Genomic DNA, 72,089 nt, shown 5'->3' with positions numbered 1-72,089 from the left:
GAAGCTTGATCTGAAATAAAATTCTCTTTTTTTCCACTGCTAATTATAGTTAAGAATTAGGAGAATGCTATCTGCTAATGCAATTAAAGCTACAATGTAAATGACGATACATTTAATTCTCCAGGGAACATGTGTGTTTTAAAAGAAGAGAAGTCACCAATAATAATACTTTCTGCATATTTGTAGCCCTCAGCCTCATAAAAAGCACTTTCATGTCGGACCTGTACAATAGTAGGGTCTTTATTGTGCAGATGGAGAAATCTGAGGCTCAGGGTGAGTCTTCGCTTCTCTGGATAGAAACAGTAGGTGGCAAATTTTGGGCAGACACTCAGATCTTCGGTCACTTAATCCAGGGATCTTTCCACTAGCAAATTACCCTAATGGATGGATGGGATGCCTGTCAGGGTATTTTTGAGCAGGGGTGGCTTTCTCTTCCTCCCCCAAGAATACGAGTCAATCACCTGGCTCTTGACTTATGAAAACTTGCTCTCTTGCTTTGACCCACCCCTACTGCCAAACTGAAAAATCTGGGATCCTGTGACTGCTGTCTTACCGACTAACATGACAAACTATTTCCTCATCTCCACAGAGATGGTGCTCTTTATATAGTTCGTGAATGGACACAAGAGTGGCGGCTTACTTGAAGCTTATTTAAAATTCAGTTTTGGTGGAGGCCAGGTTGAAAGATGAAAAGGAAACAGATATGAAATGTTAAAAAAGTTAGATTCTATATTTCTTTAGAAAGAAGCAAGACCTCTTAACCCTCTCTACATTCTTCCCCACGACCCGGTCCCCCACGGCTGCCTACATGAAGATCACGCCCTTTCCATCACGGGACATCATCCGCCCTGACACGTCCTGGGCTCTGCTTCTCCTTCCAGCCTTTCAGCACCAAATATTGGACACACATTCCTTTAAAGGCTGCGGCGGCTGCTGCCTCGAGCGACGAGCGGCCGCACAGTGCAGACGCACACCACAGTCCACCATGAGCTGCGGAACGGGTTATCACAGATCACATTCCTGCGGCAGTCACTTCCTCTCCTTATCGGGGAATCGGGGCTTTTTATGAGGGCCGGGGTGGATGTAAGCTCTTGCAGTGCACTAGCAGTCCTAATAAGCAGGACTTCTCGGCAGTGCAGTCTGGGAGGGAGGGCTCGGCTTGCTAATAGTGGATGCTTCTGAAGAGAGAGACCTGGCCAGCCTGGGGCCGTTCAGTCGTGCACTCCTCACTCACCCACAAGGGCCACTTGAATGCCTACATTTTCTCGACGGGGCTGGGCGCAGTGGAGATGATGAGGGAGCCCCGGTCCTTGCCCTGGAGTAGGGTGGGTGGACAATGTGTTAAATATACAGAGTGCTGTGGGGATCTTGGGCCGTCTGCCTATAAGAGGACCTAGGGATTACCAGGTTTTACTCACAAGAAGACGGACACTCAGAGGGTTGAGACTCTGTCTTGTGGCGTCCTTGAATTGGTTGTGCAGCCAAGATTAGAACTCAGAGCTGACCCCTGACTCAGCACACTTCCCACACTCCCTACAGCCCCCCAGGAGTCTGAAGGACAAACGACAAAGAGAGATTTTCACAGGGTCTTTATTCAGAAATCATTTTAGTCATTTCTGGCTTAGGTCATCACAGCTTGTTGAGGCTGTCTTTGAACAAAGATTATCTCCTTGGGAACACTTTTAGGTGTAAAACTCTCAGGATATCATTCCCACATTTATTCCCTTCAACTCTAAGCTAGTTCAAATACTCACCATTAAGGACATTTAAATAATACAGTGCTACGGTGGAGGAGCTCTCTTCTCCTTTGTCTTGCAAAAAATAAATAAATGTGCTCTTTCTGGTTTCTTTCCTCTCCTTCCTGAAGAATTTCGTCCTAAATCCATTAGATGGGGCACAGCAAAGTGGACGTCCATGCTGGAGAGCATGGAGCAAGTGGGAACCATGGTAGCCCAGGGCAGGGAGTCAGGGTCTGAGTGCGGTGAGGAAGGTGTCCACAAGTGGGGAAGGGGCAAAGGTCGGGCTGGGCAACCAGAGCCTGAGTGTGGCAAGGAGGGCATCCACATGGGGGAAGGGGTGCTGGTGGCTATGGGGGAACTGATCACTGAAGGATGATTGACCAAATAAGTACATATATTAAGGATAATGGGAGCCAGGTCCCTCACTGTCAGAGAAGGGAGTGACAAATATGGAAAGTGAGAAACTAAAATGAACCCTACGGAGTTAAACTTAAATTGGAGGTATTGGTGTGAACTATGGTTTTCAATAGATAGAGATATAGATATGAATGATATATGATTGATATGAATGATTAATGTTATCAATATCTACAGATGTAAAGTGTGACACATTTACGTCTATATCTATGTCTCTATTTACAAATATGTATAAATATTTATAAATATGTATACACATATACATATGCTCCCTAGCTCTGACCACTGAGAATGCCTGAGAGCAGACATACTGCAATAGCAATAAGCACACCTCTAGATGCTGGCTTCTGATCCATTCTCCGGTAAAAGGAACCAGTGCTCCTTAAAGAAGTGGCTGATTCTAGGACTGGAGCAGGGAATTTACAAGATTAGCCTAGAACATCTGCTATGCTCAAAAGACAATAAGGGAGTGCTAAGTCAGGGACAATTTGAGCATCAAATAAATAATGATAGTAATGGATTACCACCCCTTTGAATAAAGTAGGAAACCAAGAGTCCATACGATATAAATAAATAAATGAATAAATTGAGTATTTGGTGAGAAATGGAATTTACATAGTTCCCAGATATCTTTCAACAAAATCCTCATTAAGTAAAAATGAAAAGGAGTAAGTGCAGTGGAAAAGCTTGGCCGAAGCCACCTTAGCCACGTGATCACAGTGAGCATCATCAGTAACAGAACAACACAAAATCGAGCGCCACCTGATGGGATGCACTGAGAAGAACACAGCGTCACCTTGGTGATCCTCCTGCCAGTGAGGTCTAACCTGAATCCAACCACAAGGAAACACCAAATAAACAAAATTGAGGGATGTTCTACAAAATAACTGGCCTGTAACCTTCAAACGTGTCAAGGTCATTAAAGTGAAGGAAAGATTGAGGAAATGTTCCAAACTGCAGGGGGCTAAAGACGCATGACGGTTAAGTATAACTCATGATGCTGAACTGGGTCTTTTTCCTGTAAAGACCTTAACGGGACAGTCAGCAAAATTGATTTGAGGGCTTAAGGGTTAGATGGTAAAAATGTACCAATGTTCATTTCCTGATTTTCTTGGTTATATTGTGTTTTTGTGGAAAAATATCTTGATTTGTAGGAAATACAAATAAGGATTGGCGGGTGTAATGGGCATCAGGTGGCCATTTACATTCAAATGGGTCAGGAAAATAAAGTTCTTGTCCCTCTACTTCCAACTTTTGTATAATTTTTTAATTGTGTCAACATAAAAGTAAATGATGAATAAATAATGTGGGACTGGTGCTTCTCTGTTGACAAAACGTAGGAAGCACTCTGCTCTGCGTACGCTTCTTTGTATACACCGGCACGGGAACACATGGCTCCCGTCCAAGGAGACCATCAAAATGGGATGTGGATTTATTTGATCCATCTTGTGGTGTTACTTTGAACAACAAGAGCTTGAAGTAGTAAGCATTTCAGCATTTACCTTTTTAACAAAGACATGAAAGGTAAGGACATTCAGTTGACCAGCCATTATTTAATTTTTAAAATTAGACATCCTCACCGAAGCTCATTAGCTCTGGTGGTCAGTTTTTGTCCAAATGTTAGTGAGTCAATTGGAAGAGACCTCTTGGTCCGATGTAATGATCAGCATGGGAACAGGGTAGAGCTGTAGCTGGCCCCCTGGGAATCTCTTTCTCTATGGTAGCTGACATTGAATATCTGTGCTCTGTCTGTGTGTGTGTGTGTGTGTGTGTGTGTGTGTGTGCACGCACTAAGGATAGTGGTAGAGGAGAAAAGGGGTGGTGTGGAGGCCCAGCAACGGCAGGCACTTGATTATGCCTTCTAGTTCTAATATTCTAACATTCTCAAATCACTTTTTGGATGTGTAGGATCTGAATTTCCACATGAGAGATACAGAGTAACTCGCAGGCTCCGTTTTTGAGTTTTATAATACAGTATTATAATTTTAGAATACTAACTTTTATAACACAGCTGTACAGAATAGGCAATGGAATGAATTGTGGAATCAGATTTCAAACAGGTTACAAAAATTGTCTGAGTCTTAGTTTCCTCATCCTTAAATAATAATAAGACTCACTTCACATAGCTGGTGTGAGAATTAAATGAGATGATATATGCCAAGAGTTTAGCCTGGGGTGTGACCCATAGGAAACATTCAATGAGTTGTCATTGTTATGATTATTTGGTTTGAAACAATGCACAGAAACAGTAGCTGTGTGGCCTCCAACAAGTCACAGAACCTCTCTAATTCTCATTTTTCAATGTGAAACACATTTAGTGTTCTATTGAAAGCCGTTGTCCTTTTCTGACAGAACAGACTAAGCCAAAAGCTTTAGTAGCTTGGGGCTGAGGGTGCTGTGGAGTGGTCTGTTCCCACCATCACTCTCCCCGCGCCCAGTCTTCCCAGGTTAGTTCCTCACAGGGAGGAAAGTGTTAGAGCTGAGTGAGGCAGATGAATCACATGCATTTTCTAAGTGAATGGACCTGGCCAAAGAGATGTGGACCAGAGATACAGTCCGGGACCTCTTCAATCATATACTGAGGCCCTGTTTTGGATCATTGAAGGAGTTTGCTGAGGAACGGCGTGGAAATTTGGATAAATGATGACTTCTGAGTTTTAATGCATCACAACCAGCAGCCCTCTGATCCCATTACTTGGGCTGGTTGTTCTCTCCTGTGGTCAGGGCAGTAACAGCTTCCTCACACCATCTTTGGCCTGCTAGGCTGTGCCCCCTAGTCTTTCGGGATGGCCCACAAATCCCCCAGAAACAGCTTTGGGGATGTCACTGACACGATAAGAGATGGGGGAATGGAGTTGGGCCACACGGATGCTGTGTAGTGGAATCTTTTGTTGTTGTTGTTAGTGCCGTGGAGTCAACTCCAACTCCTAGTGACCCTGTGTACAGCATTCATTGGCCAAAATAAGTCACATGGGCAAGTCTGACATTAATGGGACAAGGAGATAAAATGCTTCCTTCCCTCCCAAGGAGGCACAGCCAATGTTTGGAACAACATTAGTCTTCTATATCTCCTTACACTGAGAAAATGGGCGTTCTGGCTGGGAGAGGACAAGGAGATGGCATAAAGTCTGCTGTGATAAGGAAGATGGAACAGTTCTATGGTAACAGGGAAACAGCTGGTGGCCTACCATGAAAGTATAGCTGTTATCTTATGAACTGCTCCACTTGGCAATTAGTCCATAGGTCATGAGCAGTGGGTTGGTAATTGCAAAAGGCTTTGAACAGCACTTTCCAAAACCAGGACATTACGAGGGACAAAGACTGGATTTCAGGTAACTTGGGAATCCTGGAGGTGGAGAACAGGGGTAGAGGAACATCACACTAACAAGGAGGAGTTGCAATGGGGGACTTGGGTGAGGAAATAAGATGGTCCTTCTTTATAAAGACAGTTACAGGAGGGTATTGAATGTTGGGTGGATAAGTTGTATATAAGATACAAAGTGAAGGTATCTCAGACACTTGAAGACGGGCAAGACATGCAGCTGTTCTCCAGGGTGGCTGAGATGGTCTTTGACCCTTGAGTAGGAACACAGGTGGAGGTACACTGGCCACAGCCACCAAAAACCTCCATAGGCCACACCCAGTGGTGTGAATGGACAGCAATGGCTGCCCAGGGAGGTGACTTGACCCAGGAGAAACACTTGGGTTTGGCCCTCATCGACCTGTTCTAATAGCTTCAAACCTTCTTGTCCTTCTCTAGGGGCCAGACCGTTCCCCGGTTCCCTCAAGAAATTAGCCAGCAGCTACTTTTGCCAGGCCACATGGCGAATTGAAGCCCAAAAGAGAGAAAAAAAGATCTTTTTCATTCTCTTTACTTTATTCCACTTGCTTAGGGTTCTACTAACATTCACTTGGGGTGTAGGGCTGAATTAGAGACAAGGGAGGAATTGAGTGAGGCTGTTTTCGCTTTTATGACTCTCTTTTCAACTAAGGTATTATTTTGTTTTAAGAATGTGGATTTACAATGCTTGCTTAAGAAATATTTACAGTCTGGTGAAATCTTTTTTAAATTTAACACAATTTCTGATTCTGTTCATCAGCTTGGCTACGGTTTCCAACCATTTTATGCCCCTGCCTCTTGATGGGCTCTTTGATTTGTTTTCCTTTGAGAGGCACAGTTCATGTAGACCTGCTTCCTGGATGGTGGGAATAAGTGCCACCAATCCCTCATATTTGCAGTAGTGAGTCCAGGTTCTGTGAGTTGAGAAGAAAAGAATTCACAAAAGACAAAAGGGGAGCTATAAGGTTTGTATGTGTGTGTGGTGGATGAAGGAATCTTGTCCTCTTTCCCAGACCTCGCAATGAAGCCAGGGTGCTGCTCGTGTGTGTGTGTGGGGGGGGGGAGTGGGTGGGTGTGGGTGTGTTTGTGTGTAAACATCTGATCTATGCTTGCACAGAAACCTTCTCTCAGGCTCCTCTGCAAGCCTCCCTGAGTCACAGCCCCGCCTTCCCAAAGAATTGCCCCAATTTGCCTTATAAGGCAAAACTGAGGCTTCTAATTTCTCTTCTGAAGACTATAGGAAGTAGAAACAGCAGGTGCTGAGAGGAGTGGCCCAGGGTCACATTTCCACAGTGACTCAGCGAGTCTTCTTGGAAAACAGGCCCCAGCGAGGGTGTTCATTTTTCAGCAGCCTCTCAGTGATGGTGACAGGCAATGGAGGGGTTGCCTGGTGCTGCCTGGTGCTTGTCTCTAACACGGCTGCCCGCTCTGCCCATTCTCTGGGGTCAACAGACAATACGCCTTGGTCTTTGGAGGCACAAGAGGCTCCTTGTGGATGATCCAGCAGGAACTGAGACAGGCGCTGTGGGCAGGTCCGCAGTAGGTGCAGGAAGGATGTGAGACGGGAACGCAGAGCCCAGTGGGTCAGATGGGGGGGGGGGGGGTTCAGCAACAAGAAGGTTCAGTAAGCGATCATAGGAGGTGCACTGGCCTGTGAGCAGAGTCAGATGGAGGGAGTCTAGTGGCAGAAAAGAGATGGAGCTTCGGGGAAGCGGATGTCCAGGGTCAGAGAAACCTGCGAGGCTGAGTCAGGACCAAGTCTGCAGGCTCTGAAAGATCCATAAGGCAGGACTCTGGAGCTGGAAGAACTGGGGGGCCGGGCTGAGAGACAAGTCAGCTGCTCAGGCACAGGACCACTATTATGTCTGGGTATAAAATGAGGCCCCAGTCATGAGGAATGTGACAAGAGCTCAGTCACCAGAACCAGGAAACAGAGTCAAAGCAGCACAGTTCCTGAACTACGAAGCCCCGGGCCCAAGGTTGCCAGAATTAGCATAATTGAACACAATTGATTTCAAAGCCCTGCCCATGGATGAGTGTGGCTGTGGTCCTATTGTTCCACTAGGTATGAACTGATCTCCTGGAAAACCATAAGGTCTATGCCTGCCTAACTTGGGATAGCCCCTCACCTGCCTCCTGTTGCATTTTCTCTCCCCAAGCCCCACCAGGTGATCAGATAGAGATGATAACCTGAACCCTGTCTAAGCTACCCACACCCTGAGTATCTTGTGCATCAACCCACCCGAACATTCCTGGAAGGTCCCTCCTTGCCTTGGAAGCCCCACCAACTTCCCACTCAGCCCCCGTCACCCCATCCTTGAAACGATAACCTTGGTTTGTCCCCAGTTTCCCCATCTCTGACTAACAAAAATTGTTAGCTTGGTGAAGCGGATGAATTGGAGGGGAAACCTGGGGTCTTGGATGCCATCCAGAAATAAGATGAAGATGGTGACATTGGGAGGGGAGAAAAGATGGATGTGAGATATGCCAAAAAGGAAGAATGCACAGGCTTAGTGACTACCTAAATTAGCGAATGGAGATGAGAGGCACATAGAAGTGAAGCCAAGATTTTGATCATAAGGATGATGGTCCTGCACATTCTCCTGCTGTTGCTTTGGATTTTAGTTTCCACTTATTTTGTATTCCTTTCCAATGGTGTAGAGAAGGGACATCTGAAATCCTCAGTGGGATGTAGTGGAAAGAGTGTTTGACTTGACGTGGGAGGAGGACGTGGGCTCTGCATCATCCCACATTGGCTGTATATCCTAGAGAAGTCATTTTGACCTCTCTGGGCTTCATTTTTTTCATCTATAAAATGGCAAAAGATCACCTTCTTCACCTGTTGCAAGGGAAATAATGTAAATGAAATGTTTGTAAGCTATGCAAAATAAGTGTAAGGTATTACATGCAGATAATTGCAACCCCATTCTGTCTGGCAGACTCATTCTCTTCTCTGACCGTGTTACCCGGTCGCTCAAGATGGGCTTGTGTTTCACCTTCTTTGCTCCTACACCCACCTTGTGGCTGCTTTGTAAATGGCATGCTACCGTCAAGATACGGTAAGCGGGAGGAGAGAAAAAAATGACGGATTTACAAATAGAAAATTATTTGTTAATTCTCCCCAAAATAATTAATAAATTCAATGGATTGCCAACAAAAAGCTCTTGTTAGGATGAATCTAAATTCATATGCGAGACCGAATGGGCAAGAATAGCCCAGACAAATTTGAAAAATAAGAATAAAGAAGAGGAAAAAAATACAGTATTAGAAAGCTACAGTTACAAAAACTGCAGTATTGTCATAAGAGTAAGCAAATAGATCAATGTAACACAACGGAAAATCTAGAAGCGTACCTGTATATACAGGAATTTAGCATACAATAAAGATACTATTTCAAATTAGTGGGGAAAGTATTCAATAAATGGGAATGGAACAGCTGACTCTCCGTTAAAACCCAAGTCACACATTCATAAAACTTAATCCTAGATGAATTGTAGATCTAAATTTACAAAATTAAATTATATAGCTTTAAAGAAAAATATTCTGGGGGTAGAAAAGGCTTTTAAACAAAATTTTAAAAAGAACACAAAACAAAGCCTTAAACTAAACAGTTGATAAAACTGATTACATCAAAATAAGAAAATTCTGTGCAAAAAAAGACCATAAACAAAGTTAAAAAGATAAGTGAAAGTCAGAGAGAAGAACTTTGCAACAAAGAAACAGTAAATAAAGAAATTTCTATAAATTAGCTTTTAAATGACTCAATTGAAAAAGAGCAAAGTGTAAAAATAAGCAACTCACAAAAGAAAAGCAAATGGTGACTAAACTTATGAAAAGATGTAAATATTCACTAATAATAAGAGAAATGCAAAGTAAAACAATTATCATGTCATCTTCACCAATCTGATTGGCAAAAATTGAAAACGTATTCTATATAACTGTCAGAGCGCATCTGGGAAAAGCACACTTTCATTCTCTGCTGGTAAATAGGGGAATTATTCAATAAACTGTGTCATACCTACACTATGCACAAAAGGAAAAGGATAAAGTAAATCTCAATGCATGACATAGCACAATCTCTAGACATACTGAGCGTAAAACACATTGAAATGAAATATATACAGTATGATATGATTTATGTGAAACAGAAACACTACAGATCTTCTATGGATGTGTGTGGGCATGTGTGTCTGTGCATGTATATATGCACAAGGTTTTGCTAGACGTCCTACAAACACAATATGGTGGTGACCTTTGGGGAGGCAATTTGGATTGAGGTGTTGATCCAAAGGGACTTTAGCTTTACCTTTCATGTTTTAAAATGGTGCATTATTTGTGTAATTAAAGACTTACTTAGAGAAGAAAATGATTAATGTGACAGATGGTATTTTCCACAGATGGCTACAACAGTATTTCCAATCCTTCCTGCTCTTGGCAATGTGACCTTGCCATCCCCACCACCTTTCAGATGTCAGAGCCATCCAAAGCCAGACAGTCTGATGACATCCAAGCTAAGCCTGTCACCATCATCCAACACAGCTCTGATTAGTTAATCCTTATAACAATCCTATAGAGTAAGCTGCTGGTATTCCCATTCTACAGAAGAGGAAGCTGAGGTTCATACAGGGATTTCCAATAGCAAGCAACCAGTAAAAAAAAGAAAGAGAAAAAAATCTTATGGAAAAATATTCAATCATCTTATCAATAATCAATAAAATTAAATTAAAACTAAGATAAGATACAACGTCATACTTATTAAACCATAAAATAAAAAAAGGATAATATTCATTGCTGTAACATTTGTATAATCATATGTTGTGAATGGAAGTGCAAATTAACATAATACTTTAGAAAGCAATTTGGCAGTGTGTATCATGAATTCTAATGTATTTCAAATGATTTGATTCCAATTTACTTTCTGAGAGTTTGTCTTGTAGAAATAATGGAAAGGAATAAAAACGTTTTCACACAAAGATATTCATTGCAATGTCATGCATATAATTAGAAAAAAATCTGTTTAATCTTGGATTTGTATATCCTATCACCACCCCTTTATTAACCTCTTTGAATGATTAATTGAAATATATAATTATAAAAAATCAAGACACATTTATTTGTAGAAATTATGTTAATACATAAATTCCCATGGGAAAATACCAGGAGGGATTACGCAAGAATAAGCATAGCTTTGTGAGAGTGTTAGGGTCAACTTTATTTTCAAGACACTTAGTAATGTTCTCATCCTGTTTAAAAATTTATTTTTAAAAGGACAAAACTGTTTTGATGATGCTTGTCTGTCTGCCAACCTCTTTTCTTAGGTCATAGTTCCTGCCTTAAAAAGTCGGAACCCGGAGATTCCACTCTACAGTCCGCACAGAACAGATTTCTTCCTGTCCCTGGGGTAGGATGACGGGCAGCTATAAAGCACCCAGGGCCATCCAGGAGTTCCTGGGCACTGCCCTGTGCCCACGGCAGGGGAGTCAGGCCTGGAATGTCCATCGTCCCTGCCGTGCGTGTCTGACATTCTTCATCATCGAGGCCTGTCTGCTGGCGGCTGAGGCCCTTGACAGTTGGTTAATCTGCAGTGGGGTTTAAAGCCGAAATTCGCAATTGAATTATTCTGTTATCTAGATTGGGGATTAACACCTCAATTGATTTGATGTAGAAAATGGCTCAGAAATCCCCCTTGACAAGCTCTCTCTTTATCAAGAAACCACTCCGATCTCACCCACTTAGCAATTCGCAGTAAGTGCCTATATTAACTGAAATTAGGTAGGTCCCAGTCTGCCCACTCTGTCCAACCCCAAGAGACAAGGTAGCGATAACTCAAGCTGGCTCCCACACCCCCACCTCAAAGACCTGGAATGAATCTGACTTGAAGTTCATAATACCCAGACCCCCTTTTGTAACCCTGATTACCAGGAGATAACAAGTCTCCACATTTCACTCTTACGGCCCCCAGTTCATTCTCCCCAGAGCTAGAAAGGGTTTTAAAAAGACACTGGTGGCTGTCCATCACACAGACAACAGAAAACCCCTGGCCCAGTATACAGGGCCCCGCCCAGCCTGGCCCCTGCGGCCTCTCCAGCAGAACATTTGCACTTGTCCCAGCCTCTGCTGGGGACACTCTCTTCGCCCTCATCTAGAGTGACCAACGTGTCCTGGTTTGCCTGGCACTTTGCTTCCAACACCAAGGCAACCTCTCAGTCCCCAGCAAACCAAAACAGTTGATCAGGCTACTTCCCCACCCAATCTACACTCCTAACTGGCCACAGTCATGCTTCTCGAAGGTCTCAGCCCAAAAGTCACTTCTCAGAGAGGCCAGACTCCTCCCCTCCTACTCTCTCTGCATCTAAATTGGGTCCTCATGGCCATTCTCTCTCCTGACACTCTTTTCTTTGGCTTCAGGACACTTACACTAATTATTTACTGCTTCATTCACCATCATTTCCTGAGCACCTCCTGGTGCTGTGTTATGGGCTGGGGAAGCAGTAAGGAGAGCAGACAGAAGTCACTAGCCTCATGGAGCTCACACCCTAGCGGAAGAACCAGGTCTGATTGCACAGGTAAACTACATAGTGTGTTAGGGTGCGATCCGTGTGACAGAGAAAAATAAAGCAGGAGGGGACAGACAGTGTCAGGGGTGGAGATGCGGTTTTAGACAGGGTACCCAGGGAAGGCCTAACTCAGGTTACATCTTGATCCTAAAAGATGAGCGAGCAAAACAAGGACTCCTGGGGGGAAATGTTCCAGACAGATGGAACAGAACGTGCAAAGGTCCGTGAGGTGAAGAAGCCAGAGTTACTGGAGCTGAGGGGTGAGAAGCGCAACATCAAGAAGTGAAGGCAGAGAGGGCATGGTGGTCTGACCCTGTGGGGCCTGGTAGGTCCCTGTAACTTGTGTGGTTTTTACAGAGTGAGATGGGAGCTATAGCTGGGTTTTGATCATGGAAATAACATGATCTGCCTTGGGATTTAACAGGAGTCCTCTGGCAAACACCTGTTAGGAGGCTTTCAAAATGTTCTGGTGACAGGTGGGAGTGGATTAAACAAGGGTAGTAGTAGTAGAGTTGATGAGAAGTTATTTAATCCTGCATCTATGTTGAAGGTCGAGCTGAAGAGATTTCCTGATAGGCTGGATGTGGGTGGGAAAGAAAGAAGCGTGAGGATGACTCCCATGGCATTGACCTCAGTGAGTAGAAGGATGGTGCTTCCATTCACTGAGATGGACGGGAAAGACGGTGGGCAACAGGTTGGTGCGGAATGGAACAACTGATGTTCAGTTTTGAACATGTTGGTTTTTAGATAATCAGATATCAGGTAGAGAATTAGACAAATGAATCCAGAGGTCAAGAGAGAGACTTGGGCTGGACATATACACTTGGGAGTTGTCAGAACCTAGACTATGTTTACAGCCGTAACACAGTGGATGAAATCACTAAGTGAGCTAAATGCAGACAGAAAAGAGGAAAGGCCCAAGGACTGAGGTCTAGGACACATGCACATTTTGAGGTTGGGAAAATGAAAGGAAGAAGGAATGGCCAGAAGGCTGGGAACAAAGTGAGGCAAGTGTGATGTCCCGAAGGCCCATTGAAGAGAGAGAGGGGCTCAATGGTGTCAAATGCTGCTGGTTTGTCAAATAAGAGGAAAGCTGAGAATTGACCGTCACATTCAGTGCCGTGCAGGTCATTAGATTTGTTAAGGGCAGTTTTAGTGGAGTATTTGGGGTTGAGCCTGATGGGAGTGGGCTCAAGGGAAGCAGAAGAGAGATGGTACGGGGCTCTCTCGCCAGGAATTTTGCTGTAAATGGAAGGAGAGAAAAGGAGTAGCGTTTAGAATGTCAAGTGCTGTCAGGAGAGGAATTTCTTTTTTGTTTTATTTTTGTCATTATTGTTGTTTTATTTTGTTTAAACATGGGAGACTTAACAGCATGTAGTTTTGCTTATGGAAATAATCCAGAAGAGAAGTGAAATGGAGGACACATGGAAGAGAAATTGATAAGAGATAGAGAAGTGCATAAATGCAGGGGAAGAAACGGGATCTAGAACCAAAGCAGAGGTGAACCTTAGCTGAGAACACAGAGAGCCAATCCTGAGAAATAGGAGAGAAGTCAGAGTCTACACACACAGATGCTGGTAGATGGGCAGACATGGTGGCGGGAGCACAAGGAAGTTCTTTTCAGATCGTTTCCATATCCTCAACAAATCAAGAGTAAGGTTTATCAGTCAGTGTCCAATTTGAAAAACAGGAAACGTTCTCAAGCAGAGAAACGTCTAATGCAAGCAATTGGAATGGCTGAAGAAGTCAATGGGAGAAGGGGTGTTACCTGTAAGGGGTACCACTGATTTGCTGGTGAAGTCACTGCTACTGCTGAGCTGGAGCCACCCTCTCCACGGGTGCCAGAAATGCTGATGTGGCTGGAGCGTGCAGCATGGAGCTGCAGCTGCCTGTAGGCAGCTGCCATTGCACGAGCCAGAATCAGAATGACTTCTCCCCTCCTCCTGCCTTCTATTGTTGTGTCAGTGCCTCCTATTTGCGGAACATAACCAGAAAGCAGCTAGCAATGGGGTCTGGGAAATGTAGTTTTGAAACTTCCTGCTCCCTGCAATACAGGAAAGATCTTGGAAGACCAGGAATGGACCTAAGTACCACAAACCACACAAGACCATCATCTGAGAGTGAAGATGGGGAAAAGATATTGGATGTCTAGGGGAAGAGAAAAAGGCATACAATAGTTGTCTAGGAGAGTGAGGGTATGATTGGATTTGAAGAATACAGTACAAATGCTTGCCAGTTTTAACGGCACACTAGAGGTAAGTCAACATGATTTTAAAGTTAGACCACCCAGCATGGCTGTGTGTTCTTCTCCAGCCACTGAGTAGGCAAAGGAGTGATTTAATCAAGAGAGTTCATTGAAGCAAGAGTGGGGCAAAGGAGTTGCACATATATATAAGGTAGTGATTATAATAATTGACGATAGAATTTAAGCTGGGTAAGGAAAGAAGTGAAGACATAGGGGAGGGGTAAATGACAGACATGTTTATGTTCTAAGTTCCTATCTCCTCCATAACTAAGATTTCTTTTCATCAAAGACCAGCTCTATCTAGCTCACCACTGTATTCCCAACACCTAGAATGCTGCCTAACAACCAGTAGAAACTCAAAGAATATTTGTTGGATAAATGACCATTGAATGAATGGGTGAATATGTTCAATGCTATATCCCCTACTAGGCTGTCAGCTCAGTGAGGTCAGGGACCATGTCTAACTTGTTCGTTCTGTCTCTTTGGTACTATCATAGTGCCTGGCACATTGTAGGTATTCAAATACACTTGTTAAAATAAAATGAATTAAATCATTTTGAAAGGCAAGAAAAGGAAACTCAGAAAACAGAAGTAGACTATGTCATAAAGGATATAGGGCAGGCTGTGTAGGACCTTTAGACTCCAGCTAGAAGGGAGAAGGGACAAATTAAGGCCTAGTGGTAATCAATATAAGCCAGTCAAATGCCAAGTTCAAGTTCAGTGTAAGCAGACATTCCGATTCCCAAACTGTCTAAGCTAAAGAAATGAATAGGAATAAGGCAGCATCAGAACAGGCAGGGGCCATTCTTGATGCAGGTAAAGACTCTGTTGATGCCAGGGGCAAGATGAATAGAGCCTGACCCAAAGCCTAGACCCAAGGTTTGGAACTGGGAGTTGATGAGCAAAAAAGCCAACTCTCTCTCTCACTGACTCCCTCAACTCTAAACCAACTCTAAGCCAAGCAGGTATATTGTCAATTGGGCTATCCTCCAGGAGAGGGAAAGCCAGGCCCAGCCCAGCGGGGGCCTGAACATGCTGAGAGGTGGGGAGATCTGGGGTGGGGGGCCACCAGCAGGTGCTCATTCTTTCAGCCTGGAAGGTCTAGCCCTGAACAAAATTGTGGATTTGGCAATGTTCTCTCACGAACCCTCAGAATCTTGGCTTCTGGCTCCCACTCAAGTCTTATATCTGCCTTCCTTACTGTGAGGTTAAGTCTCCTAACACTTCCTCACGTCCCCTTCAAAACTGCTTACAGTTGGAATAGGTTACAAATTCATGCAAAGTTAAACATCTCATTTCCCCAAGTTGATACAATGCTTTTTGGGGGAAAAGACTTTGTCTTATTCATCTTGGAGACCTCTGGGTACCTGGGGTCTGTTCCATAGAAGATGCTTAAGGAATGTTTGTTCAAGGAGTGAGTGAATTAGCAAGTTCATGACTGGGACATTTCAATGTATTATTCCTCCAAAGGACCAAATTCACATCTTAATAGCTGACATTTTAAATAATATTCCTTCATTGGGGAACTGCAAATAAAAACCACAATGAGATAGCACCTCATACCTGCTAGGATGGCTATAATCAAAAAATCAAAAAATAACAAGTGTCAGTGAGGATATGGAGAAACCGGAACTCCCATACATTGCTGGTGGGAGTGTAAAATTGTTCAGCTGCTGTGGAAAACAGTTTGATGGCTCCCTAAAAAGTTAAACACAAAATTATCATACGACCCAACAATTCCACTCCTAGGTATATACACAAAAGAATTAAAAACAAGTACTCAAGTACATGTACATACATATTCATAGCAGCACTATTCACAATAGCCAAAAGATGGAAACACCCAAAATGTTCATCAATAGATGGACGGGTAAACAAAATGTGATGTATACAGATGGTGGAATATTATTCAGTCATAAAAAGGAATGCAGTACTGCTAGATGTTACAACATGAATGAACCTTGAAAACATTATGCTAAGTAAAGAATTCAAACACAAAAGGACACCTATTATATGATTCCATCTATGTGAAATATGCAGAATAAGTAAATCTGTAAGGACTGAAAGCAGATTGACCGTGGCTAGGGGTCAAAGGAAGGGAGGCAGAGAGTAACTGCTTAATGGGTATGAGGTTTCCTTTTGGAATGATGAAAATGTTTTGGAACTAGATGGAAGTGGTAGTTTCACAACTCTATGATGTATTAAATGCCAATGAATTGTTCACTTCAAAAACGGTTAATTTCATGTTATGTGAATTTCACCTCAATAAAAAAATACATTACCTATCTCTAACTGCATAACAAATTATCCCAAATATAAACACAATAAACATTTATGATATTACACAGTTTTTTAGGGTTAGGAATCCAGAGGGCTTAGCTGTGTGGTTCTGGCTCAGTGTCTTTCATGAGGTTTCAGTCAAGATGTTGGCCAAGGGCTACAGTCATCTGAGGGCTTGACTGGGGCTGACGTCTGCTTCCAAGACGGCTCCCTCACAAGGTGGCTATTGACAGAAAGCCTCAGTTTATTGCCACACAGAACTCTTTACAACACTGCTTAAGTGTTCTAACAACATAGTAACTGGCTCTCTCCAGAGTAAGTAATCCATGAAGGCACAAGGCAGAAGTCACAAAGTCTTTTATGAAATAGCCTAGAAAGTTCCATACCGTCATCTCCACAATATCCCATTGGTTGCACAGGTCAGCCCTATTCAGTGTGGAAGGGACCTGTACAAGGGCATGAACACCAAGTAAAGATTGTTGGGGCCATCTGGAAAGCTGGTTACCACATCTCCTTTTCACTTACATAAAGGATAGTAATGAATTAATGCATCACCCATTCAGCCTGAACTTGACCACCAAAAGTGGGAGAACAGAAGGCAGCCTTGAGAAAACATGGGAAATATTGCATGTGAATAGCATATATGTGGGGAACTGTATAGATCGTGCCTAAGTATGCCCACAACTTGCTTCATGCACATGTGTTATGATGAAAAACTGTAACTTGCAACAATTTTCTGAGAACCCAAATTTTCTTTGAGAGAAGTCTTTCCTAACTAATTGGAGTATTTATCCCTGATAATGAGGCACCTAACTCATAATAGCATAATGAGGATGTTGCAAGGGAGCTAGGGACAAGTGTCTTGCCACCTCCCCTTGTCTCCCAGTTTCCTTTCATGGGTTATTACATGTCAGCACACAGCCTCTCCAACACATCTTACTCCTGTCCTACTGCTCAAGCCCAGGGCCACCTCCCTCCCTTCTCAGAAATTTGCCAAGGTTATAGCTCTCAGAACACTCCATCAGGACTACAGGCACAATTGTGTCATCTCGTGAGTCAGATCTTCCAAGATCCTGCCCCAATCAGATTGCTGATCAGTGCATCTTGAAAGTTAGCCAGATCAATAAAATTTTACCAAAATCTTGACTGGGGCTTAACACTCTTTGGACATATTCATGGAGGCAAGTGATCCAAATGCTGGTCACTGGTCACAGAGAAAAAAGGGTCAAGGAGTTTGAGGCTTTTACTTGAGTAAAGAATTTAGAAATAAGAACATTCAGCTAATCCAGCCTTGCACTGAATTTAACCTTGGCTATTTTCTTGCTACTGAAGCTACTGCTTGGGATTGATTACAAAAAGCAAGCATGACATATATAAGTGCATACACTTTTACAGACAGTGTCCTCTTACCCACTCCACCCCAAAATAAATACATAGATTTCCACAAGGGCTCTCTCGCCATTTGATGGTTGATGAAAAGTAAGTAGATAGTGATGGACTTGGTTCCCACTGCTTTTTGACCCCTGAGCTGGATTTCCTGCAGCCATTCAAGATGTCAGCCAAATGTCCAAACTCTCAGTTTTTGGAGGGCAGAGGGCAGCCAGCGAGTGTGGAATGTGGAAGACAGAGCTGAGACTAAAACCCTGGCTTCCAGAATTTGGGTTTGGCGCTTTTTCCAATAATCCACATTGTCTTCTGAACAGTTTAAGATAAAAATGCAAAATGAAGTATCCAATAACAATACAAGAGAATATTCTAGAGAATGAAGGGATAAGGGTTGCTTTAAATAGGGTTGGTCTTATATTCCTCTAACAGTTCCTTTTTGAGTAAATGAACATGACAATAGTGCCAGGTTACAGTTGTATTATGGTACATGTTTCATGAAGGCACTTCATGCCTTCTCTCTCTCTCTCTCTCCCACCCTCCATTCTCCTGAGTAGGAGGATCAAGGTATATAGAAGCCAAAGAAGAAAAATGCCACATCTTCAGAGAAGTGGTTTTCCTCTCCTCCCCTAAGAGATTATCAGCGGAAGGATAGAGGTCTGGTAATGAAAAGAGGAGTAAAAAAGTTGTAGAAGTCCATTTCCCATCCCCTCCTCTGCTGAAGCAGCACCTTGGGGCATAAACTGGGCAATCTGGAGCTGGTGGGGCCTCGTTTTCCTGACTCAGGAAAACTAAGAGGGACCACAGTGAGGCCCAGAGGAGAAGTTAAAGGTTACTGGCTCCAGGCCACTGCACCGGGGAAAGCCGGCCTTCTGCATTCTTTAATGTTTTTCTACAGCCCACGGCCCAAGATTTGAGAGTCTTGAAAGAATATCTTTCAGGAATGCATGACTCTGGCCTAGGAATCTATAGGAAGAGGAGCTATTATTGCTCTGGTACAGGCCCTGGGTTAAGGAGAAGGGAACTCCCCAACTGGGGTAATGCAGAGCCTGGAAGGAGGACGTGAGACCTAGTGCAGAGGGCATGGGGCCGCAGCCAGTGACACAGGTCCCAACTCTGTCACTAATTTCCTGTGTGACTCTAGGCCACGTATTCATTTACTTCTCCAGGTCTCAGTCTCAGTTTCCACATCTGTGAAATGGGTAAAACTATATTGTCTCCACCACCCAAAGATGGTTTTACCACCTAAAATCAACCTTCCTTACTATTATCCCCTCCTGAAGTTTTCCCCAAGTGAACTAAGCTAGGACATCAGAAAATAAAGAGGAAAAGATATATATGTAGTGGAGAAAAGATCTTTGAGGCAGTGGTTCTCAAACTTTTTTAGATGAGACTCCTTTGAAAAATTTGATGAAGGGTATGGCTCTTCTCCCTGGGGGGAGCAAACCTCATATGCACCCACCAATAAAGTTTTACGTGAAATTTCAGGAGGCCATTTTAGAACCATCCACAAATCGTGGACCTAAGTAAGAACACTTCCGTTAAGAAAAGATCTGTTGTAAAAATTAATTTTGTAAGAGGTGATGTCAGCTACTTAACAAGGTAGAGTACACTGCATCCTGGCTGCTAATCTACCTGGAATGAACTTCAGGAAGAAGTGGGAGCAATCAAGCAATTGCAGGTTGGATAGACACGGAGGTAAGATAAGTAGCTCCGGGCAGATGCAAGATGCAACAAGATAATGTTTGCTAGAAGGTTGTACCTGCTTGGGAAGTACAGACTTAGACAGGCCTGCTTTGCAGAAAATATTTGGGTCTGGGGTCCAAGGAGGACAAAAGAAAGGGCAGAGAAAACATCCAGGGAAACTGAGCCAGAAAGGAAAGCGATAACAGGAGTAGAGTGGGGCTGGGTTGGTCGGTGTCCTAGAAGGTCAGATCCTGGATTCTAGGATGTGTGGCGAAATGCAGAAGGTAAAGGGGGCTGAGAGGAGAAAACCCTCAGAGACAGAGGGGAGTGGGAGCAGGCCTTGAAAACAGCCATAGAAAACAAATGAATATAATCATCGTTGAATATAGGAATATAAACAACGGGCACATGGATGAAGAAGGCCAGATGCACTGCGTATCAGACTATGTAAAGAAGAACGAACTAAAAACAACCAAACCACATAGTCACCATGCTGTACACAAAACAAAAGTATTAGAAGGAGAGTTGGTTTGTGGGCCAAAATGACATGATTGATTATTGACTTATATTTTTCATTTGCTTTGGGATTAGGGAAGAAATACAAGTATGTAGAGCATGAGTAAAGCTTTATTGATTAAAAAAATAATACCTCAGTTATGATGCACACTGAGTTGGCTGGAAAGATTAGTTAAATATCAGTACCATTACAGGAATAAATATACAAGTCTGCATTCCAGGACAAAAGTAGAAAACGTAAAATAAGGATAAGGAAGTTTCTGGTTTATGGCAGGTGGTAAGTACATAACAGAGAAATCAAAGGTATTTCGCAAACACCGAGCAGGACAAGGGATCCGGGCAAGCGAGTCTTGCTCTTGCCAAGGTTCCAGGATGCAAGATAAAGGGCAAACAACTTTGCAGGTGCCTGGCTTTCATTTTCCTTTTTCTTCCCCCTCTGTCCCCCAATCCAGGGACAAAAATATTAACGATGTCTTTCTGCTAACGTTATAATTGCTCTATAATTGGAGTTTATAAACAGCGCCACTTTTCCTTATTGTACACGCCATTGTGTTCAGATTTTAATTGTCTTCCTCATTGACATTATTATTAAATATTTGATTCCATGATTTGCCATTAAATTCAACAATTATTTACTGTGCACTCGCTATGTGCCAGACAGTACTAGGTACTCCAGGAGGTACAGGGATGAATAATATACCATTGGTGCAATCTGTTCATTCACTCACTTAACGTCTACAATTTTTGAGTACCTATTCTGTGTCAAGTACTGTTCCAAATATTAGATGTTAGAGCTACAGCAGAGAATAAAACAAAGTCTCTAACCTTACAGAATTTGCAGTCTAGTGACATAAATATGCCATTTAAAATGGCCTGATCAGAAAACGAGAGAAGTAAATACAACACTATGAAGAATATAAAGAGCAGAGTTTGGTACAAGCAGGGAAGTATGATATTTTGAAAGAAGAGATTACGTTTGGCTGGGAGTGAAGGAAGCCGGAGGAGTGGGTCACGGTTCAAATTGGTCTTGAAGAAGGGAGAGGAGAAATAAGTAAGGCAGGGAGTCTCTCAGCATGAACCAAGGTTTGGAGTTAGGAAAGCATGTGGGGAACGGGAACAGCCAGATTTGGTTAGCATCTTGGCATAGGTTGGAAAGAACGGGAAGGCAGGACTGAAAAGGTGAGTTGGGGCCAAATCACGGAAGTCTTCGGATGACTTTCTAGAAGTGACGTGGCAGGAGTGGAAGAGTTTGTGGAATGGATTGGAAGATAAAAAGAGGGAAAGTAGGGCAAAAAAAAGGGTGCTTTCCAAACTTTCTTTTGGCCAAAGCTCATTCCTTAATGCGACTCCGTGGTTTGAATATATGGATTATTCCTCCGTGCACACAGCTGTTGGCCTTTGCAGAACTAAATGCAGATTTGAATGTGTGGCTGAATAGCTATTTATTAGCAAATTTGCACATCAGTATTTTAATAAGTATTCAAACACCGTTATAACGATAACTTCTTTTAATAGTAGACTCATTTCCATGAGTAAGGCCATCCCAACATTTGTTGCTACTCACCAGAGATGCCAGTAAATTGAAAAGTGTGACCCAAGAGCCTAGTCCTACAGGGGGACATTGGAGTAGGGGGCAGAGTTGGATGACTGTCCTCCACACATGACACCCCCTCTCATGCCAGATGCTGGGTGAGTAGGGACCTCGGAAGTGACAGAGTTTGTCCACCTCACGGCTTTCTGATTCCTTGAGACCTGATCTCCACGTCTCTTTCCAGACTTGGTCTCCATTTTGTTTGCATTCCTATCCGAGTGCCCCTTCTTTTTCAGATAGGTGCTTGATTAGACACTCATTTGGGATCTTCTGCTGGTGCTGCCTCTATGACACAGCTGCCTTTCGTTTTGGTCCCTTCACTCCTCGAACCTGGACTTAGGGACAAGAGGAGTGGCATTTGGCTGTCTGAGACTTGAATGATTCCTGGTCCCCAGTTGCCTGGGGAGACGCTCCAACAAAATTAGCTGCTCAGTATGGTTATCTGAAAAGCAAACAACTATAGAAGGGGGATATGAAAGGAGAAAGCTCCTCAGGACCCTTGCTCTGTCAACCTCCAGTGTGAAATTAATGAGCCCCAAAAGGCAGCACATTGTTGGGGAAAATGCATGTAGTCAGAGCCTTTGAAGTCCATAGACCTGGGTTCAAATTTTCACTCTGCACCAATAGACGTATTTAGAGCAGAGTTAGTCTATGGACGCATATCCTCACCTATAAAATGAGTTAACGATCACTGCTCCTCCTAACTCATACAGTTGGTAATAAAAAGCAAATTAAATTCTGCAATGAAAGTGATAGTGTCTTACAAATATATATGATTATATTTCCCTTTGATATTCTGCAACTCACAATCATTCTTGTGTTCTCTCCTGGTGATTTCTGCAGTTTTCAATAGAGGATTCACACCGGATTTTAAGATTCCTTCTGGCTGCAAATGCAATTGTTCTATAAAGTTTCTCACAGACTCCTTGGGCTTCAAAACCAAAGTTTTAACCTCTAGTTCTTTCCCAATGCCACTACCTATTTAGAGACAAATCTTGCCATTCCATTAGTCCCTGATAGTCATTCTTTAACTTTTATCTTTATTGAGCAATAATTGACAAATATAATTATACATATCTAAAGTATACAACATGAGGATTTGATACACATATACATTGTAGAATGATCACCAAGATCATGATAATTAACACATCCATCACCTCACATAGTTAACTCTTCTTTGTGTGTGTGATGAGAATGCTTAAGATCCACTTTCAGCAACTTTCAAGTATATGATACCATATTATGAACTATAGTCACCATGCTGTACATTAGATCCTCAGAAATTATTCTTACTATAACTGAAAATTTGTACCCTTTGACCTACATTGCCCCATTTTATCCTCCCCCAGCCCATTCTATTCTCTGTTTCTATGAAATTGGCTTTTGTTTATTTAGATTCCACATATAAGCGATACCACACAGTATTTGTCTTTCTCTCTCTGGATTATTTCACTTAGTATAACGCCCTCCAGATTCACCCATGTTGTTGCAAATGGCAGGATTTCCTTCTTTTTTGTGGCTGAACAATATTCCATTGCATATGCATTTGTGTGTTTGAATCACATTTTCTGATTCATTCATTGGTCAAATGACACTTAGGTTGTTTCCATATCTTGGCTATTGTGAATAATGCTGCAATAAACATGGATGTGCAGATAGCTCTTCAAGACACTGATTTCAATTCCTATGGATATATACCCAGGAGTAGGATTTCTAGATCATATGATAGTTCAATTTTTAATTTTTTGAGTAATCACCATATTGTTTTCCATAATGGCTATACCAATCTACATTCCCACCAACAGTGTATAAGGATTCCCTTTTCTCCACATTCTTGCCAACAGTTGTTATCTCTTGTCTTTTTGATAATAGCCATTATAACAGGTGTGAGGTGATATCTCATTGTGGTTTTGATTTGCATTTCCCTGATTATTAGTGATGTTGAGAACCTTTTCATATACCTATTGACCATTTGTATGTTTTCTTTGCAAAATGTCTATTCAAGTCTTTAGCCCATTTTTTAATTGGATTATTTGCTTTTTTGCTGTTGAGGTGTATGAGTTCTTTATATATTTTGGATAATAACCACTTATCAGAAATATGATTTGTAAATATTTTCTCTCATTCTATAGGTTGCTGTTTCAATTTATTGATTGTTTCCTTTGCTGTGTAGAAACTCTTTAGTTTGATGTAGTCTCACTTGTTTACTTTAGCTTTTTTCCCTGTGCTTTTAGTGTGTTATCCAAGAAATCATTACCAAGACCAAGGTCAAGGATCTTTTTCCCTATGTTTTCTTTGAGGAGTTTAGAGTTTCAGGTCTTACATTTAAGTCTTTGATCCTGAATAGCCAAAGCAATCCTGAGAAAGAAGAACAGAGCTGGAGGCATCACACGTCCTGATTTCAAACTACATTACAAAACTATAGTAATCAAAACAATGTGGTACTGGCATAAAAACAGGCACATAGACCAGTGGAACAGAATAGAGAGCCCAGACATAACCCGTGCATATCCAGTCAACTAATTTTTGACAAAGACACCAAGAACACACAATGGGGACAGGATAATCTCTTCAATACATGGTGTTGGGAAAACCAGATATCCACATGCAAAAGAATGAAAGTCATTCTTATAGTACGTTTTACTTATTCAGCCAATAACTGTTGAGTAGATGCTCTGTGCATGGTGTTTTCAAAGTACTGACAGCAATAGAGATATGAGTATGATATTAACTGAGGTCTAGTGACCTGATAGTCCCCAAAGCCCATCTACTTCACGTTCTTGTTGCCAATTGACATTAAGCACTGTAAGGACTGAGCTGTTTGTCTTCCCTCTTCCATCATTCCAGTGTCCAAGCTCATCTGTATACGTCATCTTCTCTCAGAAGAAATATCTATTTTGTTCTGGCCTTTTGGAATTTGATCCAGGTAGTTGGCTCCCTACCAGTAAAGAGCTTGAGAAAACTTAAGATAATGTATGAAAACGGCTGAATTAATGCTTGACTCATCATAGAAATGCATTCCCTTTGTCTCAAGAGTTCCACTGCTGGTCAAATGGTCTTTTAGGGAAAAAAGCACTCTGAAACTAAAGCTGGGAGGGCAGAGACAAACCATATAGTGGGAGCAAAATATAAAAATATCGGGGGGCCGACCCAGTGGCACAAGCAGTTAAGTGCGTGCGCTCTGCCTCAGCGGCCCGGGGTTCGCGGATTCAGATCCCAGGCGTGCGCTGACGCACCGCTTGTCAAGCCATGCTGCAGCGGCTTCCCACATAAAGTGGAGGAAGATGGGCACAGATGTTAGCCCAGGGCCAGTCTTCCTCAGCAAAAAGAGGAAGATTGGCAGGTGTTAGTTCAGGGCTGATCTTCCTCACACACAAAAAATATATAGATATATATATATATAAGAATATCAGGAAAGTCAACCAGAGGTGGATGTTTGAAGAGGTAAAATGAGGCCAGCTTGGTGGGTGGGCAGAGGGCATCACAGGACCAACCATGTGATTTGGAGTTTGGATGAAGTGCTGGACCAGATTGCTTTCCAACCTAACCTTGTAATTCCAATCCATCTCTTTTGGCTTCACAAGGTTTTTCCCAACCACCTCCACTGTTAGTAAAGAAATTCTCTGGAAGTGAGAAGTAGAAACAGTGAACTCATTGATTTTATATCAGGACCATCTTGAAGGTCTACTGTTTGCAATCCTTACCTTAGTCATTAAGGCCATCGACATGCCAGCCCACAAAGACTTGTTCATTTGCCATGTTTGCCTTGGAACCAGTGGAGGTATAAGGGTAAAGGGAAAATATTTAGAAGTAGTTAAAGAAAAGTGATAACTGTGATTGCATAAATTTGCCTTCGTTTCCCCAGAATAGTAACTGAATTATGGTTAACTACCGCAGAGTCCTTTATCATGGCAATAGGTGAAAAGTCCAGGACTATATAAACCAGACTTAGAAAGTATATGGGACATTCAAAATTCTATTATGCGTGCAGTTGCATGGGGTCTGAGAGAGAGGCAACATGAAACACCTTGTAAGTATATTTTCTGATTTCAAATGTAGGTGATTATGTTTTCAGGACCAAAATAGCCAGGGAGCAGTTCTTTTTTTTTTCCCCCAAGGACTCTTCAAATTAAACCCAAGTAGAATTTCCAAATATTAATTTGGCACACAACCTCTCTGTTGGCAAAACTTTCTATTTTGAAATATCTGAATGATGGGTCTTTCCCAAAATAACTAATATCTTAAAAAGCCAAGAATCTTTGGGGGTTGAGTAGATATTCATATTTCAGGGCCTTCTCTTCCCAGATCCTTCTTATTTGCAAACTGCCAGTGAAGGAAAGTTTCAGATATATTTAATATATGGCACCAACTCTCAGAATAGTTTCATAAAATGTTATTGCTATCTGCATCTCAAGTATCTCCCTGATTAACCTCCTTGCATTATGATTACTGTTCAAAGAGCAGTTGTTTTCTTTTCCTTCGAAGTGATGAATCTCACTTTTATGGTGTCACTGCATGTGGAATATTGCATAGACGTTATGGGAATGGAGGAGAAGTCGATTTCAGCTTATGTTGTAAGTGCACTCGAGCTGAATGAGCCTTACATAGGCCAGACAGTGAACTATGGGGTGAAGGAAAACTTTCACTGCTACACTGTCTTATCTTAGCCTGTTCCTGCCACCCTAATTCTCTCACTCTCTGATGCCTGAAATTCCCTCAACAGGCAAGACTGGCCATACCAAGACAAAATGATTTGCTGGAAATATCTCAAGAACTAGTAACATTTGAGGAAAATCTATTTCAAAATAAGGTGTAAATAAGTGGTGCATGATCTTGTATTCTTAGGCAAGGTGGGAGAATCTAGAGGAAAGGAAGCAGGAAGATACCAGGTTCCAGAGAGGACAGAGAGGTTTTCCCCAGTGTTTGGTAGAAGAGAGGAAGATGCAGAAAGGGAAGACTGAGAACCTGAGTTATCACTTATTTTACAGTTTGGCCTAAGATAGTCCTGCCTACATACAGATCAAGTGGTCGGTCAGATTGCCTAATATTTAGCCCACTGATTGACAGTAGATGTAGTGCAAAACAAAAGGTATCCTTGAGTGAACGATAAAGCTTTGCTCCCGAGACCAGCGCACCCCATATCAACAACTCTGAAAGACAGTCTCCTGATATACATTGAGGCTCCAGGGGGATGGATACTGTGAAAGTTATAGATCATTTTAAGAAGGCTCCAACCCCGAGGGCTTTTGAATTCCAGGCCCTGGGCTCATCTGAAGCTAAGAGAACAAGGGAACGTTGATATTTGTTTCCATTTCAGATTGCATCTTCCTTCCTTGTGGTCTTCTTCCTAACCCCATCTCTGGCCCTGATGGTGAGTAAGAGTGGAGAGGGTCGGAACTGTCGGTCCTCCTTTAGCAAAAGTATTTCAAAGGTGATAATTCAGGGAGGCCTCCCTCAAACTTCCTGTGAGTATCCCTTTAAACCTATAAGATATGGGCTAAGCAGGAACTCTGGCCTTTCAACTCTTCTCCCTGCTGCTTGGTTTTCTCCAGAACATCAGTGACAGCCATCCTCTGGATGGCTCTGTTGGGACCCAAAGCATCCATGTCAATGCCTTCCGAGGTATGGTCAGCATCCGAGACAACAATGTTTTGAGTGAATGGGACGGAATCTTGGACTACAAGAATGTAAGATGTGGAATACGCTCATTACAATGCCAAAGAAAGCCTTGTCTGATTCAAAATTTAGCCTTAGGCTTTTCCAGAGAGAAAAGGACACTGCCTACATTTGCCTTCTCTAGGTTTAGGCTGTCAATGGGAATACATGTCTCTAGGTAAGGGACAAGGTTTCCTGCAGTTGGAGTGGCTTGTTTTCAAGCCAACAACTGTAGGAGGAACTCCTCTGTAGGAGGAACTGGAGAAGGATACTGCAGCCCTTTGCGTTCCTGTGAGGTGGTGACATCACATGGCTCCTGAGGCCTCTGAAATAAGAGAGCCATTTAAAGAACCCCATTTCTTATAACTGGCATGTGCTATAGAAGTTATTTTGTTTTGATCTCAGATTTTAATCAGCTTTTCCAAAGAATAAGAATGACTTATTTTCATTTTTAGAAATCTTTCCCATCTCCTTAGGTAGTAAGACCTAGCAGAAAGATGCAGGATTAGGAGGCGACTGTCTACGTCCTTGGCCTGGCTCTCAGACAGAAAAGCTCAATAACCCCAGAGACAACACTCGGCCTTTCTGTGCTTCAGTTTCCTCATCTGCAAAACAGTGTCAATAGCTGCCTTTCCTACCTGAAAAGACTCTGAGAGGATTCAATGAAGTAAAAGCCCACACTCCTCACTTGGTCCAAGAAGACCTCTGCCATCCAGCTCCTGCTGGTTGGAAGCCCCTCCTTTCCCCTCCACACTGGACATCTCAGGACAGACACTCAGACACAGTCTTTCTCTCTGCTCCCACCTGTACCTACCATGCTCTCTCTCCCCCGAACACTTTCTCCCTCACTCTTCACTAACCCACACCTGACTTCCTCAAGGAGATATCTCCTGAATCCTCCTAGAGGGCATGCAGTCTAGTGATTTCCAACTTTGTTTTAAGTCATAGAAAATTTTCTTCAAACAAAATATTCCACATGATTCCGCTCTCTGGAACAGAAGAAGTCAGAACTGCTCCGGCTGGAGCAAGCAGAGGCAGATGAAGTGTCCCTTGGTTCAGTCAGACACAGTTGGAGAACCACTGCTTTCATCCAAAGCTGAGAGAAGCCAAATGACAGGCCCAGGGCCACATGCAGGGCACAGTCAGTGGCAGACCAGGGGCTGGAGTCTGAGTCTAGAGGTCCTGACCCTAGTCTCTTAACCACTTGTACATTCAGAGAGCACTCTGTAACGTGCACGATGCTCTCACAGGCAATAAGTATCTCATCTCATCCTCTCATCCTCAGGACAACGCCGTGGGAGAGGGGCTATTACTCCTGCTTTACAGATGGGGAAGCTGAGGGTCACGGAGGTGGCTGAGGATCATGAAAGCTGTTAGTGGCAGAACAGGACTTTAAAGTCAGCTTTGTTACTGGGACTGACTCCCTACCCCTCCAATCGCACCAGTCCATTAGTGGTATGCAAAATGCCCTGGGGGATTTCTTCCCGTGCCTGCAGCAGTGGACAGCACCACGGGGATAGCAGGACTCTGTATTCATTGCCAGTCCTGCTGCTGGCTAAGTGCCAGCACCAATGGCGAGCAGGAGTCTACTAATATTGTGACATGGTTCTGCTGTGTTGCTTTAAGGCCCTCTTGGCAGCTAAGCTGTTTAGCAAGATGGCCTGTGTCCTGGCCAAGATGGACCAAGCTGTCTTCCCAACTTTGGATGACATTAGCAAGGCCCTGGACCACCAGGTAAGTGAGACCAGCTCACTGTGGTCCCCTCCCAGTCTGGTGTTTTCCAACTCTGCATCCCAACCTCCAAGGACGATGCTGTACACACAGGGGGAACTCAGCTCATGCTTGTTCTTAATGCCCAGGAAATCTCACCATCATGCAAAGTACCCTGAGTCCAGCCCAGGACCCATTTAAGTCAAATCATAATTAGATGAATGAAAATTCCATGCAATGACATAATTTTGATGTATTCCAAAAGGGTGTGAGGTATATGTTATTGAATATAAATTGTTGAATATAAATATTAGAGTGAATTAATAGAGTATTTGCATCCCCATGCCTTCTCTCCTCCCCTGCACACCCCCAAACACATACACACATATTATCTATAGTTGAAAATAAGCCCGGGACTACTGGCGCTCTCTTCCCGTCAGCTTCTTAGATGACAAGAGTAGTCAAATAAATTAAAAATCAGCAGGAAGTCCTTGAAATCTACTGTCATTTGCTTAAGTAACCTACCCAGTGCATTTGGGCAATACTAATGTCCAGGGCAGAAGAGTCATTGATTCTCGGAAAATATGCACTTTGGGTCACATAAAAATAAAACAATTCATCAATTTTTTTCAAGAGAAGTAGAAAGTATTCCACTCATGTGATTTATAACAAGTAAAAACATAATATAAATGCAACAAATAATTTAAAAACTATTCCATATTATCGTTAAAGATGAGAAAGCCTTGGAGGCAGGAAGGTATGAAAAGGATAAAGGAATGTAGACGGAGTCACAGGCACACAGAAGCTACCATACAGATTTTTCTGGAGTAATACCGCCACCTTCTGGTCAGAGAGGACATTGTTGTCAGAAAACCAACCCAAGGGCAAGTTTGGGTTCACAGCTGTTTTTGTAAATCGATTGGCCCATGTGCACTAGAATTCATTTCTTGTTTCCTCCTCCTTGCTGTACCACCGCTATACTACGCTGTCTCACCGTTTTGAAATGCTGTCTCTTCCAGGCTTTAGAGCATTATCCATCCACTCACGGCCTGACCTACACTGTTTTACCCAGCCGGGTTAAGAACTTGGCCCAGTATGGAATGCCCATCAAGGACATGTGTCGCAACGTCCCCACCTACTTTGCCCAGCAGCAAAAAGAAGGTGTGTTAATAGTTTAACTAGAAACCCAAGACCATTGGTAAGACAAAATGTGCAGTATGATTTTTAGGTCATTGGCAAATTCTTTTTTTTTTTTTTTTTTGTAAGGAAGATCAGCCCTGAGCTAACATCTGTGCCAATCCTCCTCTTTTTGCTGAGGAAGACTGGCCCTAGGCTAACATCTGTGCCCATCTTCCTCCACTTTATATGGGACGCTGCCACGGCATGGCCTGACAAGTGGTGCGTCGGTGCGCGCCTGGGATCCAAACCTGGGCCGCCAGCAGCGGAGTGCACGCACTTAACCGCTATGCCGTGGGACCGGCCCCTGTCATTAGAAAATTCTAATGACAGTTTTCAGATCTATTCCATTTCTTTGCTACTGGGTATAAAAGTAATGTGGCCTGGGATGTACTTTTCCCTGGTGGCAGAGATGATTTCCCGACACCAGGGTTTACTGAGAATGGGGAGCAGAGCTAATGTAGCTTTACCAGAAGGTGGAGGACAGTCATCTCATCAGTGGGATTTGACAGTTGGTGGACACCCTCACCTGACCCAAAGCTTCATCACCCGCTGTCCAAGCAGCACAGGGCCTGGCATCCCGCCATTAGAGGCCCATTAGACCCCTGCTTTGATGTCCTCAGTCCTCCTCTTTCTCAGGCTGCACAGAGGTTAGAAGGCAGGACCCTGTAGTTACAGATGGCACTGGGAAAAGAATTCCTCAGTGGCTGGCACCCCTGCTGGGGATACAGTGGGGCATCAGTGGTGACCGGCTTGGAAAGCTGCCAGATAAGACTTAAAATTCTGCCTGCTATTCCAGATGTAGTCAGTAACCCCTTCTCATTAGGCTGTTGCCAGTCACTTACTTCTTAGTATAGATTAACCCAGTGAACAGGCTGCTGGATAGCGAGAGGATCCAGCAAGAAAACAGGGAGAATTTGAGGGGTTGGAGGGTTAAGAAGGATGATTAAAGGTCGGTAAAGGAAATAGAAAGGGGGATATGGGGCCAATTATTGCAGAGGCAGGGGAGACTTTCTGTTTTAGTCCCACAGTCTCTTGTTCGTATAGCTCTCCTGAGCACCACATCCGATTTAAGTGCAAATCATCATATATCCCTTCTACTTTGGGGTGTTAAAGAGATTAAGTGATCTTTTTGTAAAAGGCTTCTTTTTGTTCTTAAAGGTACTGCCCTTGCAATTGACCCCAATTCCTGTTTCGAAGTCCAACTTCTGTCCTTTATGGGACTCTCCATCTGTGGTGACATTGCTGGGCTCTGAATGTCCAGGTCGGCCACGTGGAGACTGGATCCGCCTGGATGAGGCTGCTGGCCTAAAACCAGCGTTCAGGGGCACAGCCCCCACTCTGCCCATGGGAAGCTGCTCAATTCAGTCCTCCACCTTCTGCCTTTCGACCCAAGACCCAGCTTTGTAATCTGGAAAATTGGGCACACTTTCTCCCTCTGAGTCACAACAATAAAGTTTCTCGCCTCATTGGTCTAGCAGATGAGCCCTCCCTGCCCGCACTGCCCTCTCTCGAGTTACGGGTGTTCCCACCCATGTGAGGTCCAGAACATCACACACCAGCATGGTGCAAAGAAGTGCCTCTCCTAGAACATCTCATTTCTCAGGACCTCTCTTTGGGGTGTCCCTTGAAGTATCCCTTGAGAATTTGGGCCATAAATAAATAACAAAAAGCACTAGCCATAGCACAGACAAGCTGTCAAGTCTGAGGTCATATCTCAGTCTCCTGCAAATTGGTGCCGAAATTCTACAGAAGCCTATTCCCTGTGGCAGCCCAGCCTGCTCCATGAAAATCCCTGAGAGAGGTGGAAGTGAAATTAGGCCTCCCAGATCTCCCTTTGGAACTGGTCTAAACCCCTTAGTGGCAACCCCCAGACATTTCTCTCCATTACAGATGAACAAGGGGCCTGGCTTCTTAGCACTGGTTCTTTAACGGTCCATTCCTGAAGCGGGGAGGGACAGGGCCAGCCCCCCCCCACCACGTCCCTCGCCACCCCCCCCGCCACACAAACACAGAACATCCCTGGCTCCCCTTACCGGAGGAATAAGAATAAACGAGGAAGAGTATTGGAGATATGGACACAGGTGTCCACAGAAGGTCATGTTGGAGTTTGGAGCACTTTAAAGCAGGGCAGGACGGGGGCGCAGGGGAGTGCTGAACAGTGCGTGTGCGTGGAGTGGGAAGGCCCTGGGTGACGAGGTTGCTGCTGAGCACCAGCTCTCTGAGGGTGTAGCTCTTCTGGGTAGAGTCATGGTGTGGCGTGGCTGCCTACAGTCATGAGTGAAAGGTGATTGCACAGGAAAGGCCCACGATAAACCTCTAACTGGGCATAAACAGGGTATGGTTGGGCCGGCCAGAGCATCTGAGCCTATGGATTTGGTCACATGTGAATTTCGAGGATAAGGCAGGTGGAGATATGTGCATAGTACATTCAGGGTGGAAGCATCAGATGTGATAGGCCGAGGCTTGGTCAACCAGAGGCCCTGAGAGGACCATGAAGCAGGATCTGGCCTTCAGGGCTTGGCCCAGTGAGTCCCCCAAGTTAAGTCACAATGCCCATCCATATCTGCCTTGTCTCTGACATCCAGTCTCCACTAGCTCTGGGAACCAGTCCCTGTCTTGTCCCCTGTGCCTAAGTCCCTATTACAGTCCTGGACCCCTGCTCCTGAGCCCTCTGGGATGGTGTGAGGGCTGCTGCCTACTGACTGCTCTGACGCCAATCTCTCCTCTGAGCTTCAGCTGCTCCTGAATTTCCCGTCATCTCTAGGCTCTACCTGAGTATGATAACATCCCTGTTACTTCAAGGAGATTTCAAACCTGCCCCTCATCCACCATGCTTTTCTCCATCCGTTACCATCTCTGCAGATACTCGCTCTGCCAGCTAGACTAGTTTCTTCCCAGAAACTCTAGGTTCCAGGCCTGCTGCCACCCTCCCCTGCATCGTCACTCTTGGCTGTAATTGACTGAGCTGTAATAGCTCTGAGAAACAACAAGCACAGTCCTTTAGACCTTACAGGGCTTGTCAAGGTAGATGTTGGTCCTTCAGGTTACAAGCTCAATCTTTATCTTAAAAAGAACCTTCCAAGCATGCACCAGGATTTATCTATGCATCATCTTTCAAGAGATGAGATTGGGAAGGCAAAATTCAAAAATGCCATCGATTGAGTGGCTTATAAACAACAAATATTTCTTTTTTATTTATCTCTGGAGGCTGGGAAGTCCAAGATAAAGGCACTGGCAGATTCATTGTCTGGAGAGGGCCTATTACCTGGTTCACAGACAGGCGTCTTCCTGCTGTGTCCTGATATGAGAGAAGGGACGAGGGAGCTCTCTGGGGCCTCTTTTATAAGGGACTAATCTCATCACATTGAGGATTAGGTTTCAACATATGAATTTAGAGGGACACAGACATTCAGTCTACAGCACCACCCTACTGATGATCATTGTTAGCGTTTATCCTTAGAGGTCGTCTAATCCAGCACTCGGTGAAATTGACCATATTTGAATCTCAAACCAGTGTCCCTGATGCTGGCCCAGACATAACCCGCGTTTATCAAGGTCACCAGCCTTCTGTTAAAAATATAATCACACTAACATTAATAAAAAACGATTTCCTCAATCTGTAATTGGAGAACTTAAGCTTCATGCTAAGTCCATTATAATAGTTTTTGAGTCTCCCTGGCAGTACCTAAGAAGTGGCTAAGAATTAGCCCAGTGATGTTCCAAACAGGACAATCTTGTATTTTCTTGGGGCAGCCGCTGCCATTGACTATTGCCGACATTTCCACTGCTGGCTTTTAGAGTTGGGAGAAGGGGCCTGGGAACCCACGGCCGCCAGTGCCCTCAGCTGAGCCACCTCTGCCACCTCTTGCTGCTGCCCATGCACTGAGCATGCAACCTGGGCAGACACTGCCATCTCTGCACTGACTGGGGAGCCGTGGGGATCAGAGGAGCATGGGCCTTCCGGACTCAATGCAGAAATAGGGGAAGTGCATCCCCCCAACCCTTTGATGTCAGTTGTTCACATTGCTACAACGTATACCCTGATTTCTTAGAAAAACTGTAGTGAAAAAAGGCTTTTCTCTTCTGTCGCTTCTGTTGTTTCTACCCACAGCCCCCCACCACCACCACCCCAAGGCCTTGAGCACGAGCCCATTGGGGACTGGACTGGGCACAAATCGGAGCATTAGACTTCACGGTGTGCTTGGCATTGCTCCTCCCCTCCAGGATTTGTTTTTGGGTTAGGACTGGGTCCCAGCTCCCTGTTTCTTGAGCTTAAGATCTCCCTCAGCTTTGCCCTTATCCCCCTGCAAGCATGCGCTGGAGAGATGACCAGAAGTCCTTTGTCATATCTAACTCCCAGCTGGGACCCTTACAAAACTCTCCCTCTAAAAAATCTCGGAGATTCCCACAAAAATTCTACCCTTGCCCAAGAGGCCCTTCTCAGAGAGAGGAGACCCAAGACAGAGGTCAAGTTCCCTGGCCTCCTTGTTCAAAGAATGACCCTCCATTGACAGACTTCCCTCTAGGAGGAAAGTCTTGCTCCCTTCACTAGCCCCATCCACCCTAGACAGTGGTACTTCCAGCTCTCTCCATCACTCCTGCTTCTTGGCAGCCTCAGGGAGGCACTGACGGGCCCAGAGCCTCAGGTCTGTGGGTACGAGTGGACTGGCTCACCAGCGAGGTTAGCAGCTGCCCAGCGTTTATTATCTGGCTCCCTGCCCACTCCATGCTCTTAGTTTCCCAAGGGATCTGGAGGAAAGCCCCCCTATCCTGCCTGGAATGTGCTGCTTCTCCTTGTCCTGCTGCCTGCCTAGGGTGGAAAGGCCATCCCCGTAGTTTAACTTGTATCTTGGCAGTTATTCCTGTGGAGCCCCTCATTGGCCTGCACTGTTTTGGCAATGCTTTTCACACAGCCAGTCCCCCCAGCCATCCTCAAGTGGAGCCATCGCTGTCTGTGGGCCCACATATGGCACTCGGTCCTCTGGCCTGACTCTAAGCACCGTGTGGCTGGAGCATGAGCCTGTCGGTGCTGCTGTGGGCTACCTACAGCAATGGCCAACTTGTGTGTTTCCTAAGACACCGTAGACTGGGTGGGCCTTCTTTGTATTCAATTGTGTTTTAAATTTTAAAAATATATAAACATTTTTAGTGAGGTATAACATACAGTAAAGTGCACAGATTTTAAGTACACAGCTCAATGAACTTTTACATATATACTCCTGAGTAGCCATCACCTAGAGGAAGATGTAGACCATTCTCAACACCCCACAAAGTTCCTTCATGCCAGCTCATGAGCAATACCCTCCCCACTACCCTGGCCCCAAGGGAGTAGAGAAGGGCAGTAGTGGGATATTCTGAGGAGCTCTGAGGAGCAAAAATCAAACACACCCTGGCAGGACCCTTGGAGTGGGGCCAACTTCAGACAGTAAGGGTCTGGAGACTACCCCAGGATTCTCCCTATTATGGCAATTTGGTCAGGCCAAACAGGAGAAAAATGAGGCTCCCAAAATCATTAGCAAGAGGATAGGATGGTTGGCCATTGGCCAGGCACTATGTACCTAAGGCTATGCCCTTATGGGTGTGGCAAAAGATGCTTTTCAGAGGAAGGTTGAGAGGTGGCCTGCATCATTAGAGGTAGAGAGGGGTAAATTCTTGGGGTGTCGCTTCACTAGGTCATATGCTATAGCATGAGCAAGCAGGACCCATGCTACAGCCAGGGAATCTTTCACTAGTAGCTAAATGCATGCTGAGAAAATGGGCTCACCACCTCACAGTGGGGTAGACCTAGACCTCCAATGCCAAGAAGCACTTGATTCAGTTCCTGTACATGTCCTGAGCCCTTCGCATCAGAGTTGCTGCAACCTCAGACATTTCTCCTGGAGCTGAGGGAGCAACTGGGGAGGTGCATGAACTAATAGAAAGAATAGCAGGCTGAGCAGAGCTAGACAGTGGGTCCCCATGACATTTATTTCTCAGTCATTCTATGAGTAGCACACGGTATTGGGGTTCAACAGTATGAGTGTGGGGATATGGTGAGCCTGGAATTTCCAAAGGAGTTACAGAGATGGGAGAAGTGGAGGCACCAGTGTTGGGGTGGACCCAGATCCTGGGATATGTGTGCTATTCGGACTCACTCTAGTTTCTTTCAGGGGTATCTGTAAGGAATGCTTTTGGCTACAAATAAAGAGAATCCAGTGACAGTGAATAAACAGATAGAGATTGATCTGTATCATGTGAGTCCAGGGAAAGAAAGTTCCAGCTGGTGCTGCTCTAGAATGATGTAATCAGGCATTCTAGCTCTTTCCTTCCTGAGCCTTTCCTCTGCAGGATAGTTATCTGGTGGTCCCAAAATGGTAGATGCATCTCTTGACATCAGCATCACGTCCACATTGAAGGAAGGAAATAGGAAGGGGCAAAGGGCAGAGTCGCGTGCCAGCTGCCTCTGTCCCTCTTTATCGGGAAAGAAAAATCTCTCCTGGAAGCCCCATTTAGCAGACTTCCACTTAGAGCTCATTGACCGGAACTGAGGCCATGTGGCCACTCATTGGTCAATCACAGGCTGAGGAAGCTGACCTTATTTTCTTAAGCGAAATAAGATTGACTTAGCCCAGGCCTCCTCAATCTTGGTACTATTGGCTACTATTAAGCTGCTACTTAAACAAATTGGGCTTCTGCTAGCAGAAAAGAGTGGGATGGGGAATAGGGATTGAGTGGTCAGTGGATTTTTTTTGTCATAGAATATTAGAAAACCCTGATCAACAATAGATGATGAATGTTGCTTTCAAAAGTCTTATCCGTTTTAGTTTCTGCCTGCTTTGAGTCACTCTCCAGTGCCTTCCAACAGCTATTTGTTAATGTTTTGTCCAGGTTTATAATCATTATGTCAGAAGTGTTAGTCTGATATAAGCTACTTCATCAAAATCAGAAGTTAGAAGTCTCAATGTTTTTATATTTATTATATTTATTATATTGGGTTAACTAACGCTTGAATTCATTGACTCAGTTATCTAAACAAATAATTTGCATAATAAAGTATTTGTTTGGGCCTGCATATTCTAATCCTGGGAGCTCTGAATGAACAAATTATATTTGGTTCTACCTCAGATGAGCAAATGAGTCTACATGACATGTCATTTCTGTGAGGAACAAAACTTCATAGGAAATAAGAACCTCGTCTACAAACCTCACCCAGCTTCCTGCAGAAACTCCTCTGGCAAACTAACATCCTGGATCTTACCTGCTCTCTTGGGCTGGCTTTAGTAGCCAGATCAGCTCTTCTAGCATCCTTGATGCTTTGTTGTGTTCCATCCAGATTTGCTTCTCCTCCCCGACGGCCTGGAGAGCGTCTATGCTTGTGCATACAGTAAGTTAACAGGGCTGATAACCCAATAAAAAGTATAGAGTAGATGAATGGATAAAAACAAACATGATTCAACTATATACTGTCTACAAGAGACTCACTAGATTTAAGGACACACATAGGCTGAAAGTGAAGGGATGGAAAAAGATATGCCATGCAAATGGTAACCAAAAGAGAGCAGGAGTAGCTATATTTATATCAGACAAAATAGACTTTAGGTAAAAAACTGTCACAAAGGACAAAGAAGGTCATTACATAATGATAAAAGGGTCAATTTCCCAGGAAGCTATAACAATTATAAATATATGCGCACTTAACATCAGAGCACCTAAATATAAAAAGCAAACATGGACAGATCTGAAGAGAGAAATAGACATCAATACAATAATAGGAGGAGACTCCAATAATACCCCACTTTCAATAATGGATAGATGACCCAGACAGAAAATCAGTAAGGAACCGGCAGACTTGAACAACGCTATGGATCAAATGTACTTCACAGACATATACAGAACATTCCATCCAACAGCAGCAAGAATACACACTCTTCTCAAGCGCACATGGACTATTCTCCAGGATAGATCACGTTAGGCCACAGAACAAATCTTAACAAATTTAAGACGATTGAAATCATTCCGAGTATCTTTTCTAACCACAATGGAATAAAACTAGAAATCAATAACAAAAGGAAAACAAGAAAACTCACAGATACATGGAAATTAAACAACATAATCTTGAACAACTATTGAGTCCAAGGGAAGTCAAAAGAGAAATTAGAAAATACCTCAAAACAAACAAAACTACAGAGTTAACATCTTTCCTCCCAGCTCTTGAGAAGGGGTTCCTTCTGATGAAAGTGTAATGGCACCCCAGCGTCTCTGTAGCTTCCATGTGGACACACCCCCTTTAGGCATGTGCCTGGCCTCCTCTGCCTGCTGCTCCTAACAGGTATTCAATACGACACCAGCACTGAGTAGGGTTAACTGACTTTAAAAAAGCAGAGTTGGGAAAAAACAAAACTCAAAGTTCTGTTTGAAAATGGGAATAACAGGGGCCGGCCGGTTGGCACAGTGGTTGAGTTCGCGCACTTTGCTTCGGCGGCCCGGGGTTCACAGGTTCGGATCCCAGGTGCAGACATACCCAGCACTCATCAAGCCATGCTGAGGCAGCATCCCACATAGAGCAACTAGAAGGATGTACAACTATGACATACAACTACCTACTGGGGCTTTGTGGAGAAAAAAGGAAAAAAGGAGGAAGATTGGCAACAGATGTTAGCTCAGGGCCAATCTTCCAAAAAAAATGCTAAAAAAAATGGGAATAACATAAAAATTAATAAGGATAACACATCTCTAGGCAGGAGATTCCAAAGGAGGTTGCCAATCATAACTATCCCCCCTCCCTGCCAGTCCTGGCCACAGGAGCAAGAATGTGTGCCCCCGAGGGATTCAATTAGGGACATTTCCAGAGATTTTTTAAATTTAAACTAATTTGAAATTAGAACAAAGAGGAGTCCCTTCCTCTCCGAGGATGACCTGGGAAGATGAGGAGCTTGGGGCTGTGGATACATGTGGAGGATACCTTCTACCCTCAGGGAGAAAACCAGTGTAAGAGACTGAGGCTGCCGTGGAGAGAGAAGGAGAGTTGAGACATGGAAAAAGAGAGTCTGGCCACCTTCAAGCTCCTAGTTCTAGCCACCCAAAACCAGAATATCTCTATCCTTCTATGGTAAGAGGAGACGATAAATTCCTCCCCTCTTTGCCTCAGTTAATTGAATTTGAGTTACATCACCTGCAAACACCAAGGTTCCAGCTCATACACTCTACCATTCATTTGGCATTTTATTATACACTCATTACTGTTGCTATCAGATGTTTTTATATAAATGTCTCACTTCTCCAACAAGAAAATAACTTTCTTGACTGGTAGTTTTGCCAGCACACCTACCCCAGTGCTGAGCACATGGTAAGTGCTTTAAATCTGTTCATTAATGGTCATCAAGAAGCAGCTGCACAGCATTAGGAATAGGAGCAGTCGACGACAGATAAAAATTCCTGTTCAAGTAATTCCTCTTTGTTCTGAACTTGCACCCAGCTGACCAGTCCAAATAAGATCCAGCTATACGATCTGGGCATTTGCCCACATTACACAATTTATTTGGAATATTGAAAATTGCTTTCCTTCTATATATTGACTTGGCATTCCCGGTTAGGTTCTCACTCCTGTGAAGATTTTCAGTAAAGTTCATCTTTCTCTGGGTGATGAGTGTCCCTTCCTCCCTCTCTCCTCACTTTGGGACAACGAATATCATATTAGTGCTTATTAAGGTTGAGTCTATTGCTTTGATGAGCTGAAAGGCATTTCCTAAAAGGCATGTGAATGGCCCTCCAAGCTGGGTGCTTTGTCAGAGGGGATAGTTGCCTTCACCTAAGCAGTCAAGTTGTTTGATGAGGGTATACCAAACCCCACCCCCTCACTGAGTGGAAGCCACTGCCTCCTGAGCCTCTGCTCCACCAGGCTGTCCAGAGGTGTTCGACACAGATGGGCAGCTGGTCGAGAGGACAGATGCAAAGATGGAGACTTCTACCCAGCAGACTAGTATGTGACCCAGCTATATTATCTGGGAAGTTTCACACCTTACGCACTTTACTTGAAATTCTGGCAATTTCTTTCTTTCTACGTATTGACATAAACATTGCTTGGCTTCCCTTTGTTGTTTACAAACAAAGCAAATACCCAGATACCTGTAAATATAGTATTTATGTTTTACTATTGAATATCAAAATTAGTTGGGCCATTGGGAAAGAATTTAATTTAGCTGCTGAGTGGAAACCAAGGGTGTATTTCTTTGAAAAGATGAAATCAGTGGGCTGATGCTTTAAACACGAATGTCTGCACAGATGGAAATTCCAAAGATGCCCAGGAGCCCAGCTTTTGCACAGGCTCCAGCACGGACATTATCTGAAAAGCAGGAAAATTTTAAAAGAAGGAGCGTTAAAGAATATACTATTAGAATGCAACAAACCAATGTCTTTTTGTAAATGTCTTGACTAAGTGTTATACATGTAATTTCCTGTTACCCAAGATTTTAGCCCTACTTGTATTGCAATAACATATAGCTTAAATAATACTGACAATTCCTGGCAGTGCTGTCTGAATCAATCCAGTTGATGCTATGACATTCTGTGTTGATGGCATGCCTATGTGCCTTTACTTATAAGTACTAATGACCTTACTAAAAGAAAAATATCCTAATTAAAAATGTTTTTCTCAGCAGTAGAAATGTAATAAATGCTAATTCTTTTCTTCTTTATCTACCTTCCACTACTCTGGGGAATTTCTTTTGTTGCATTCACCATCTGTGCCCAGCCTCTCTTTCACTCTGGCCGCTCTGCCATATTTAGAAACTTTGTGTAAAAATACTATTAATGACTACAGTGACATATGTCACCTGGATGAATCAGGGCTTTTATTCCCTGACTGTCAGTGTGCATTTCCTGCTCTTTATTGGACTAATTCTATCCTAGATTCTGAGAATTTTTTTTTAACTTTTTTGAGGAATAATTGACAAATATATTTATATGTATTTAAAGTGTACAATGTGATGATTTGATATCCATGCACACTGTAGAATAATTACCAAGATCAAGATAACACACCCACTACCTCACATAGTTAACATAAGTAACTTTTTTTATGCGTGTGGTAAGAATGCTTAAGATCTACTCTCAGCAACTTTCAAATATATAATACTATGTTAACTATAGTCACCACGATGTCCTTTAGATTGTCAGAACTTATTCTTCTCATAACTGAAAATATGTGCCCTTTGACCTACATCACCCATTTCCTCCCCACTCCAGCCCCTGGCAACCATCATTCTATTCTCTGAGGATATTTCTTAATGATTTCCTTCTTACTATATTCAAAATATGCTATTCTAAGGGCCCAGAAGACTCTTCCCTGCTGTAAATTCCTATATGTGAAAGAATAAGAATCCAATCATTTTTCCTTGGCACCCAGGAATCTTTTCTTATTCCATCCTTTATGTCAACTCATCAACCTCTCCACCAGACTATGTGTTCCTTGGAGGCAGAGTTTGATTCATTTCTGTATCTCCCTAACATTCAGCACAATTTCCACACATGGTAGGTATTTAATTCCCAGAGTAAACCAAATTGAGTCATATTTCACGTTTATTTGTATTTAACATAGCACCTAGCAGAGTGCCTGGCACATGGGAGCTTTCAGAAAACATTTGGTGAAGGATTGGTGTATTGGTACTCACCTGTATCTCCAACCACTTCCCCCTTATACAAGGGGACATGTTTGCAGAGCTGCTCAGTGGGTGACCCGAACAGCAACCAGTCCACATTTGTAATCAGAGACTGCAGAGGGTTGTACTTGACCCAGATGTATTTGTTGGAGAATATGTTGTCCAGAGCCTAGATCAGTGTAATAGAGTGGGACAGTGTAAAATAAGTGGACATAACCTGGTGTACCTTATTCTAAATTGTGACTGTTTTTCTCTTTCAGTTTGTTAAGCACAAGATGGTCAGAGATCTCAAGACTTCATCTCTTTCTGACCACTTGGTCTGCAGAGAAGCCTTGCTATAACCAATGTCATTTTGGTGCTGGTGGCAATGAAACCCAGAGAGGGTGAATCCCATGCCAAAGGTGGCACAGATGGGAAGTCACTGAGGGAGAATTAAATCTCAGGTCCCTAGCCTCAAGCAGTGTTTGTTATTCTTGCTATACCATATTGCTTCTTTGCACCTTTGTGTCATTGAGTATTCTAACTTCTACCATTTTTCTGCCAATCACTGTTTCTTAGAGCCTTGCTCTGAGAAGAGAAGCTGTTCTTTCTACAGTCCTTTCTACAAAGACACTGGAACTTATTATAAGTTCTTGTATTTGGGGCTGTATGGTAGAAATCAAGCTAAGAGAAGTACTCCCGCCCTCAAAAACAATAAAAGTGAAACACTTTAATAAGTTGAGGGTTTCATCTCCACAGTAAGGTATAATATGACCTTCTGCCTCACCATCTTCATTTCTTCATAGGCACCAGTATTCCCTGGCTCAAGAACAAGGAATATTTAAGGGTACTCCAGAATTACCTGCATATCATAGATGTGCTGTTTGAGTTGGTCCAGAGTAGGGGTGGTTTGACGGTTCATCTTCAGGATGTAGCAGGCTCTTCGGGAGAGCACCCTGGATGCGATGTAGCCCTGAGGCAGCAAAAGCACAGTTACCACTCCTCCCCAGTTCCCTGAGTTCTGAACTTGGTGACAATGACGTCTGAGCCTTGGAAGACAGCCTTGAGCAAGCACAGTGAGTGCATGTGATTACTTTTCAATTGCAATAGATTCTATCCATTCGACTTCTTTTATATAATATCTTTACTTTTTCACTTGTGGTTTCTATCTCTTTGAAATTGTGTAAATCTGTGATTTGTACCTCACTTTTCATGTTATGGAACCAGGGTCTGCACTTTGCAATTTGAAAGACTGAGAAGAAGCAGCTCTCGGTCTCTTTCTATTGATTTTGCTCTGCCTCTTCCTCAATTTGGAGTAAATACAATATTCTTTAGAACAGTGTTTTCCAATATGTTAGTTACTAGCAACATGTGGCTATTTAAATTTAAATTCAAATTAAATAAAATTTAACATGTACTTCCTCTGTTACACATTTCAAATACTCAATAGCCAGAAGTGAGTAGTAGCTTCTCTAATGGGAAATGCAGATATGGAATGTCTCCACCATTGCAGAAAGTTCTGTTGGACGGTGCTGCTTTAGAAACTCTCCTAAACATATCCACACCCACTCTCACCCCACACACATGCATGTTTCATCTATTCTCCCCTCCTTTACCATCTTCTCTCCATCCTTTCTCCACCTCAAACCCAAGCTGGCTAGATAGGAATGGGTTGGAGGAAACTGAGATGGGAAGTGCAATGGAGGGTGAGGACCTTGGAGCCAGAAGGAACCTAAGGCCATCTTATCTTCATCCAGAGTGGAACTTTCTTCACAGAGTTTCAAATAATTATACCGTCTACAAGGGTTTCTATAATAGAAACCCTTCTAGTTCCTATTTTTCAATTCTCACAAATTCCTAGTTCCTAAAATTCAAAAATAGACCAAAGCCAAGTCTGAGGATGGTGAAAGAGGCTTAAACCAAATCCTCACCACTCTACTTTTTTAAAGACACTTTTGGAATTTCCCTGGCACCTGCTTAAAAACAATTTCACTACAACTTCCTTTTAAACTGTATCTTTCAAAGACTCTGTACTTTCAAATGTGTCATGGAACTCCCAACGCCAATGAGGAGGAGGCATGTGATGAGGTTTCTACAAGAAAAGGAGAAGAAAAGCATGTTCAGACGTCCAGTGAGCTGAGTCCATCTACAACCTACTTATATCCACAGTGCATAGCTCTGTACCGAGGTGAAAGCAGGTGCATAATTAGTGTCAGTGCCACAAATGGAAGACAAGCAAATGAATAAATGGATGAAGAACAGAATAAGTTTTCTGAGCAGGTTTCTGAGACATTGTCAATAACGGTAACCAAAACTTGGAAATAGTTTGGTGTTTTTAGGTAACATACTTTCCTTCTTACTGAAGAAGTATGATTTATTGCACATCATACATACATAGTTAAATGTGTATTGTTGCTCTGGATTTCTGCTCTTTTGCAATTGTTTCATAGCTGTTCTTTGTCTGCATAATTTTTTGTAGTAGAAGCCCTAATTCATTCATTTATTCATGCGACAAGTATTTTTGAAAGTCTGTGTGCCAGGCATTGCTTTGGGTTTTGGTCACTCTTCTAGGCACTTTCTGAGCCTGTAGTGAGACAGTAGCATCACGCTTCCAATTTCTACCTGAAAAGGTCAAGCAAATGTGTATGTTTCCTGTCACATTTTTTCTTAGAAATAGTTTTGTTTGTTTTTTAATCAATAGCTTGATAATTTAAAGAGAAAAGCAGAAGTAAGGAAATTCTGACAGAATGGCAAGGATAGATCTTGGAATTCAAATGTGAACTAAATGGCTGCCCCACTACCCTTCAGAAACCTGGTCTTGAAGAATATAAAAATTCCCTTGCTGTTTACATGTTTATAGTCAAAAATCGTGGTAGAGGAGCACAATCCAGCATGGACGTTGATGATGGCGATATCTTTTTCACTGTCAATCGTCACTGTCTCCTGAACACTGCCACCATTGTTGACTTGGCTGATGATGTTATAAACCTAGATTGATGACAAAGACATAATAGTTTTTCCATAAATAGTATGCATTTGAAAGCAACCCTCTCAGCAAAATTAGGCCTTCCACCTGCTATAAGAGATTAAAGCCTGAAACCTCTCCATTGGGATCCCAGACCAAAAGCCCATGCTAAAATAAGAATGCAAACCTCTCCCTCATAGGTTACTGTATTACGTATGGGAGAAGCAATGACATTACAGGAGAAATGAGATTGAGCAATGGGTTACATTTTTTAAGGTATTGCAGTTGGAAAAAAATAACCAACCTCATTGTTTTCATTACTGGTTACTTCTGAGATTCTATCCCAAATAGGTCATATGGACTTTCTACTGTCCTTCAAATTATCTTGCATCTTCCTTTCCCTTTCTCAACATCTCCAAGATATAAAATCCATAATAAATAAGCTCACCTCGTATCCATGAGATTGTGTCCCAAAGATGGCCAGCACCACCAGAAATACCACCTGAAAAACAGACCAGGCACTCATTCCCTATAGGGTAGTCATTCAAGGTAGAGACATGAAGGGACGCTGGACAGGACAAGCACAAATATCTCAGAAAATGTACACCTAGGGACACTGGTGGGTGGTCATGGATGGTCAACAGTCCATTTCCAAAGTACAAAATGTACACATTCACTCACTTGACAGGCATTTATTGAGTTCATGCTATTTGTAAGACACAAGGTTCTACCTTTGCCACCCAATTCCTGACCCTTTCCACCATCACAACTTTCCAGATAGCATGTGTTCTTATGCCAGGAAAAACTTGGGGCAGGTGAGCAATGAGGAAGGACTCATTTTACTATTGGAATACTCTGGTGTGATTCACACTGGCTTTGGATTATAGGGGTCAAGTTGTGTCTTCTGGTAAAAAAAATTATTTAATTCCTTGAGACTGAGAGGGTAAACAGATTTTAAATGGATTCATGGGCAATATACCATGGATTTCTAAGGGAAACTATGAAAATAGGATGCTTGGGGGCACGATTAACTTTGGAGGCAGACATCAAGGAAAATCTCCCTGGTGATACCATCAGACCAAGTGTTGGGCCAGCAGACCAAGAGACTGACACTGAGGCAGTTCTGATGTTTTGCTGTAGTTATGTAAGAGTCTGATCCAACATGCTGATCCCGGTTTTGTGCTGTCTCTTCTGAACTTCACGGTGTACTGCACTACCATTGAAAACTGCTGATGGCGGGGGTCTGCAGGAAGGGCAGATATTTTTAAGAACTGTCGGTGGGACTTTTCTATTTCCTTTTCCCTTCTGCCCATGACATTTCTCTCCTGGTGACTGGAGGTGGAGTGTCTAACCAAGACCTGTAAGCAGATATCCGCCCTGCCTGCTTGCGTAGGAACACGTCTTCTCTGGCTCCAGGCCAGCTCCAGTAACCTCTGACACTCCTATATGTTGTACTGAATGGGTCTAACACAGAGATTTGAACAGGTGGTGGAGGACTGACCACCGTAATGATGATTAGAGAGAGCTCAGGATGTGTTCTCTGCCCCCAAATAACCACCCACCCAACACCATGATTAAGACACCATGGTTATAGATTTGTGCTTCAGGGTTAGGTGTCCTCTTGGAAAATCAAGAGACTCCTGGGAAGGGGAACTCTTAAAGCTGATAGTCTTTAACACCTTGTGGAGAGGTTGTCAATTGGCTTTGTCCCTCAGCAGCTGAATGAGAATAAGGGATAGAGACTGGGGGAAGGAGTTCCATTCTGGAGCAGAACATAGACCACTGTCTATGGAGCACTGCAATGTGGAAATATAGGAGGCTTGGGATCAGGGCTGGGATCAGCTGGAGGAGTAGAGGTGTTCATAGCAGGGATGCTTTGCTTAAGGGAGAATTTAGACAAGATGGGCGGCCATTGAAGACACTCAGGCTGCTTAATTTTTGCAGTAATTGCTCCTGTAAGTGGGTCTTAAGATGGGTAAATTTTACGCCTAAATCCCACATTTACTGGCTTGGGAACATCACATTCCTCTGTGCCTCAGACTCCTCATCTGTAGAATAGGGTAATACTACTCAGCTCGTAGAGTTGTTGAAGTAAACAGATGAGATTATTCATGTGAAATGTTTAGCATAGGGCCTAGTATACCCTTGGGAAATAACCACTTCTCTTTTAGATAGCAAATGCAATTGTCCTAAAATGCCTACATTCTCTTCAAAGCTCACAATAAGGAATTATTATTAAAAATCTTCCAAATTAGGGGCCGACCTGGTGTCATAGTGGTTAAGTTCACACGCTCCGCTTCGGCGGCCTGGGGTTCGCGGGTTTGGATCCCAAGCATGGACCTATGCACCGCTCATCAAGCCATGCTGTGGTGGCGTCCCATATACAAAATAGAGGAAGAGGGGCAACAGATGTTAGCTCAGAGCTAATCTTCCTCAATAAAAAGAGGAGGATTGGCAATGGATGTTAGCTCAGAGCCGGTCTTCCTCACAAAAAAAAAAAATATATATATATATATATCTTCCAAATTAAAATTCTCTAGACATTTCCAAAATTTTTTCTTTTTTTTTTTATCATAAACATCTCAAAAAATAGACAATGGACAAATAAATATCCAACTTAATATTCAACACTATTCCTGCCAAAGACACCATTAATTCAATCACAGAAGCTTAGAAGCATGCACTGTGTTTGTCTGAGGCCCCTGACGTCTGAGGCCTATTGGATATGAACATTTTCTGCAAGCAGCCGCCACAAGAGCATAAAGAAGCTTAAACAAATACTCACAAAGATTTTCATTTTGCCTGAAGGAAGAAGATGCTGGAGCAAATGAGGCTGCCTGGTGCAGTTCTACCCTTTATATTGGCTTTAAGGCGTGGAAATCTCTTTCCAGAATGATCTCTGATACACCCCAGCAAACTTGTTTATCGGGTGAGACCAAACCACACAACCTGATATCAATGAAGTTCATTAGTCAGTAATGAAAACACACCACTTGTCACTCTGTAAATATTCCCTGCTTATCTGTTCTATGTTGCACTTGAGATTTCAATTTCCGCCCTTTAAAAATATTGTGAGATGCTTGTTCTACACAAACATCTTAAAGACACGTAAGGACATATTCCTAATTTATCCCCCTCGATGGTAAAGTCCTCCCTCAAGACTGGACTTAGACACCCACTCAATGTCTTTTCATCCCTGCCTGGCTTGTTGAATTCTTCCATGCAACGAATGGACGTGGGACTAGAGGCAAGGACAGTGGCTGGAGGACCTGCTTTGAGAACAAAGGGTCTTTTGGTTTTATTTCTCTTCCTTTTTAGAGTTGGTGCCAATTTCTAGAGATTCGTAAGGATCAAGGCTCAGACAGCACCCTGCCCAATTACCAGGGTTAACCAGATTTTTACGTTAAGCCTTGCCCAAAACTCTGTGAAAACAATGTTATATATCTCTAGTTATCTTGAGGCGCATTGAGAAAGTCTCAGATTAAAAAAAATAGAATAAAGTTTAATTTGTGTACTTTTTATAATGCCACAATTAGAAATGGCTAGCTAGTGTTTGGGTGGGATCATGAACTCAGACAGTGGGGAGAAAAAAACAAACAGTACCTGTAAACTGTAAGATTGTTAAATTTTGAGAATTACTACAGTAAGCAAAGAAATAACATAAAGTGATGTCCTTGTCAGCTGGAATGACTTCCTAACTAGCAGCTTTAAAAAAACAGGGCTTTTAAAAAGCAGACATTTGGCAATTTGGGGGTTACCTAGTTCACCGGAATTCCTCTACTGTGGCTAGTCAGCTGGGGTGGGTGTAAAATGTGCTGCTTTATTAAATCTTTCCGGGAAAGCAGCAGTGAGAAGGATTACAGTTTTGTAGTATATCTGCAAATTTTCTCCCATATCTAGCTCCAAAGAACCCAAGAGGCAAGCCAGCTCCCACACCTATAGATATGAGGGCAGACAGAGGTGTTACGTCCTATCCTCTACTTTGTCTCCCTCCTGTTCCCAGGAGTTCTGAGTCTATATGTCTAACAATGATAACAGTTAGCATTTATGGAGTACTTAATATGTTCTAGCACTTTCTAAGCACTTTGCATATATTGATTCGAGTCTCATAACAGTCCTATAGGTTACCTTCTATCCATATCCCATTTTACAGATAGGAAAGCTAAGGTGCAGGGAAGTTAAGTACCTCCTTAGTGTTATACAGCTTCTAAAGGTAGGAGTTGGGATTTGAGCCCGATCTGACTCCTCAGTCTGCACTCTTAACTACAAGTACTGCATGGCCTCTCTGATTGGTTGCTGGGGAAGCGTAACTTTTTGCCTTACAGAGATGGGGGCATTAGCAAGGAGGGTTTAGCTTCCAGAATGTTTCTTGATCAAAAGATAGACTTGGAAATAGGCCTACCTACAACTCAAGGGTGAAAACTTTCAATAGGGAGAATGAGACACGGTGCTTGTAAAAGTTGTTATAAATGAAATTCATGGCTAAGCTGCCCAGGTCCCCGTAAGGTGGTGAAATCGCTGTAGAAAGACCTCGTGCTAGACACTCCAATATGGTAGGTCTGAGAGTGGGCACAGGCGTGTGGACTTTTAACTCTCATGAGTGGTTCTGATTGAAAGAGCTGTTTCAAGTCCTGCCCAAACCCCTCAGGAGGAAAAATAGACTCACACGGATTAAGAAACCTGGCCATGGTCATATAGGTAGTTACTGGCAAAGATAAGCCTAGCCCTCAGGCCTTCTGATTTTAGGTCCCATGTTCTCTAGTTGGTAGAGCATTGAAAATTTCTTCTACAGTTGTGCTTTCGTCTTTTTCTATATAATGCTTATTACGAGTGTTTTGCTTTGTGCAGTTCACAGCAATGTTCTTTGGAATATACAAGTTCATCATGGTACATCGTCCTGGAGCACCGCATCTTTCATTCCCACGTAGTACGTCCCACTTTGCCTCTATTCATGTTGTTTGCCTTCCGTTTGCTTTCTTTAGGTACTATTTGGAAGGTATACTTCTTTGATCCTTTTATTTTCAACTTTTCTGTGTAGTATTGTTTTAGTTTTTTTAATTTCAGCTTTACTGAGGTATAATCAACAAATAAAATAAGACATTTAAAGTATACATCATGGGGATTTGATATATGTATACATCGTGAAAGGATTTCCCCCATCTAGTTAATTAACACATCTATCACCTCACATATTTATCTTTTTTTTTTTTTTTTGGTGAGAACATTTAAGTTCTACTCTCTCAGCAAATTTCAGTTATGCAATACAATGTTATCAACTATAGTCACATTTTACATTAGATCCTCAGTCCTTATTCATCTTTTAGCTGAAAGTTTGTACCCTTTTACCAACCACTCCCTATATCCCCCACCCCCCAGCTGCTGGCAACCACTTTTCTGCTCTCTATTTCTATGAGTTTGACGGTTTTTTTAGATTCCACATATAAGTGATATCATACAGTATTTGTCTTTCTTCGTCTGGCTTATTTCACTTAGCATAATGCCTGCAAGTCCATCCATGTTGTCACAAATGACAGGATTTCCTTCTTTCTCGTGGCTAAGTAATAGTCCATTGTATATACATCCCACATCTTCTTCATCTGTTGACAGACTCTTAGGTTGTTTCTATATCTTGGCAATTGTGAATAATGCTGCTGTGTGGTATTTTACTAAGTTTTATTTATTGTCTAATCTGAAAGACTCTCTCTTTTAATAGGTGAGTGTTACCTGCTTCCTTTATTGTGATTATTAATATTTTAGAGATTTATTTCTACTTTCTTATTTTATTGTATTTTTACCACTGTCTTTCTTTGCATTTCTTCCCATTTTTGTCTCCCTTCTTTGTATTGATAAAGATTTTATATTCTTTTTCCCTTCTATTTCTGGAAGATTTTGATTTTTTTTTTAATTTATTTCTAACTTTGAAATTTTAGCATACATATTTAATTATTCATATTTCCTACAAATCCAAAAGGTATCCTATATTTTTTTTGTGTGTGGTGAGGAAGATCAGCCCTGAGCTAACATCCGTGCTAATCCTCCTCTTTTTGCTGAGGAAAACCGGCTCTGAGCTAACGTGTAATGCCAATCCTCCTCCTTTTTTTTTTTCCCCCCAAAGCCCCAGTAGATAGTTGTATGTCATAGTTGCACATCCTTCTAGTTGCTGTATGTGGGACGCAGCCTCAGCATGGCCGGAGAAGCGGTGCATTGGTGCGCGCCCGGGATCCAAACCCAGGCCGCCAGTAGTGGAGTGCATGCACTTACCGGCTAAGCCACGGGGCCGGCCCCAGGTATCCTATATTTTGATCTTCTCAATAGAGACAAAGAACTCAGTACCCTTTAACTAATTATGGAACATCTTTTCTATCCCCACATTGTTATATTTGTGTAGAGTTTTACTTTCATCTTTAAAAAATAGCACAAAAATTAAGTTTACCACCAACAGATAATTAAATTTATTTAAATATTTTATCAACTTCTGTGCTAATTCTTATCTTTATATCCCCCAAATTTTCTTTTCTTTTTAAGTATATTTTTAATAGTTCTTTTATTGGAGCCTATGAATGTTAAATATTTTCTGTCTTTTTATGTTTGAAATGTCTCTATTTTCTCCTCACTTTTGAATAGTAGTTAGAGGTTGACAGTTATTTTCCTTCTAGCACTGTAAAGATACTACTCCATTGCCTTCTGGCATCCACTTACTGATGTGAAACCTGATATCAACGTAATTACAATATTTCTAACTTGTTCTTTTTCACAGTAATATGCTGTTTTATTTCTGACTATTTTGTCTCATAATTTTTTGTTCTTCTTTATATATTTAATACTTTCATTTATACCTTTGAGTATCTTAAAAATCCTTATTTAATGTCTTTTTCTTGCTGTTCTCTTGCTCAAGCAAAATAGTGAATCTATTCCCAACTATTGATTTGGTTAGTTGCCTTTTTTTACGTAAGTTTAAACCCATTTTAACTCTTAACTTTTTTATTATGAGACCTAAATCCTCTATTTTTGCAATATTTTTATCTTTCTCTCCTTTTTCCTCTCTGTCTCTCTCTCATGCGCACGTGTGCCTGCACACACTCAGGTGCACACAATTTACTTCTGCAACTCTTCTTTTTATTTTCCAAGCATTTACATCTGGATATGCTATACTATAGCAATCTCACCATGTCTAAAATAAAAGTTGTTGCCTTCTGTCCCCCAAAGCAGCTCTTTTTCTAGACAATGTTATTTCCGTTGACAATTTGTCCAGGTCTTCAGCTTTACTCTGAAGTCATCCTTGATTCTTCTGCCATTTTTTCTCTGTAATGCCTCTACCATTTGTGTCTTTCCTTCCAATCGCAGCCCAAACTCCGTTTCTTGTCCTCACCACCACACACTGTCCCTGTCACAACTTTTATTAGTCAGAATAATTGACATTAGCGGCTATAACAAGCAACACCTAAATCTCAGTGATTTCACAAAGTAAATTTTTATTTCTCACTCACATAAAGTCCAATACAGATGATTTCATGGTGGGTGGCTCTCCTCCAAGTGATGACTTATCACCTCCTCTGCTCCCCTACTCCACCAAAGTTCCACTTTGATATGGTACAGTCAGCCTATAAATTCATTACCATGCCATTTTTGCCATACCCAAGAAAGGGCTTAAAAACTGCTGTTAAGAAAAAACAAAAAAAAAGATTCAAATCTAAATGGCCCTGAGATGAGGGTACAGTTATTTGAGCAAATTAATATAGATACTACCAAATAATATCTCGAGCTCAGTGTGTAACAAATTGCAGGTTCTTGATAAGTAGAATAATTCTGACTAAATTTTTCTCTATCTAATCGTGATTTAACTAGATTTTTTGTAACCATAAAGGTGAGTCTGAGAGTAAAAACATTACAAGGTGGTCTCCTCACAGCCACTGAACATCCAGTTCACACCCCTGGCTCTGCTGCTCCCTTGGGCCAGAATGGCCTGACCCTTCATCCCCACTTGTCTATGTCCAGGCTGTCCCACTGGACTCAGCCAAAGGTCCATTTTCTGCCTGAAGCCTCTGTAACTACTCCAGCTTAAAGAGCTCACACTCCTCTGAATGTTTTGTCTCAATTGCTCATTTGGAGAAGCTGCAAGGCATAAAGCAAAAGAGTACAGGATTCAGGATTAGATGAAAACTTTATTCCATCCTTACCTGCCATGAGACCTTACACAAATTGCAGAGCCTCTCAGAACCTTGCCTTCTTACTTTATTTTGGTATATCCATATTATGTGTGTGTCTTGCCTCCCATCAGGGCCAGCTATGTAATTTGTGAAGACCAGTGCAAAACGAAAATCTGGGACTCCTTGTTCAAAAATGAGAAAAAAAGCTTTTTTCTTTCTTCCATACTTTCTCTCAATCTGTGATAGTGTTTTTGATTTGCTATTTAATGTTATAGTCCCTTGGGCGTGGGGATACTTGCAAGGTAAGTACAAATCCTCAAAGTCACCCAGGGCCCCACCCTGTGACTCAGCATGAAGGTCTACGTGTCAGACCTTGACCCTTCCTGCACATGCACCCAGGCCCTACTAGTGGAGATAGAAGGATGAGCAGTGGAGAGCCCATCCAGGGAAGTGAGGAGAGGCAGGAGGAGGGACCACGAATGCGCCAAGCTTCCAAGCCCCCAGCGTATACTCCATTGTCTCATCGTACTTCACTTATAAAACGCCAATTCAGAAACAAAATTATTAAGAATTTCAAGATGGCAACTGCAAAGCATTAAACTCAAGTATGGAGCTCTCTTCTGAGTGTGAGCCCCATGTGACCATGCTGGTCACATGTCCATAAAGCCAGCCTTGCCTCTCATAGATTTCAGGATCTTGAGTATGAGCACTGGTTGTTTTATATCTTTGAATTTTCTGTAGCACTTGTGCTTTACTGGGGCATTGCATTAGCTAGAGCACAGTAAATTGCCGTTAATTGATTATTTTTCAATACGAGAAAATGAGTAAAGGATTGTAGGCCTGATGACCCATTGCTGAGCAGCAAGTGGAAAAACTTTCCTGGCCTGGATGAGGGGAGTTGGTTCTTTATTTAAACCCAATGGGACCTCTGAAGAAACACTCCAGACTAAGCCCCAGTGGATAAGATTTATTAAGCATTTCCAGGAATTGGAGGCTGGGAGTGTGGATAGGAAGAGTACATAATTGAATAAACATGGGAGCTCAAAATTCCCTGAGGCACCCCTGAGGATCCAACATCGTCATCTGAGGATGTGTTCTTCAGGAAGTGAAAAGATTATACGTGTGTATATTTTCTATCTGGGATGTAGAAAAGGAAACCAGTTGAGATCAGTAACCCTGCAGAAAATGCAATGATTCACGAAATCATGCTTCATTGTTCAGGGGACTTAGAGCAAGTCCTTTATTTTGGCCTCTTCTGCCAGGGAAGTCATGGAGACAGTTCAGTGTGGGGACCACTGGGTTCACAAGACCTAGGCTCCAGGTGTGGCTCGCACAGCTGTAGCACTTTGAGCTGCAGCATTTGGGATCTGATTTTCATTTTCCAATGTCCAGTTCTGTCCTTTCCTGGCCTGATTGCTATGGTTAGAGGAACACACCTTCAGCCTGAGTGCTTTTACGCCATTTTCTCTAAATTGCTTCCATATGAATACCGAACAGGGAATATGTGTTATTATTTCTGACTTAGCTATGAGATAATTTTAAAGCAACATGTTACCATCACTTTGTGATTTCTATTCCTCATATGGGCATATTTTCTCCAACTCCTTTTCAGAATGGAAGTACTTAACCAGATTCAATTTTCTTCATGACAATGAAAAATGAAGTTATTAATTGATATTCTCTTTATCTCTACTTTCATATATTTTATACAAATGGTGTCATCACTCAGGAGACCTTTAGCAAGATTTTTCCAAACTCTGTTTACAATGCTTTAACTCTCAATGTTAACAACCGATCCGATACATAATATATCATTAGTTGTCTCTGAGGGGATTAAGCAGGTTTGGCAAATGCAATTGGACAGACATACAAGTAGCAACAGAAAGGCAGAGTTATATATATTTTGGAAGGCAATGGTCCCAGAGGAAATAACAAAAATCAAGGGCTCTGAGATGCTGTAAGAAAGAGCTTCCTCCACTTTGCTGTAATTTGAAAAGAATTTCTCTCCTATATTAAAACGACTATGCAATAAGGATGGATTTTCTGGAATTAGCAGCCTTCTAGCAAGAATTATTAAAATGTTATTTTACATCTTCCTGTTACCCTTTTTTCAGATGTGTTATTCCTGGCCACAAGTACGTATGGAAGATTTGATACGAGTACACCACAGCTGTAAGCTCTGGGAGCTGTAGCCACAGGAACCATAACTAGAGTCTTAGCTATTTTACATCTTCCTGTTACCCTTTTTTCAGATGTGTTATTCCTGGCCACAAGTACGTATGGAAGATTTGATACGAGTACACCACAGCTGTAAGCTCTGGGAGCTGTAGCCACAGGAACCATAACTAGAGTCTTAGCTGTAGGCTGATAAACAAAGACCATGAGAGCGAGCAGAAGTTTCCCCACAGGGTGACGAAGTGTGTTCAGACCTCACAACGGACCACCTGACTTGAGACTGTCACAAGGAATGTCAAACTGGTGCATACCATGCTCAGAAAAACAACAATAAAGGCAAAGAGACTGAGACAGAATCTCTGCATGAAGGGGCTTCCACACTCAAGCAAATAAATTGTAGTGTGAGGTCAAACAGGCTGAAGGCCAGCTGAGTCCTAAATATCAGAAAATGGGGCAAGAATTAAAGGGAAGGTGGACAGACAAGATTACTAAGGGCTTTGTAGATGTTAATGACTGGAGGTCAGCCCATTGACATGTCTATACACGAAAGGGAATCTTGAATGAGGGTATTTGATGATGAAAAAGTGCCCCGTAAGTAAACACTCCACTCAGATAAAAAAGAAAGAGAATAAAAGTCGGATTTCTGTGGAAAAGCTCTGAAAGGACCTCCAGATATATGGTATGAGCACATTGGATGTGGACTTCATCCCCTGTTTGCTCCGCAGAGAGGGAGCTCCCCCCAGGCTCCACACGACAGGGTGTGGGGTGAAGTGAGGGCTTGTGTGCACTGTGATATAAAATGGTGATAGGGCTTGGTTCTTGGCATGGCCCAGCACCTAGCTCTGTGGGCAGGGCAGGCCCTATTTACTCATGGGCTAGTCTGCCCCACACTAATCCTAGGGTACTGGGGCCACACCATCTTCTGGGGCTTCCTTGGTGTGTCACCATAGCCAATGTAGGGCGGCACCTCTCCAGCTGGCTCCAAAAATCATAAATGAATAAATATAATGCATATTTATATTTGATTAGATCCTCTAATCAAATATAAGATTAAATCCTCTAATCAAATATAAGATTAGATTTAGATCCTCTGGCTTGAGCCTCTCCTTTATGCAATTCTAATTTTTAAAATGGGCCTATTGAGCATGCTATACGTGCCAGTATGTTCTACGGAGGTGACAAAAAAACATTGACATGTTCTGTCCTTCTCCCATGGGAGGACAATAAACATATAAAACCTAGGTCTTAGGGTAGGAGGGAGAGGAGACTTGATCAGGCTTCTCTAGGACTTTTGGCCTTGGATGAGACCAGGGTTGAGGTTAGGGTTGACCCCCCACACACGTACACACACATTCATACATACCACGTGAGGTACAGAGGGAAAGGTTCTTCTGATTTTTGAAGCCATTGAAATAACAATACTGTACAGAGGAGAAATTTTTTCAAATCCAGGGTGCATCCCCAGAGGCAGCACGATTGTTCTTTCTCTAAGGAAGGTGCCCCCCCGGGATGTTAATAGGTGTTAGGAAAAATAAATCAACAAAAGAAAAAAGAAAAACAACTGAGTTCAATGGTCAATTAAGTTTAGTAGAATCTAGATGGAACAATGTGACACAGATTTCTCCCCTACAGATTTCTTAGTACATTTGATATGTGAATGTGAATTGTCAATCTCTAAGAGGGGTGTTATCGGACCCTGAACTCTGTCTATCTCTATCTATCTATCTATCTATCTATCTATCTATCTATCTACCTACCTACCTACCTATCTACCTATCTACCTATTTCTATTTATTTGTTATGGAGTATCTTCCAGACCAGCATTTCACAGACCCATTGGAAAAAATGTCAACCTCAAGTCCTTGGTAGGGTATGCCATGTGAAAAGTGTGCTAGGCACTGCGCCCGTGTACCAAAGTGACTACTCACAGTGAGTCTAAAGGCATCATGCTGTCCACTCTTTTCGCAGTGATGTGACAGTTCCTAAAGCAGTCGAAGACCTCTTCATCCATGTCTGTCGCCCACTCCAGTCTTATTGATCTTTTGCAGCTAAAGAGTAAGTTTGAAAGAAATTAGCGAACACATTAAAAACATAAACAGAATCTTATCACAGCTATATTGATCCATCCACACCAACATTGTGGAAGAGATGTTGATAGTGAATCAAACTTCAACACTTTTTAAAACAAACATGTAACCCCATCCTGTGATTTCAATCCACCCATAAAAGGACAATCATGGGCTTGGGAAGGTTTCCAAAGGGGAATTTATACATTAGTGATTAATGAAATACAGTTTTCCTCTTCAGCAATTTGGTTTACTAGCTTCAGCTTGTAGGAGAGAGTGAGACAAAAAAATTAAAACTTTAATTCACCTCCAAGATTGTTTTGAGCATTTTTACTTGTTTGCCCAAGTGACAGTATCTACTCTCTGCTTTTGATGAAAACTTTTTTTATTGTTTTAACATAATTTCTAAAAATTAAATTATCTAGAAGCAAATAAAAGGACAGAGATTTCTTTTATAGCTCCAGGAAAAAAGGAAAGTTCCCCCTAGGATATGGGGAAGACATGATGGAGACAGTGGTATTTGAGCCGAGTCTTGAAAAATGAATAGCAGTTTGCCAATCAGAGAAAGGCAAGAGGTTGGCACTGCAGGGTGAGAGAACAGCATGTGCAAAGGCGTAGAGACATGAAACATCCGGAACATTCCAGGAACAGTGGGAACTCTGGTGTAGCTGGAATCTAGGTATATGGCACAGACAGAAACAGTTGGGGATGCTTTGGAAACCTTATTATAAAGGACCCTCTATGCCATTCCAGTGAGTTTAAAGTTTATCTTGTAGGCTGCCAGTGAAAGTTTCTAAGCACAGTAGAGTCATGTTTATTATATATATGTACTTAGAAAGACAACCCTAGGGAAAATGGAATATGAGTCACTGGTAACAAGAGTGATCAATTAAACAATTGTTGTAAAAGTCCAGGTGAAAGAAGCCATGGGCAAGGCCAGAGTGAGAGGCAATTCTGAGCTGAAATGACAAGGTTTAGCAACTAACTGGATGCGGCGGTAAGAAGAAAGGGTTGAAGACAGCCCCAGCTTTTCGAACCAGATGTAGGGTACTATTATTGAGACAGCTCAGGATTGCAGAAAAAGGTATAGGTTTGGTGTAAGTAGCTCATAGAACATGTTTAGCCTAAGCAAAACCATTATAATGGGCTCAGGTAAAGGTATGATGAGGAAACCATTCCTACATTCTCACAGGAGCTGCTATCTGCAAGGCCCAGTGTACCCACAGTTTCTCATCTGTGGTCTTGTTTGATTTTAGGGATTATTCTTCATATACTGATATATATACTATATATATACTATATATATCAGTATATAAAACACCCACACCCACAGCTTCAATTAGACCAGAAGCTATCACAAATCATATTGCGTTTGCTGTGATATATTCAACTTCAACAAATGATGAGTCAGATCAACTCCATGTCAAGCTGCTGCCTTGCTAACAAGGTAGATAATCCGAAAGGCTTCCTGGTATGCTGGATCATGGCACAGATATGGGAAAAGGGAGAAAGATAAGTCTTTGATGTCCACCTGGTCACGCCTAGTTTGAGTAAATCCTGTCAAGTACAAATATGAGAAGGCTTCTCATCTGAGTCCATACCTGCCTTCTCCTCTGCTCCATTGCTTTGGTGAAGCCAAGATGAAGTTCACAGTGAGTAGATCTTTCGTTTTGAATTTATGACCTTATATTTGGAGACTGTTAACCTTCTGAGCTAAGGGCGTCTGCTTCTTATGACAATCTCACCATAATGGAAAATTTTGTTTAAAAAAGTTCTTTTCATGGAATTGTGGTGTTTATATGCGTGTCTATAGAAAAAGATAGTTATACTGGGGTTAGACAGCTCTCTGAGCATCTGACACCATGCTATCTTTAATGAAATTACTTTTCAGATCTCCTAATTCAGGTCTGAGCGCAGAGCAAGCAGTCCCTAAGCCCTAGAAAATGCCTGATCTTTCACCACATTCTTGAATTCTTTTTTTTGACCAAAATTTCTGAATATATTCAATCAAGATAAAAATCTTATTATCAAAACAAATGGGTGAAAGACTTACTGTCACATTCCCTGCTGTGAAATGGATCTCCAAGTAAGAAAGTTTTGCCTTGGCCACTGTTCAAGATCATTTATTCATGAAAACATCTAAGCATGAAGCTAGTGCAGCGTCTTACCTGTGGTTCCAGATAAAACGCTGAGAGTGTAGCAGGTGGACGATAAAATTTTCCCAGAGTAACTGGTGGTACCATGTGTCTCTTATAACAGGATGCAAAGGAGCTAGAGTCAGACGAATATTTTCATTTTTCAACATAATAAACACTAAAATGTATTATAGCAGACTCTGCTTCATAATGGAGTTGCAAGTATAAAATAGTTATCTAAAAATAAGTTCTAACAACAGCAAAGTTAAAAAAAGAAAGAAAGAAACTCCAGACATGGGTCAGATCTGGTTTCTCTCCTAGTTCTACTGTGAATAAAAGATACAACCTTAGCCAAGGTATTTAACCTCTGAAGCTCAATTTCCTTATTCGTGAAAGGATTGCATTATATGACTAGATCTCTAAAATTTCTTCCACCTCTGACTTTTTAGAAGGCTAATTTTTACCACCTTCTTAAGTTATCAGGGGAAAAATTACACGAATAAAAAATTACCTTGAATCATCAGTGCAGTTCTCAAACCATCTTGTTCCAGGCAAAGGAAATGAAAATAGGTACTCAAAATCAGGCACCCTGCATAAAGCTCTGTGTTCTGATAACCTATATCATGTACCCAATAACAAATGACTAAACCAAGTATCCTGGGCCAGTTATTGACTTCCCTTCTGCTAACCACACTTGACAGCCAGACACTACATCCTTGGCGTCTCATCATCAGCATCAAACCTATTATTAATCCATTGCTTTAAAAATTTTTTTAGGTGAAAAGAGTACTTCCGCTATTAGGAGTTCTAGGAAGAGAAGAAAGCATTGCAGATCAAATATGAAAATTAATTTAAATTATTTTCAGATGTGATTCTCAGGACTTATAACCATTTTCACATCATGTATGCTATTCATTTTAAGATTTATTTTTCAATATACTGACACTCACATTAAAAAATTCTAAAACTATATCACAATAATATAATTACTGTAAGCAATTAACCTACAAGTCTACATTATCATTAAAGCTTTCTATGGTTAAAAAAATACAAGGTCAAAGAAGAAAATACAGACCACTCAACTGAATGGTAAAATTAGTAAATATTTTTCATACGCTTGGATAGAAAGAGAAAGAAGAGGACATCATTTTGCCATGTGACTGTAGGCCAATATTATTTGTGATTGCAGATTGTCTTTGCTGGACTTCTTGGCGTCTTCCTGACTCCTGCCCTTACCTATGTAAGTCTCACTTTTTAAAGTGTATTACCAAAATGCATTTGCAAAGAAATGTGGTATTAAATCATTGTCAATTTCTTATAAATTTCAGAATATCAATGTCAATGATGACGGCAACAGTAATGGAAGTGGGCAGCAGTCAGTGAGTATCAACAATGAACATAACGTGGCCAATGTTGACAACAACAATGGATGGAACTCCTGGAATTCCATCTGGGATTACCAAAATGTAGGTAGTCAACACGCAATTTCCCTTCTTTACAAATATGATGTTTCTTTTTTAGCAGCAAAATAAGTTTGCCTTAAAAAATTAAAAACAAAATAAATTCCAATTGCATATAAGCATAGTTATAAGTAAAAGTGCTCACCCAGTTTCGCTCCCTAGATATAACAGCTGATAATGTTTCCCACAGTCAGTTAAAATTCAAACCAAGGAACAGTAATTAGGATCCACTATGTTCAAGAGATCGTGGGGTTATTAGACAGATATGAACATCCTTTTCCCTTGCTGCAGACACCCTCAATAATGATGAAAGACCTACACAATACTACTGTTGCCAAAAATATAGCCTATCTCATTCTATCTTCAATTTCCTTCTAAAAAGACAGAAATTGACATTTCACTGTAACACCAAAGGACCAAAGGAAATGTAAATGACAATATTAACTGGTAAGGGAAGCAAAAAATCACTTAGCTCTGGTTAGGAGATCCGACTCTGTATTTAACAAACTTTATACTCTCAAAAAGCCAACTCTTTATTGTTTCAATTTTATCGTCTGACCACTTAGAAAATTAATTCCTGTTTTATCTGCCTCCTTGAAATGTTGTGAAGATTAAAGGAGATTAAAACGTGATAGCAATTCAAGGTTTATTTCAGCAAAACAGACAAATATAGAGTGACTCTTACCGTGCTAGGACCTGAAGATAAAGCAACAAGTTAGATATTCTCTGCCTTCAAGGACTTGGTAGTCTGTCCTCACAAAGGTTGGCAATAGATGCAATTGCAAAACAGGGCCAGACCCTGTGCTCTTATTCCAGTTCATCTTGATCTGGGACTTCCATTCCGCTCTGCTGGTGAAACTGATTTCTGATGAGAAAAGCTCTTTGGAGAACATACTCCTTACTATCTACCATCTTCTTTACCAGAGCTTTGCTGCAACCAGGCTGTTTGACAAGCAGGCATGCTTTGTGCACAAAATGAACAACGATGTCATGCCTTCTCTTCAAGACCTCGATGCGCTGATCAAGGAAAAGAAGGTAAACATAAAAGTCTTTTTTATTTTTGCTCAAGGAAGGTCTTATGATCTCCAGTAAATAATGAGAAGGTCACAGTTGTTCCCTCTTAACCGCAGTATGTTGTAGTGTGCAGCACAAAAGGGAAAGAGGAATTGCTAATTGCCTGAGGAGAGGCAGCTGCAGTCACACCCATATGCTGTGGCTCACACCTGCCTCTACAGAGGCTGAGCAGAACACCTGATAATCTTTACCATTAGAAGAACAAAGCTCTCCTCATGCCAATGGGAGCCCTCCGCACTTCAAGGGCTTTTTTATTTTTTCAAGATTTGGGTTAAGGTTATTAGACTTAGCAAATAAAAGTAGAGGATACCCAGTTAAGTTTGAATTTCAGATAAACAATGGATTTTTTTTTAGTATAAGTATGGCCTATGGAATATTTGGGACATACTTATACTAAAAAATGATTTGTTGTTTATCTGAGATTCAAATTTAACTAAGTCTCCTGTATTTTATCTCACAACCTTAGTTGGGGTAGGTGAAGAGAGGGGATCCATCATTCCTTAAAATGTTTGCCTGAGTTCATATTCTTATAACCAATAAATGGATACCTTTCATTGACAAGGTAGAGAAAATAAATAAACTTCATTCTCAGAAGCTGATTATCATATAGCTCAATCCAAGAAATATAAGATGACCAAATGAGGTCTAAGCTTCAGAATAAACTTAGCCTCAGACTTCTGCTTTTATGAGAAGCTGAGGTTTCAAACCAGCTAAATCCCTTAGGACACTCAGAAATTCTGAGATATACAGGGTTAGAATTGGCTGTTCATTTTGATTATGGAAAAATTATAGCCAAGCAATACACTGTATCGGCCTTGTACCTAACCCTCAATTCAACAAACCACTGGGCTTGGCATTCATTCTTTCTCTTCCTTTCCACCTGTCTTCTCCACACTCAGCTTCAGGGCAAAGGACCAGGGGGACCTGCTCCCAGGGGCCTGATATACTCAATCAACCCTGACAAAGTCAGTGACCTGAGCCAGTTTGGAGACTCCATCTCTAACATGTGCAGTGGGGTTCCAACATACGTGGCTGAAGAGGTTCAAGGTGAGTAATCGTCATACTGTGCACTCCAAGTTAGTGCTGGTGAAATTGTGAGACTATGCTCAAGCATGTCCACAGAGGATACCAATTACTCAGGAGATGGCAATCAAGGCTAATGTTCATGTAGTGCTTTCTCTGTGCCAGGTGCTAGTCTATGTGCTTTTAGTGTGTTAAATCATTTGCTCCTGACAGCAATCTTATGTGATAGATTCTATCATTATTCTCACTTTCTGGATGAGAAAACTGAGGCACAGAGAGAGGTCAAAAATCCCTTGCCTGGGTCAATCCCAAGCATTTGCCTCTGGATTCTGTCCTCTCAACCATTCTGAAATACTGCCTTTCAAGAGTGGATCTGGAGCAAATGCAAGACATACTCAAAGGAATGCATGAATGGCTGAACGAAAGGAGATCGCCAATAGAATCTATTGATTTTCGTAGCTCAATCACTTAATTTCTGAGCATTCAAAGAATAACTTACACAAAAACAAAGTATTCGCCTAGGAACCTAACCTAACAGCAACTTTCCCGATCTCTGAATTGATTGATTTAATCTCAGATAGATAGATAGATAGATAGATCAATCTTGAACTTAGTGCATAGCTAGTTTGGAAACTGTGTGACACCCCCAAAAAAAGAATTCTTAAGACATTGACATTGGTTTCTTCTTTTCTTTTTACCAGGGGCAAGCCTGCTTTCTTACTCACAAAAGTGCTTCATTGCTAATATACTCTGGATTCTGAACATTTCCTTCTGTGGAGAAGCACTGGAGAACTGAAAAAAAAAGTCACTGTGGGTTTAGTCAGCAGAATATTCTATGCAGAAAAATATGGGTTCTCATGGTTTTTATCATGTCATTCTGAAATGTTTTATGCTAGTTATCTCTGACTTCTTTAACTTTCAATAAACCACTTAGCATTGAATTCAGTTATTCCATATGATTTCTATTTGGAATGCACAGGATAAAAAGTGCAATGTGGTGGTGGCAATTGTCAAAGTTCATTAGACCCAACTGTTAGCCTATATTTAGGATCTTTCCCTTATTAAAGAACTCCTTCAGGTGCGTTGGATATTACTAACCACAGCTCTGGGAATGGTTCCAAGACCATCCAACAGCTCTGAAGACTGCTTTATAGTTGATGTGCACTGTAACATTTCAGACCAGCAAGGGCAGAAATCCACTCAAAATAGCTTAAGCCAGGCGGAGGGGTTTATTGCAAGGATGTAGGAGTATCTAAAATAATCTTAGGGCAAGAAAAGCAACTGGGTACCAAAGAGACTGAAACCAAGAACTATATTGACACCAAGACCCAAGTCTCCTTCTGTCTCCTGCAGCCACATATTAGCCCTTCTCTGCTCCTCTCTAAATTCTACTTCCCTCTTCTTTCCATCTTGTAGATGGCTTTTTCTGTACTCATGACAGAAGATGGCTGAATCAAAACATTAGCCTCATCTCCCATGTTTACATGTCTTTATAGCTCAAGAAGCAATGCATAATACTTTTGAATCCCAATTCCAATTTTCCCTGACCCTGTTTGGTTAAAGAATCTACAACCTCCACTCATTGATGGCTAGAGGAGCAAGTCACATGGCACACATACAGCATCAGGGTCTCCACTGAAGGAAAAAGACCTCAGAGAAAACAGAGACTCCAAATGTTGTGTATTGTAATGTGAAACTACAGTTCATTTTTCGAAATACTTCTCTTACATTTTTTAAAAATACTGGATGCTGTAAGAATATCTAATCCATTCCCATGTTTTCAGAGGGGCAGCCCTCCACTGGAAAACCATTGCTCTCCAAGTTCCCTCACAGCTCATGGGAAACTCCCACACAGAGAGGACTGAACTGTTGTGGGGATATCTTCATCAAGCTAGCACCCCAGAGAGCAGATAGTGAGGGAAGAGCAAGAAGCCCCTGGGATTGGGCAGGTGAAAGAAAGAGCCCCTCCCCTCACCCAGCACTTCAGCCAGTTGGCCAGAGTGCCCAGATTGTGGTGGGCTCAGAATACACAGTTCTTGACTCCCACCAGTGGCAGCAGGTGGAAGCTGCAAACAGATATTGTCAGTATGAGGAAAAACAAATCCACGCCATCAAACAGTATGCAAAAATATATTAAATCTCCAGATCAGAAGGAAAATGACAAGCACTCAGAAATCAATCCTGAAGGCACAGAAATGTATAATCTAAATGACAGAAAATTCAAAATAGCTATCATAAAAAATCTCAATGAGTTACAAGAAAATACAGATAGACAATTCAATGAAATCAGGAACTTCTTCACAAAAGAGATTGAAACTATAAAGAAAAAGCAATCAGAAATGTTGGAGATGAAAAACACAATGGAAGAGATAAAGGAAGATCTGGAATCTTTAAAGAACAGAACTGACAATATGGAGGAAAGAATTAGCAATATAGAGGATAGGAATGCAGAAATGCTCCATATGGAGGAGGAAAGAGAACTAAGACTAAACGGAAATGAAGAAATTCTCCGAGAAATATCCAACTCAATTAGGAAATGTAACATAAGGATTATAGGTATTCCAGAGGGAGAAGGGAGGGAAAAAGTAGCAGAGAGTTTGTTCAAAGAAATAATAGCTGAGAATTTCCCAAACCTGAGGAAGGAGCTGGAAATACAAGTGAATGAAGTCAACAGATCTCCTAACTATATCCACATAAAAAGACCCTCTCCAAGGCATACAGTAGTAAAGCTGGCAAAAGTCAATGACAAAGAAAAAATATTAAGGGGAGCAAGACAAAAATAAGTAACATACAAAGGAATTCCTATCAGGCTCTCAGTGGATTTCTCAGCAGAAACCTTACAGGCTAGGAGAGAGTGGAATGATATATTCAAAATTCTTAAAGACAAAAACTTTCAGCCAAGAATACTCTATCCAGTGAAAATATCCTTCAGATATGATGGAGAAATAATAACTTTCCCAGATAAACAAAAGCTAAGGGAGTTCATTACCACAAGATCCCCACTACAAGAAATGCTCAAGAAGGCCCTCATGCCTTTAAAAAAAAGTGAGAAAGGGGATACAAAGCCTTGAGCAAGGAGAAAAATAGGTAGACAAAATCAGAAAAATTGCAGCTCTCTATCAGAATACATTAGCAAACACTTAATTATAACATTAAAGATAAAGGGAAGGAAAAACACCAAAAATAAATATAACCTCATCACTTTAACCACAAACTCACAACACAAGATGGAATAAGTTGTGACAACAATAACTTAGAAGGGGAAGAGGAAAGGGATGGAATTGACTTAGTCTAAGGAAATAAGAGGCCATCAGAAAATGGACTATCTTATCTATGAGATTTTTTACACAAACCTGATGGTAACCACTAAACAAATAATCAGAACAAAGACACATATGGTACATAAAGAGAAAACTAAGAAAACCATCATTCGGAACTACCAAACTGAATTGGTAGTCCAAAACATACAAGATGAGAAACAAAGGAAATGCAGAAGAACCTGAAAACGAACGATAAAATAGCAACATTTAGCCCTCATATATCAATAATCACTCTAAATGTAAATGGATTGAATTCTCCAATCAAAAGACACAGAGTGGTGGGATGGATTAAAAAACAAGACCCAACAATATGCTGCCTCCAGAAAATACATCTCAGCTCTAAAGACAAACACAAGCTCAGAGTGAAAGGATGAAAGACAATACTCCAAGCTAATGGCAAACAAAAGAAAACAGGTGTTGCCATACCTATATCAGACAAAGAAGACTTCAAGATGAAACAGGTAATGAGAGACAAAGAGGGGCATTATATAATGATAAAAGGGACACTCCACCAAGAAGACATATCACTTATAAATATATATGCACCCAACAGAGGAGCACCCAAGTACATAAAGCAACTATTAACAAACCTAAAAGGAGATATTAACAACAACACAATAGTAGTAGGGGATCTTAACATCCCAGTTACATCAATGGATAGACTATCCAGACAGAAAGTCAATAAGGAAATAGTGGACTTAAATGAAAAACTAGAAGAGATGGACTTAATAGATATATATAGAGCACTCCATCCACACACAGCAGATTAGACATTCTTCTCAAACGCCCATGGAACAGCCTCAAGAATACACCATACGTTGGGAAACAAAGCAAGCCTCTATAAATTTAAGAAGATTGAAATCATAACAAGCATCTTTTCCTAACATAACGCTATGAAACTAGAAATCAACTACAAGAAAAAAACTGGGAAAGCGACAAAGATCTGGATACTAAACAACATGCTACTGAGCAACCAATGGATCATTGAATAAATTAAAGGAGAAATAAAAACATATCTGGAGACAAATGAAAATGAAAATATACCATCCCAACTCATATGGAATGCAGCAATAGTGGTCCTGAGAGGTAAACTCATAGCAATACAGGCCCACCTTAACAAACAAGAAAAATCCCCCCAAAAAATCTTAAACTACACCTAACAGAATTAGAAAAAGAAGAACAAACAAACCCAAAGTCAGCAGAAGGAGGTAAATAATAAAAATTAGAGCAGAAATAAATGAAATTGAAACCAAAAAAAAAAAAAAAAAACAGTAGAAAGGATAAGTGAAACAAAGAGCTGGTTCTTTGACAAGATAAACAAAATTGACAAAACCTTAGCCAGACTCACTAAGAAAAAAAGAGAGAAGGCTCAAATAAATAAAATTAGAAATGAAAGAGGAGAAGTTACAATGGATACCACAGAAATACAAAGGATTATAAGAGAATACTATGAAAAACTATATGCCAACAAATTGGACAATCTAGAAGAAATGGATAAATTCTTAGACTCATACAACCTCCAAAACTGAGGCAAGAAGAAATAGAGAATCCGAATAGACCAATCACAAGTAAAGAGATTGAAACAGTAATCAAAAACTTCCCAAAAAATACAAGTCCAGGACTAGATGGCTTCTCTGGCGAATTTTACCAAACATTCAAAGAAGATTTAAGACTTATCCTTCTCAAACTATTCCAAAAAATAGAGGAAGATGGAACAATTCCCAACACATTCTATGAGGCTAACATTACACTGATCCTAAAGCCAGATAAGGACAATACAAAGAAGGAAAATGACAGGCCAACACCGCCGATAAACATAGATGCAAAAATCCTCAACAAAATATTGGCAAACTGAATACAGCAACACATTAAAAAGATCATACACCATGATCAAGTGGGATTTAAATCAGGGACACAGGGATGGTTTAACATCCACAAAACAATCAGTGTGACACACTACATTAACAGAACGAGGAATAAAAACCACATGATCATCTAAATAGATGCAGAGAAGGCATTTGACAACATACAACATCCATTTATGATGAAAACTATCAACAAAATGGATATAGAAGGAAAGTACCTCAACATAATAAGGAACATATATGAAAAACCCACAACCAACATCACACTCAACAGGGAAAAACTGAAAGCCATCTCTCTGAGAAGTGGAACAAGACAAGGGTGCCCACTCTCACCACTCTTCTTCAACATAGTACTGGAGGTTTTGACCAGAGCAATTAGGCAAGGAAAGTGAATAAAAGGAATCCAAACAGGCAGCAAAGAAGTGAAACTCTCGCTGTTTGCAGGTGACATGATTTTATACATAGAAAACCCTAAATAATCCATTGGAAAACTGTTAGAAATATCAACAACTACAGCAAAGTTGCAGGATACAAAATCAACTTACAAAAATCAGTTGCATTTCTATACTCTAATAATGAACTAACAGAAAGAGAACTCAAGAATACAATCCCATTTACAATCACAACAAAAAGAATCAAATATCTAGGAATAAATTTAACCAAGGAGGTGAAAGACCTATACAATGAAAACTATAAGACATTATTGAAAGAAATCAATGATGACATAAAGAAATGGAAAGATATCCCATGCACATGGATTGGAAGAATAAACATAGTTAAAATGTCCATATTACCTAAAGCAATCTGCAGATTCAATGCAGTCCCAATCAGAATCCCAATGACATTCTTCATGGAAATAGAACAAAGGATATTAAAATTCATATGGGTCAACAAAAGATCCTGAATAGCTAAAGCAAGCCTGAGAAAAAAGAACAAAGCTGGAGGCATCACAATCCCTGACTTCAAAATATACTACAAAGCTATAATAATTAAAACAACATGGTACTGGTACAAAAACAGCCGCATAGATCAATGGAACAGAATTGAAAGCCCAGAAATAAAACCATACATCTATGGACAGCTAATCTTCAACACAGGAGCTAAGAACATACAATGGAGAAAGGAAAGTCTCTTCAATAAATAGCTCTGGGAAAACTGGACAGCCACGTACACAAGGAGGAAAGTAGACCATTTTCTTTTGCCATACACAAAAATTGACTCAAAATGGATCAAAGACTTGAAGGTAAAACCTGAAACTATAAAACTCCTAGAAGAAAATACAGGCAGTACACTCTTTAACGTTGGTCATAAAGGGATCTTTTTGAATTCTACGTCTACTTGGACAAGGGAAACAAAAGAAAAAACAAATAAGTGGGACTTAATCAGACTAAAGAGCTTCTGCAAGGCAAAGGAAATGAGGATCAAAATGAAAAGACAACCCACCAGCTGGGAGAAAATATTTGCAAATCATATATCTGACAAGGGGTTAATCTCCCTAATACATAAAGAGCTCACACATCTGAACAACAAAAAAACAAAAAACCGGATCAAAAAATGGGCAGAGGATATGAACAGATATTTTTCCAAGGAAGATATACAGATGGCCAATAAGCACATAAAAAGATGTACAACATCACTAATCATCAGGGAAATGCAAATCAAAACTATACTAAGATATCACCTTACACCCATTAGAACAGCTATAATCACCAAGAAGAAAAATAACAAATGTTGGAGAGGTCATGGAGAAATGGCAACCTTCATTCACTGCTGGTGGGAATGCAAACTGGTGCAGCCTCTACAGAAAACAGTAGGGAGGTTTCTCAAAAAATTAAAAATAGAAATACCTCATGATCCATCTATTCCCCTACTGGGTATTTAGCCAAAGAACCTGAAATCAGCAATACAAAAAGGCTTATGCACCCCTATTGTTCATTGCAGCATTATTTACTAGATCCAAGAAATGGAAGCAACCCAAGTGTCCCTCGACTGATGACTGGATAAAGATGTGGTATATATATACAATGGAATACTACTCAGCCATAAAAAAGGCAAAATCATCCCATTTGCAACAACATGGATGGACCTGGAGGATATTATATTAAGTGAAATAAGCCAGACAGAGAAAGACAAACACCATATGATTTCACTCATATGTGGAAGATAAACTAACACATGGACAGAGAGAACAGTTTGGTGGTTACCAGGTAGAAGAGGGTGGGGAGTGGGCACAAGGGGTGAAGGGATGCATTTATATGGTTACTGACAAACAATAATGTATGACTAAAATTTCACAATGTTATTAACTATTATGACATCAAGAAAGAAAAACAAAGAAAAAGCAAAAGAAAATAAATTCCAATTATATTAAAAACTTAAATATGAAAGGCAAAATAAAAAGACTTAGAAGATAATATAGAACAATAACTTCATGACTACGGAGAGAGGAAAGGATTTGCTAAATTTTGCAGAAAAAGCCCTAGCCATAATGTAAAATATTGACAAATTTCTCTACATTAAAAATAAGAATGCCTGTTTATCCAAAGACACCAAAAATATAGTGAAAAGACAAGCCACAAATTAGTAGAGACTCTTGCAACACACAAGCTGGATGAGGGATTAGTGTAAAAATTATATAAAGTACTCCTACATATCAACAAGAAAAAGATGAATAACTAGTAGACAAATGAACATGAATAGGTCTCTAGCAGAAGAAGAATCCTGAATGATGAATCCAGATAAGAGATCTTAACTCCCTTAGTAATAAGGAAAATGCAAAATAAACCATAATGAGAGATCATTTCATACCATCTGATTGGCAAATGAAAAAGTCTAATATCAGGTGTTGGAGAGGATGTAGTGTAACAAGAATCAGCCAGGGCAAGCATGAATTGATACGACTGCTTTAGAAAACAATTCAATAATGTCTAATAAGCTGAACATGCGAATCTCCTATGACCCAACAATTCCATTCTTAGGTATATATCCTAGAGAAATTCTTGCACATGGGCATCCAGAAACATGTATAAGAATGTTCATAGCAGCAGTGTTTGGAACAGCAAAGAACTAGAAACCATCCAAAAGTTTTCCAATAATAGAATAGATAAATAAATGATGATGTGTTTATTTAGTAGAATACTAAACATCACAAAAAGAAAACCAAATTAATCACAGCCACACACAACAACATGAATGACTCTCTGAAAAATAATGTTGAGTCCACAAAGCAAATTGCAGAAGAAAATATACTGTATTTATATAAACTTCAAAACCAGGAAAAACTAAACAACACATATATTTTAGAAATGCATGCATATGTGGTAAAACTATGACTAAAAGCAAGGGAATTATAACATGAAATTCAGTATAATTGTATACCCCTGAGAGGGAGAGAAGAGTTCACGGAGGGGCAAATGGAAGCCTTCCAAGGTAGTGGTAATGCTCTCTCTCTCTCTCAAACTATTTTGAGGGGTGGAGACATCATGGGTGTGTGTTGTATCATTATTCTCTATACTTTACATGTGTTTTTAAACAGTCTTTTGCACTTACTCGATACTTAATTACAATTTGTAAAAGTTAAAAGCACAGTAAGGTCATGCTATGAAGGCAATAAGAAGGTAGACCCATATGGATGGAAAGAAACTGCTCTTTCATTCCAACATAAGGCAGAGGCCTCTCATCTCTGGCTCAACTCTGAGGCTGGTGGCTCCAAACATTCAGCCTTTGACCCCCGTCCCCAGAAGAGTGGTGTAAGTGAAAATGAGTTTCATTCAGCGCCAGGATGCTGAGAGGTCTGCCAAGAGAAGACGCTGTTCCTGGGCTGTGCCAGTGCTAAGCCCAGCTCTCCGAAAGACTCTAAATCACTGCCTGGAAGCCTGCTGTGCAGTTTCCCATTTTCAGTTTTTTTGGCCTTGTGGGTAACTTGAGTAACTCATACTAAATC

The 72,089-nt window shown here is 41.5% G+C and overlaps 3 protein-coding genes across 3 annotated transcripts; 2 read left to right on the top strand and 1 right to left on the bottom strand.

The window, feature by feature from the left end:
- The first annotated feature begins 25,775 nt into the window (after positions 1-25,775).
- On the top strand, positions 25,776-31,554 carry LOC131411664 (gastrokine-3-like). Its single transcript, XM_058550656.1, has 6 exons — positions 25,776-25,787; positions 27,075-27,128; positions 27,310-27,444; positions 29,039-29,146; positions 30,142-30,283; positions 31,460-31,554. Exons 1-6 carry the CDS (start codon positions 25,776-25,778, stop codon positions 31,552-31,554), a joined length of 546 nt encoding a protein of 181 aa, XP_058406639.1.
- An 8,985-nt stretch (positions 31,555-40,539) lies between these two features.
- On the bottom strand, positions 40,540-47,678 carry GKN2 (gastrokine 2). The gene is made up of 6 exons (XM_058550655.1): positions 47,667-47,678; positions 45,330-45,383; positions 44,767-44,904; positions 42,779-42,889; positions 41,950-42,106; positions 40,540-40,622 (listed from the first exon to the last, which is right to left on the bottom strand). The coding sequence occupies exons 1-6, from the start codon at positions 47,676-47,678 to the stop codon at positions 40,540-40,542; spliced, it is 555 nt and encodes a 184-aa protein (XP_058406638.1).
- An 11,198-nt stretch (positions 47,679-58,876) lies between these two features.
- On the top strand, positions 58,877-63,757 carry GKN1 (gastrokine 1). The gene is made up of 6 exons (XM_058550653.1): positions 58,877-58,921; positions 60,594-60,644; positions 60,733-60,870; positions 61,789-61,899; positions 62,838-62,985; positions 63,663-63,757. The coding sequence occupies exons 1-6, from the start codon at positions 58,910-58,912 to the stop codon at positions 63,755-63,757; spliced, it is 555 nt and encodes a 184-aa protein (XP_058406636.1). The 5' UTR covers positions 58,877-58,909.
- Positions 63,758-72,089: the final 8,332 nt, after the last annotated feature.

The sequence above is a fragment of the Diceros bicornis genome, chromosome 12 (assembly GCF_020826845.1).
Source record: "Diceros bicornis minor isolate mBicDic1 chromosome 12, mDicBic1.mat.cur, whole genome shotgun sequence".
In the NCBI taxonomy this organism is placed as follows: domain Eukaryota; kingdom Metazoa; phylum Chordata; class Mammalia; order Perissodactyla; family Rhinocerotidae; genus Diceros; species Diceros bicornis.
This window is presented reverse-complemented; position numbering and strand designations above follow the sequence as displayed.

Coding starts and splice junctions, on each gene's coding strand:
- GKN1 (XM_058550653.1), top strand. Junction 60,645..60,732: donor TGACTCCTGCCCTTACCTAT/GTAAGTCTCACT, acceptor TATAAATTTCAG/AATATCAATGTCAATGATGA. Junction 61,900..62,837: donor CGCTGATCAAGGAAAAGAAG/GTAAACATAAAA, acceptor CTCCACACTCAG/CTTCAGGGCAAAGGACCAGG.
- LOC131411664 (XM_058550656.1), top strand. Junction 27,445..29,038: donor GAATCTTGGACTACAAGAAT/GTAAGATGTGGA, acceptor TGTTGCTTTAAG/GCCCTCTTGGCAGCTAAGCT. Junction 30,284..31,459: donor TGCCCAGCAGCAAAAAGAAG/GTGTGTTAATAG, acceptor TTGTTCTTAAAG/GTACTGCCCTTGCAATTGAC.
- GKN2 (XM_058550655.1), bottom strand. Junction 42,890..44,766: donor CGATTTTTGACTATAAACAT/GTAAACAGCAAG, acceptor TTGCTGCCTCAG/GGCTACATCGCATCCAGGGT. Junction 42,107..42,778: donor AGCACATCTATGATATGCAG/GTAATTCTGGAG, acceptor ACACTGATCTAG/GCTCTGGACAACATATTCTC.